Source organism: Manis javanica, unplaced genomic scaffold (genome assembly GCF_040802235.1).
Source record: "Manis javanica isolate MJ-LG unplaced genomic scaffold, MJ_LKY HiC_scaffold_25, whole genome shotgun sequence".
Taxonomy (NCBI): Eukaryota; Metazoa; Chordata; class Mammalia; order Pholidota; family Manidae; genus Manis; species Manis javanica.
Window position 1 is genome coordinate 1,196,321 of NW_027332171.1, and position 72,089 is coordinate 1,268,409.

Sequence of the window (72,089 nt, forward strand, 5' to 3'; positions counted from 1 at the left end):
TGGGCAAAATTCAACATCTATTCGTGATAAAAACTCTCAACAAAATGGGTATAGAACATACACACCTCAATGTAATAAAGGCCATATATGACAAACCCACAGCCAACACCATACTCAACAGTGAAAAGCTGGAAGCTTTTCATCTAAGATCAGAAACAAAACAAGAATGTCCACTCTCCTCACTTTCATTCAACGTAGTATTGGAGATCCTGGCCATGGCAATAAGATAACACAAAGAGATAAAACATATTCAAACTGGTAAGGAACAAGTTAAACTGTCACTTTTTTCAGACAACATGATATCATACATAGAAAACCCCAAAGACTCCACCAAACCACCATTAGAACTAATAACTGGATTCAGCAAAGTTGCACAATACAAAATTAAAACACAGAAATCTGTTGCATTATTGTATACTAAGAGTGAGCTGGCAGAAAGAGAAATCTGGAAAACAATTCCACTTATGATTGCATCATAAAGAATAAAATACCTAGGAATAAACCCAACTAAGGAGGTGAAAGACCTGTGCTCTGAAAACTATAGACACTGATGAAAGAAATTGAAGACACAGATCAATGGAAATACATGCCTTGCTCATGGATAGGAAAAATTCATCCTGTCAAAATAGCCATCCTGCTCAATGCAATTTACAGATTCAATGCAATCCCTATCTAAATGTCAATGGCATTTTTCAATAAACTACAGCAAATAATCCTAAAATTCATGTGAAACCACAAATGACTCCAAATCAGCAAGACAATATTGAGAAAGAAAATCAAAGCTCGGGTATTGCGCTCCTTGACTTCAAGCTATACTACAAAGCTACAGTAATCAAAACAATGTGGTACTGGCACAAGAACAGGTTCATACATCAACGGACCAGAATAGAAAGCCCAGAAATAACCCCATGCTTTTGTGGTCAGTTAATGTATGATATAGGAGCCATGAATATATAATGAGGAAAAGACAGCCTCTTCAAACTGGTGTTGGGAAACCTGGACAGCTATGAGAAAGAGAATGAAACTGGATTACTGTCTGACTCCTTTCACAAAAGTAAACTTGAAATGGATTCAAGATCTAAATATAAGACATGAGACCTAAAACTCTTAGAAGAAATCAGAAGCAAAAGTCTCTTGAGAATAAACATGAGCAATTATTGTCTGGACCCATCTCCCAAGGCAAGGGAAACAAAAGCAGAAGTGGACAAGTGGGACTACATCAAACTAAAAAGCTTCTGTACAGCAAAGGGTGCCAGTAATAAATAAAAAGGCAACCTACATCATGGGAGAATATATTCATAAATGATTTATCTGATGACTTAACATCCAAAATATATAGAGAATTCGTATGATTCAGCTCCAAAATAATAATAATAATAATAATAACTTAATAAATGGGCAGAGGACCTGAACAGACATTTTTCTAAAGAAGAAATACAGATGGCCAATAAACACATGAAAAGATTCTCTATATCCCTAATTATCATGGAAATGCAAATAAAAAACAGTGAAATATCACCTTATCCCAGTTACAGTGGCCGCTATCCAAATACAAGAAATAATAAGTGTCGGCAAGGATGTGGAGAAAAGGGAACAGTCCTACAGTGTTGGTGGGAATGTCAATTGGGGCAGCCACTGTGGAAGGCAATATGTAGGTTCCTCAAAAAACTAAAAACAGAAATACCACATGACCCAGTAACCCCACTTCTAAGAATTTACCCAAAGGAAACAAAATATCTGATTTTCAATAGATGAATATAATTAAAAGAGGAAGTGGTACATGTATACAATGCAATATTATTCAGCCATAAAAAAGAAGAAATCCTGTTGTTTGTGACAACATAGATCGATCTAAAGGGTATTATGCTAGGTGAAATAAGCTAGGTGGAGAGTGAAAAATACCATATGATTTCACTTACATATGGAATCTAAAAAAAACAAAGTGGACAAAATAGCAGTAGACTCTTAGACACTGAGAAATGACTGGTGGTTACCATGGGAGAGTTTTTGGGATGGGGTGGGTGAGGAAGATAAAGAGACACAGAATCTCAGTCATAATATGTTTGTCACAGGGCTGGAAGTGCAGCATAGAGAATATAGTCAGTGGTTCTTTAACATCTTTCTATGTTGACAAGTAGTACCTGCACTAGTTAGGGTGAGTGTTTAGTAATATGTGTAACTGTTGAATCATTGTGATATATATTTGAAACCAATATAATGTTGTATATTAACTATTTTTCAATTAAAAAAGAAAGTGATAAAGATGGCACCCCATTTACCTCAGTAGGAATGATATTTGGGCAGGGGTTTTGACTTCTATAAGGAAGACGGGTCAAAATATATGTGACCTTGTACACGTCTCAAAAATAGCTGGTAGAGAGGAAGGGAAAATGTGGCTTCCTTGATTCCTGGTGCCACTTTTTTTTTTTTTTACCTGGGACCTACATGTGTTCTGCCTTAGTGCCACTACATTTAATTCAGTGTAAAAAGTCATTTCCATGATAGACTCAAGTAGATAAAATCCTAGATTTTGAGAATAGAGGTTCTGACAAATGTCACATTAGAGAAACCACTAGAAGCTAGGAAGCCATACAGAGTCTTTTCTTCACTGATTTTCTTGATTGAGTTTTGCTGTTAAATGTGTTTATACTTTAATACAAATAAAATAATGTATAAAATTAAATGTCCAGATTAAAAATAATTTAAGAGGAAACACCTTATACCTTTAATCCAGAACAGAGATAGAGAGAGAGCATTAGTGAGAGAGGGAGGAGAGATGGAGATTGCTCTGTTTAGCCCTGAGTAGCCTGCTTCTCTCCTCCTTCCTGCTTGAGCCTCCTTGTGGAGTGAATTGTGAAGAAGAGATGGGAGAGAGCAATGGTGGAAGGAAGCGGACATTTTTTAAGGTTGGGGAGATTTTCAGAGCTAGAAAGAAGGTAAAATCGCCACGTTCTGGGCACAGATGGGCCTGGAGCTGCTCCTAGTAGCTTCCCTCAGAAATGATGACTTTGTGGTGAGTCTAAGGAGGGGGGGACCTGAGTCCCAGAAAACTGAACCTCTGTGTTCCTTTTTAGAGCTTCAAGCTTTTCTTTGCTTCTCTCATTTTTATTTTATTTTTTGTTTTTTACTTGTGGTGTGATTGGCATACAACATTATATCCATTTTAGGTGTACGGTATGATTCGGTATTTATATATTACCAAATGAACATCACAGGAAATCTAGTTAACTTTGGTCACCATACACAGTTACAGAATTATTTCTCCCTGGGATGAGAACATTCAAGATGTAATCTCTTAGCAACTTTCAAATATGCAATAGAGTATTACTAAGTGTAGTTATCATGCTGTATATTATATCCCCATGACTTATTTATTTATTTATTTATTTTTATTTTGGTATCATTAATCTACAATTACATGAGCAACATTATGGTTACTAGACTGCCCGCATCATCAAGTCCCCACCACATACTCCATTACAGTCACTGTCCATCAGCCTAGTAAGACGCTATAGAATCACTACTTGCCTTCTCTGTGTTGTACAGCCTTCCCTGTGCCCCACCCCTATGTTATGTCTGCTAATCATAATACCCCCTTTTCCCCCTTGTCCCTCCCTTCCCACCCATCCTCCCCAGTCCCTTTCTCTTTGGTAACTGTTAGTCCTTCTTGGGTTCTGTGAGTGTGTTGCTGTTTTGTTCCTTCAGTTTTTGCTTTGTTCCTATGCTCCACAGATAAGTGAAATCATTTGATACTTGCTTTTTTTTCCACCTGGCTTATGTAACTGAGCATAATACCCTCCATGTTGTTGCAAATGGTAGGATTTTTTTCCTCATGGCTGAATAATATTCCATTGTGTATATGTACTACATCTTCTTTATTCATTCATCCATTGATGGACACTTAGGTTGCTTCCATTTCTTGACTATTGTAAATACTGCTGCGATAAATGTAGGGGTGCATATGTCTTTTTCAAACTGGCTACTGCATTCTTAGGGTAAATTCCTAGGAGTGGAATTCCTGGGTCAAATGGTATTTCTATTTTGAGTTTTTTGAGGAACTCCATACTGTTTTCCACAATGGTCGAACTAATTTACATTCCCACCAGCAGTATTGGAGGCCCCTTTCTACACACATCCTCGCCAACATTTGTTGTTGTTTGTCTTTTGGATGGTGGCCATCCTTACCGGTGTGAGGTCATATCACATTTGTGGTTTTAATTTTGCAGTTCTATGATGATTAGTGATGTGGAACATCTTTTCATGTGCCTGTTGGCCATCTGAATTTCTTCTTTGGAGAAGTGTCTGTTCAGATCCTCTGCTCATTTTTTAATTGGCTTATTTGCTTTTTATTTGTTGAGGTGCATGAGCTCTTTATATATTTTGGATGTCGACCCTTTATTGGATCTGTCATTTATGAATATATTCTTCCATACTGTAGGATGTCTTTTTGTTCTACTAATAGTGTCCTGTTCTGTACAGAAGCTTTTCAACTTGATATAGTACCACTTGTTCAGTTTTTCTTTTGTTTCTCTTGCCCGGGGAGATATGTTCATGAAGTTACTCATGTTTATGTCCAAGAGATTTTTGCCTATGTTTTTTTCTAAGAGTTTTATAGTTTCATGACATACATTGAGGTCTTTGATCCATTTTGAATTTACTTTTGTGTATGGGGTTAGAAAATGATACAGTTTCATTCTCTTGTATATAGCTGTCCAGTTTTGAAAACACCAGCTTTTGAAGAGGCTGTCATTTCCCCATTGTATGACCATGGCTCCTTTATTGTGTATTAACTGACCATATATGCGTGGGTTTATATCTGGGCTCTCTAGTCTGTTCCATTGGTCTATGGGTCTGTTCTTGTGCATGTACCAAATTGTCTTGGTTACTGTGGCTTTGTAATAGAGCATGAAGTCAGGGAGCATAATAACCCCCACTTTATTCTTCCTTCTCAGGATTGCTTTGCCTCTGCAGGGTCTTTTGTGGTTCCATATGAATTTTAGAACTATTTGTTCCAGTTCAGTGAAGAATGCTGTTGGTATTTTGATAGGGATTGCTTTGAATCTGTAGATTGCTTTAGGCAGGATGGTCACTTTGACAATATTAATTCTTCCTGGCCAAGAGCATGGGATGAGTCTCCATTTGTTAGTGTCCTTTTTAATTTCTCTTAGGAATGTCTTGTAGTTTTCAGGGTGTAGGTCTTTCAGTTCCTTGGTTAGGTTTATTCCTAGGTATTTTATTCTTTTTGATGCAATTGTGTATGGAATAATTTTCCTAATTTCTCTTTCTGCTAGCTCATCGTTAGTGTATAGGAAAGCAACAGATTTCTTTGTATTAATTTTGTATCCTACAACGTTCTGAATTCAGACATTAGCTCTTGTAGTTTTGGAGTCGATTCTTTAGGATTTTTTTATGTACAATATCATGTCATCTGCAAATAGTGATAGTTTGACTTCTTCTCTACCAATCTGGATGCCTTGTATTTCTTTGTTTTGTCTTATTGTCATAGCTAGGACCTCCAGTACTATGTTGAATAACAGTGGGGAGAGTGGGCATCCCTGTCTTGTATCTGATCTTAGGTGAAAAGCTTTCAGCTTCTCTCTGTTAAGTATGATGTAGGCTGTGGGTTTGTTATACATGGCCTTTATTATGTTGAGGTACTTGCCCTCTACATCCATTTTGTTGAGAGTTTTTATTATGAATGGGTGTTGAATTTTGTCGAATGCTTTTTCAGCATCTATGGAGATGATCATGTGGTTTTTGTCCTTTTTGTTGATGTGATGGATGATGTTGATGGATTTTTAAATGTTGTACCATCCTTGCATCCCTGAGATGAATCCCACTTGATCATGGTGTATGATCCTCTTGATGTATTTTTGAATTCGGTTTGCTATTATTTTCTTGAGTATTTTTGCATCTATGTTCATTAGGGATATTGGTCTGTTTCTTCCTTGGTCAGTCTTGGAAGGTTGTATTTTTCTAGGAAGTTGTCAGTATCTCATAGGTTTTCCAATTTGTTAGCATGTAGATTTTCATAGTATTCTCTAAGAATTCTTTGTATTTCTGTGGGGGCCGTCATGATTTTTCCTTTCTCAGTTCTGATTCTGTTTATGTGTGTAGATTCTCTTTTTCTCTTAATAAGTCTGGCTAGGGGTTTATCTATTTTGCTAATTTTTTTAAAGAACCAGCTCTTGGTTTATTGATTTTTTCTATTGTTTTATTCTTCTCAGTTTTATTTATTTCTTCTCTTATCTTTATTGTGTCCCTCTTTCTGCTGACCTTCGGCCTCATTTGTTCTTCTTTTTCTAGTTTCAATAATTGTGAGTTTAGACAATTCATTTGAGATTGTTCTTCCTTCTTTAAATAGGGATGAATTGCTACATATTTTCCTCTTAGAACTGACTTCTCTGCATCCCACAGAAGTTGGGGTTTTGTGCTGTTGTTGTCATTTGTCTCCATATATTGCTTGATCTGTGTTTTAATTTGGTCATTGATATATTGATTATTTAGGAGCATGTTGTTGAGCCTCCATATGTTTGTGAGCCTTTCATTTTCCTTGTACAATTTATTTCTAGTTTTATTACCTGTGTGATCTGAGAAGCTGGTTGGTAGAATTTCAATCCTTTTGAATTTACTGCGGCTCTTTTTATGGCCTAGTATGTGATCTATTCTTGAAAATACTCCATGTATTTTGAGAAGAATGTGTGTTCTGCTGCTTTTGGGTGTAGAGTTCTGTATATGTATGTTAGGTCCATCTGTTTTATTGCATTGTTCAGTACCTCTGTGTCCTTACTTATTTTCTGTCTGGTTGATCTGTCCTTTGGGGTGACTGATGTATTGAAGTCTCCAAAAATGAATGCATTGCAATCTATTTCCTCCTTTAGTTCTGTTAGTATTTGTTTCATATATGTTGGTGCTTCTGTGTTGGGTGCATATATATTTATAATGGTTACATCCTCTTGTTGGACTGCCCCTTTTATCATTATATAATGTCTCTCCTTGTCTCTTGTGACTTTCTTTGTTTTGAAGTGTATTTTGTCTGATACAAGTACTGCAACACCTGCTTTTCTCTCCCTATTGGTTGCATGAACCAACTTTTTCCATCCCTTCACTTTTAGTCTGGGTATATCTTTGGGTTTGAGCTGAGTCACTTGTAAGCAGCATATAGATGGATCTTGCTTTTTTTATCCATTCTATTACTCTGTGTATTTTGACTAATGCATTTAGTCCATTTACATTTAGGGTGATTATCAATAGATATGTACTTATTGATATTACAGGCTTTGGATTCATGGTTTCCAAAGGTTCAAGGGTAGCTTCTTTCTATCTAACCATTTAACTTAACTGTCTTATTAAGCTATTATAAACACAGACTGATGATTATTTATTTCTCTCCCTTTTTATTCTTCCTTCTCCATTCTTTATATGCTAGGTGTTTTATTCTGTACTCTTGTGTTTCCTTTACCTGCTTTTTGGATAGTTGATTTTATTTTTTGTGTTTAGTTAGTATCTGGTTGTTCTGTTTACTTTGCTGTGATTTAATTTTCTCTGGTGACATTTATTTAGTCTTAGGAATGCATCCATCTAGAGAAATCCCTTTAAAATACCCTGTAGAAGTGGTTTGTGGGATGCAAATTCCCTCAACTTTTGCTTGTCTGAAAATCGTTTAATACCTCCTTCAAATTTAAACAATAATCATGCTAGATACAGTGTTCTTGGTTCAAGGCTCTTCTGTTTCATTGCATTTAATATATCATGCCATTCTCTTCTGGCCTGTAAGGTTTCTGTTGAGAAGTCTGGGTTTTCCTTTGTAGGTGATCTTTTTTCTCTCTCTGGTTGCCTTCAATACTCTGTCCTTATCTTTGATCTTTACCATTTTAATTATTATATGTCTTAGTGTTGTCCTCCTTGAGTCCCTTGTGTTGGGAGATCTGTGGCCTTCCATCACCTGAGAGACTATTTCCTTTCCCATCTTCAGGAAGTTTTCTGCAATTATTTCTGCAAAGACATTTTGTATCCCTTTTTCTCTCTCTTTTTCTTCTGCTTCCCCTGTAATTCAAATACTGTTCTGTTTGGATTGGTCACACAGTTCTCTTAATATTCTTTAATTCTAGATATCTTTTTATCTCTCTCTGCCTCAGCTTCTCTGTATTCCTGTTCTCTGATTTCTATTCCACTAACAGTCTCTTGCACCTCACCCAGTCTTCTCTTAAGCCCTCCTTTAATTGTTGCATTTCTGTTATCTCACTCTGGACTTCATCCCTTAGCTCTTGCATATTTTTCTGCAGTCCCATCACCATGGTTATGACTTTTATTTTGAATTCTTTTTCAAGAAGATTGGTTATATCTATCTCACCAGGCCCTCTCTCTGGGGTTGTCTGAATGATTTTTGAGTGGACCAGATTCTTCTTCCTTTTCATGGTGATAGAAGTGGTTTCAGGCAGGTAGCACGCATTTCAGCTGGGAGAACAAAGTCCCTTCCTGCTTGCCGGTTGCTTTGCCCTTCTGCACTGCCTGTGCCATCTATCCACACACCAGGAGGCTGTCTCTGGGATAATATCCTGAGCTGCTGTGGACAGGGTGGCCTTAGGCCTAGCCTAGAGCACTGTAGGGTTTCACAGCCATGCCAGGTGTGTTCTCCTGCAAGAATGACATCCATTCATGCCTTCTGGACCTTGTTCTGGGTTCCCCTGCCTGTCTCTGGGATAATATCCTGAGCTGCAGAGGGTGGGGCTGCCCTCAGGGTAGCCTAGCACACTGTGCACTGTCAGAACTGTGCCCACACAATGTGCGGGCACACTGTGAATGGTGCCCCTTCATGCCTTCTGGACCTTGCTCAGGCTTCCATTGCCTGTGCTGGTTACCCTTACCCTGAGAGGCAGTCTCTGGGATAATCTCCTGATCTGCCTTAGGTGAGGCGGCCCTCTGGCTAGCCTAGAGCACTCTGGGGTGTTTCAGCCATGCTTGGTGTGTTCTCTAGCAAGAATGGAACCCCTTTGTAGCCTCCAGACCTTGCTCTGGCTTCCGCTGACTGTGCCGGTTACCCACACACTGGGAGCAGACTCTGGGATAATCTCCTGAGCTTCCATGGGCAGGGCAGCCCTCAGGGTAGTCCAGTGCACTGAGGTTCTTGGCAGACATGCCTGGGTGTGTTCTCCTGCAAGAAAGGCACCTCTTCATGCATTTCATACTTGCTCTGACTTCCTCCGTCTGTTCTGGTTAGCTGTGCAGTGAGAGCAGAGTCTGGGTGGTTGATGTGGGTGGGGGTGTTCTCTGTCTCCTCTTCAGCTGTGACATATCAGCTGGTGTAATTGCAGCACTAGCTTGGGGGAATGAATTACTGGTTGTTACTGCTGTGAGGGGCTTTGGGGCTGCTTTAACCCCCAGGGGGTTAGGGGGCCTGAAGTTCCTCAAGATTCCCAGCCTGTTGGGCTGAGTGTGCTCTGACCATTTTGCCTAGCTATTGAGCCCTTGTACCTTTAAGACGTTTGAAAAGTGCCTGCTTTCCTTTTGTCCCAGGGGAGCTGGCTGTGGGGACCCACTTGCAGTCTCCATCTCGAATTTTACTTTTCCGTTTCTCTAATATCCAATGTGTGTCTGTGCTCCCGGTGCAGATTACTAGAGCTGGTTATTTAGCCATCCTGTGCTTCCACTCCCTCCCCACTCTGACCGTTTTCCTCCCGCCAATGAGCTGGGGTGTGTGGAGTGCTCGGGTCCCACTGGGTTTGCCTTTGTATGTTGCCCTTTTCGTAAGATTCTGAGTTCTCACAGATGTAGATGTAGCCTAGCTGTTGTACTGTATGTTCTGGTTTCTCTTTTAGGAATAGTTGTATTTGTAGCATTTTCAAAAATATATATAGTTTTATGAGATTTCGCCACCCTACCCAATCTGTCATCTTGAGCCTTTGACTTAGTTATTTTATAACTGGAAATTTGTACCTTTTGTCTACATTTAAATGAGTTCTTCTTTCAAAGAAGGGAAGAAACCATAATTGTGAGAGTGATATTAAGTAGGTATTTTAAATGAAGCATCAGTAACGTGGTATGGTATCTTGAAAAGGCCTCCAATTCAGAACACATAAATTACACCTACTATTAATATTAGACATATTATGTCCTATACACTCTGATAAGTGTTTTATAATCATTATTTTTTCACTTATGCATGGGACATAATGCCAAGACTCAAAGAGTTATTGTGGTGATCGATTCACGTCAGGTGTTTTAGAAATGCCCGTACGTATATATCTAAAATGAAAGTGCTTTGTAAATAGGAAAGTATTCCCAGACCTATTTTACTGATATGAGGCTCTTTTACCAGCGAGCTGTTTCATGCTTGGCAAGTCCCTTAGCTCCTCTGACTTCCGATTGCTCTCTTGGAAATTGAAGGCATTGGACTCGATGATCCCTACATCAACTCCAGCTCTAATGACTCCAAGTTTGTTAAAAGAAAAACTATCATCATGAGCTCATGATTGGACTATGGGGAGGTAGGGAATGGACCCCAGAGAGATGTGGCAAAGTGGGGATGAAATGAGCAGGGACAGAAACTCCATGACAACCATATCTCTGGAGAACAAGTACCTGGGGCTTTTCTCCCTTTGCTTTTTATCTTGGCACCACTGTCCTTGACAACACATTTGAGAGAACCCTGTGTGGGCATCTCTCTGGCTGTGAGTTGACAGCCAGTTAATAGTGTAATCCTCTTGCTTGGAGTGTAATAGGGATCACCGGGAAAACTCCTTTGGAAAAGAAATAAGCAATTTAACCTTTGGTGAGAACTCTGTGTTCCTGGGATATCTGGGTCAAGGTGAGAGGGCGAGAATAGAGGAATCAGTGGATTCCGTGCTGTCTCAATAGCCATGTGGTCCTCCTGGTAGGACCTGTATGGACAAGACTTGTGGTCCTCAGTGTCCCCCGTTCATCACTCTCCCTCTCTCCACCTGCACACCCTCCACTTAGGGCCGTTCCTTGGGTTTCTTCTTACCCATGCTATCTGACCTTTAATGAAAAGATTAAAATCTTAACCAAAATTTTAGGTATTGCTTTGGACTGAGGGATAAATTTGAGTCCTTGTTCTATAGTTTTTTAAGGATGTGGTCTTGAACTCTGGTACCTTCTCTTTTTTCACCTGTGAATGAGGATAATATGATCATATAGTATCTACTGGGACAATGTGTATCGAACAGAACGCTGAATAAAAAGTACTAATTTAATGAATTTTGGTAGAATTTCCTATGATCAAAACATGGTTGTCTGTGTTTCCTAACATCATCTATCCCGGAGACCGTTTCATTTAAGTTTTTTGTTTGAGGAATGGGTTTTACAATTATAACAATTAATATGATATATATTTAAGTATATAGCTTTGATTCATAAGTTCTGAGTGTGAACAGACTGCATAACTGATCACTGCATAACGACAGGACAGAGTGCTCATGTATATTTCCAGTGGCCTTTTGAAATACTTCAAATAGTTCTCCATTGTCATCTTTGGAGACTCTGGGCTATGCAGGCACTAGTGCAGGTGACACAATCTCAGAGATGCCCACCCAAGCACAGGCAGATCTGGTCTGTCTCTCTTAGGTTCTTTTACTTACAGTTTTCTTCATTCAGCAGGATCCTGACTTTCTTAACCTAATTTTGTACCCTGCACAACCTTGCCAACTGACCATGACCTTAGTAGGTCAGATTGGAAAAGGTTTGGATTAACTATATCCACTTAGTAATATCTTCAACCATATGAATGTCAATCACCTTTTCATCTGCAAAATGTCTTGGGAAATGCTGAGCACATGGAAAAAGTGAATCAAAGAGAGTATGTTCAGATTTTTTTCTCTTTTTCTCTAGCTTGCCAAATTTGAACAAGATAACATTTTCAGGATCAAATTTTTCATAAATAAATAAAACAATCCAAAATTCACTTTTTTGGGGGAAATGATGATGAATCACATAGAATACATTTAGTTATGGCTACTACTGTTATCAGAATATAATAAAAAATGAATAATTTCAGTGTGACTGCTTCATCAAAGGTTGAATTATTTTTCCAGACTTCATCTATCATGTTAGTATTTTGGAGATGTGTGTGAGAGGATGCAATTTTAAAAGATTTTCATTGACTCTAACACATCTTGGATAAGCAATTGAGAAATTCCATGGCAGGACTCTATGCACAGAGTAGCAGAGAGATTTCAATTTCATAAAACCATAATTGATAAGATATGTGTATTTTTTAAATGTCACACTCAAAACTGTTTAAAAACAGCATGGTGGGAAGTTTTCTCTTGATTTGTTGTTCTTCATGTTATAAATGTATGTGGCTTGTCTTCATGGCTCCAGGTGATTTATTTGCTTTCCCATGAGGTCTGAGTCTACATCTGCCTACAGGCAATGATGCCTGAGTGTCTGTCTGCAAGGCTGATGATCTCTCAGGAAATTCCCCACGTTAACCCGTAAAGCTCTAGCACCCCTGGAATTCCCATCCATGAGAGCAACTGATACTCACGGCTATCTGTAAGCAATGCTGTAAGAGCCAACTTCTATTGAAACAATTATGTGCGCCAGCTCGTGTGCTGAGCATTTTGGTAATTTTCTCATATATATAACCCTCCAGTACCGTTATGGTTCAGGAGCTCTCCTTGGCCAATCTTGGTGTGTTTAAGCCACTGGGACTGGCACATAGACCAAGAGGGTATCAGAACAAAAACTTCAAAGTCTGAACCTCTAACTACAGTCCCATGCTATTCCTCGGGTAGCAATATACCCTAAGTTGATAATACATTGGGGTCAACAGAAAACTGTACTAGCCTCGCTTTGGAATATTTCTATGAAGGCATCCCTAGAACAGTTTTTCTATAACTTTATTGAGCTCACATGCTGTGCTCCCTAGAATATTATGAGAGTTATAAATTGTGATATAATTTTCAGGCCTGTTTGGAGATGCTACAATAAACACATGTATAAACATTTGGGAAATTATTAGTAACAGGGTAAATAATGTTTTCATGGATAATAGAAGAAATTTTAAAAAGCCATTTAGATGACCACGTGGAACAGAAGTCCTATTTCAAAATGATATGCACTGATGCTGCTCATGCTTGTGATTACATACATAATTATCAGAGGTGTTTAAAAAGCCTTTTATTTTCATCAATGATCTCTACTTCATATATAATAATCAGTAGTATAATAATCACATGTAAAATAATCTATTATTTTTTATAGTTCTAAACAAAATTTGTAAATATATCTTCAATTCTCATGGCACCTCCTTCATTAATAGAGAACCTGACACTGAACAGACACTCCTTAACAACGTGAGATGAAAAACCAAGGTTTTTCCTCCAGGACAGTAAGCATTTCCCTTTTTCTGGTGCTCAGTGAAGGAAAAAGTGGTCACATTTCACTTGAGTCAGCAATGCACTACCTTGTCTCTTTTTTGATTTCAGGAGCAGCAAGGCTATGATTAGAAGAGAAAATATTACAGAGATCAACCACTTCATTCTCTTGGGGTTCTCAGATTTTCCCAGAATCAAAGCAGTGCTCTTTGTTGTGTTTCTGGTGATCTACGTTACAACTCTGATTTGGAACTTGAGCCTCATCATCTTAATAAAGATGGATTCCCACCTCCACACACCCATGTACTTCTTCCTCAGTAACCTGTCCTTCCTAGACATCTGCTATGTGACCTCCACAGCCCCCAAGATGCTCTTTGACTTCTTCCAGGAACAGCATACTATCACCCTAGTTGGTTGTGCCATTCAGTACTTGTTCTTTACAACCACAGGACTGACGGAGACTTGTCTCATGACAGCCATGGCCTATGACCGCTATGCTGCCATTTGTAATCCACTTCTTTATTCATCTATCATGTCACCCACCCTCTGTGTTGGGATGGTGCTGGGATCCTACATGGCTGGCATCTCTGGCTCTGTATCCCAAGTGTGTGCCATTCTTCAACTCCACTTCTGTGGGCCTAATGTCATCCACCACTTCTTCTGTGACATGCCCCAACTGTTAGTTCTGTCCTGCTCTGACATTTTCTTTGCCAAACTTTTACTTGCTGTATTAACAATTATCTTTGCAATAATAAATGCCCTTATTGTCATGATATCCTATGTCTATATTGTCATCTCCATCATGAAGATCACTACAGCTAAAGGCAGGTCGAAGGCTTTCAACACCTGTGCTTCTCACCTGACAGTAGTTTCCCTCTTCTATACCTCAAGTAGCTTTGTCTATTTGAGTTCCAGCTCTGGCGGTCCTTCCAATTTCGACAGATTTGCATCGGTCTTCTACACAGTGGTGATTCCCATGTTGAACCCGTTGATTTACAGTCTGAGGAACAAGGAAATCAAAGATGCCTTGAAGAGGTTGCAGAAGAAGGGTGGGTATTGCTGACATCACAGATTCTGAGATTTTTAAATATATTATACCTTCAAAATTTTCTGAATGCACAATACTGAGCATATGAACAGACTGCTACAAACTTCACACTGCCTTTGTACAAAGAAGGTTTAATTTGATGTAGGTAATATACCACATTTTACTAAGAGGTGATACAAGTCTGCACAAACTGTATATATTTATGTCTTGGAGTTTCATAACTTTCAGTCTATATGAGGGGAGGTCTCTTCATTTATTAATCTGTCCACATGTATTTGTGAAACATTAAGGTTTAGAAACTTTGTCCTCTTCTTGATTCTGATCCTGAGCCATGAGAAATACCTGGCTGAGGCCCCAGGAGTATAAAAACCCTGTCTACGAAATATTCTAATGGAATGACTTGATGGAGATAGATATTTTTTGTTTCTGACCCGAGGGGAAGTAAACAGAGGTAGGGTTTGGACATTTGGATGGAAACAAAGCTATGCAGTTGGTCTGATTTTGCCTTCTGGAAACACCAGTCTGAGACAGGTAATGTTTGTTTAAGGTCTCCTTAGTGCTAACCATCTAATAAAGTTTTGGTCACATCTTCATCTGTACCAGCTGTAGTCTTTGGAAGAAATAGGTGGTTTCAATCATAAAATTGAATAGACCGAAGTATGTGGACCCTGCAGGGCCATTTCTTATGAGTCTAATGATGTAGTCTCTGGCCTTTAGTGCCCAGTGGGGATTTTTGTTGGGAGATGCATTCAAATTTCATTTCACAGCCAATAGTTATTTCTGAGAATGTGGGACTTAAACCTCTCTTTCCTGCATTAAATCCAGAAAATCTACCTTGGTTTACATAGTCAGTGGATCACACTATCAAGTTGTTTCTGATATTTCATCATCTATTCATGTTTGGTAAGAGAAGACTTGTGTGAGAATTCATTGTAATAATAACATATTAATATTCAGTATTCCTGAAATGAAGAGTAAATAGGGAAAACTATTTTCCCTCTCTTATTGTCCATTTTCTCCTATTGTCCTCTCCTATTGTCCATTTTCTGCTCCAATGATTTTTGATTATATGAAGTAATATAAAAGATGGGGTAGAATGGTCAGAGTTACTTTAATTCTGATATGTTCCTGGAAGCATTAAAGACCGTGAGAGAAAATGAATAGTAGGATAGGCAGAGTCCTCACCTCTCGCCAGGTGTTATTAATATTTTGGTCTTTGTGATGTGATTAAAAGAATAGCAACATATGTAATAGCACTGACTATTGATTTGCCTGATTGATATCAGACTTGAATAAGCTGATAGAAAACAGATGTCATTACAATTACAGATTATTTCTGGCAGTTCATTGAATGCTTAATGATATTCTGAGTGTCCATTTTGCTGAGTGACAGGAATTGTTTCATTTAGTTAAGAACTGTAAGTGAAGAGGTATTTGAAGGCTTTGCTAAGTCTTTCATAAGCTTCCACAATGGCAGGATTGAGAGGGGGGAAATTATTGTACCTCTGGGAAAGTATGTGATGGCTTTCTAAATGCCAAGGAAGAAATGCAGTATGAAGAGATGTGTGGCCTCTGTGCAGCCATAGGCGTGCTACCTGAAGCATTGCTTCTTAAAAATGTATAATAATGGGTGACAGGTCTGTTTCTATGGGGCCAAGAGATCTTCCTTAAGAGACAGACCTCTGTTAGGTTTATAAGATAGTATTTATTAGCTCTTATGAAAAATACTGCAATAAATGTGGAGGTGCAGATATCTTTGAATGTCCTGTTTTTATTTCCACTGCATATATAGACAGAAGCAGACTTGCTGGGTCCTACAGCAGTCCTATTCGGAGCAATTTGAGGAATTCCATGTGAGGGTTTATTTACGGACTCTATTTATTTCAGTGGCTTATCTATTTTTATGGTAGGCTCTTATTGTTTTGGTTAATATAGTCTGTGGCATAATTAGAAGTCTGGAGTGTGATGCTTCCAGTTTTGTTCTTCTTTTTCAGAAGTCTTTGACTATTGAGTGTCTTTTGTGGTTCCGTGAAATTTTTAGTACTGTGTTTTTTCTATTTCTGTGAAAAATGCCACTAGAATTTTGATAGAGATTGTATCGAATATAGAGATGGGTGTGTTTAATACGGACATTTGAAGAACATTGATTTTGTTCCAAGAACACAGATTATCTTTCCATTTGTTTGTGTCTTCATTTTCTTTCAGCAATTATTGTGCTTTTCATTGTAAAATGTTTTACTTCCTTGATTAAGTTTTTATTAATGAAACTTACCAAATGAAAAAGACCTATTTGCATATTGTAAAAGCTGCAGACCATTTTATTGTTTCTAATGTTATATGTGGTTTTCTTATGGTGATTTTATATCCTACAACTTAATGAATTTGTTTCAACAGATTATTGTTTGAATATCTAGTATTTTTTATATATATAATAATGTATCATCTTCAATAGTGACAATTTTCTTTTTTTTTGTGATGGAGATGCCTTTCATTCCTTTCTTTGTCTGATTGTTCTAGCTAGGACTTCCAGTACTGTGTTGAAAAGGAGGAGAGAGATAAGGCATACTTGTTTTGTTCTTAATCTTAGAGAACAAATTTCAATCCTTCTATTTTTCATATTATGTTAGCTGTGAGTTTGTGGTATATGGCCTTAATTGGGTTGTGGTATGTCCCTTTGAATATCCAATTTGCTGAAGGTTTTATTTTATTAATGTTTCTTTAGCATCTTTTGAGATAATTATACAATATTTCTCTTTTATTGTATTAATGCAGTGTATCCAATTTATGGATTTTTATGTTGTGAACCATCCTTGCAAATCAGGAATGAACTCATCTTGATCACAGTATATGAACTTTTTGATGTGTTGTTGAATTACGTTTATTAATATTTTATCAAGAATTTTTACATCTGTAGGCATCAGAGCCATCGGTATATAGTTTTGATTTCTTGGAGTGTCCTTATCTATTTTTGATATAAGGATGATGTTATCATATATAGTTTAGCATAAGTCTTGGGGTTAATGTTAGGATTAGCTTTATCTCTTTTTTTGTTCTTAGTCTAGGAAAGGTTTGTCAATTTGTTTACCTTTAAAACACTAGCTTTTAGTTTATCATTTCTTTCACTTTTATCACCTTTAATCCATTTATTTCCACTGTGATCTTTGTTATCTCCTTACTTATGCAAACGTTTGCATGGTCTGTATTTTCTTATCTATTTCCATGATTTCGGAAGTTAATTTGTTTATGTGAATCTCTTAACTGTACAGATGTGCTTTTGTTGATGTGTGGGTGCTGAGTTTTAGTAGTCAAAACAGGACAAGAGGTTCTGGTTCAGGTAAGTAGCCCAGGTGGACCCTGAACTCATCTCTTCCCAGAAACACAGAAAATCTACAGTTCCATACAGTGCACTTTTGTCTGAGAGAAATTCATCAGCTAGCTGACTCTTGCATGTTGTGCAAATAAGGAAAAAGCCCGTGTGGAGACAGGGAAGACAGATAGAGAGTCAGTTTCCACGGTAACCCCATCCCTGGGCACAGTCATATGCAACTCCCAGATTCTCCTTGAGTAGTGAAGAGGTTGGACCAACAGCCAGTGTCCTAACAATGAATATTCCTTCTGAGGGATGATGCCCCCAATAACTTCTAGCTCTGAAAGTCAACTGGACTTAAATCCACAAGATCCATAAAATTAGAGCATAGAGACGTTTTTTTCTCCCCGGTCTTAGTGCAGGGGTAGCATTCAGATACATCCAGCTCCCAGCGCCTCAATGAAAAAGACCTATTTGCATATTGTAAAAGCTGCAGACCATGTGTGAGGCTTCTAATTTGACACACACCTCCCAACAGAATGCAATCTTGGCTGGAGACTAGGGCAGTCTGCAGGTGCCAGCTTTGCATAGCCTCCCTGCCCCACTCCAGTTCACCAGTCTCTCCTGGGAAGGAGCTTGTGCGCATACCTGGTACCCCAGGTTTTGTGTTTGCTGCTCAGAAGATAATGCTCTTGTCTGCCTTGCTCTGTTGGTTACTGGGGCTTGCATTCATGGGTCGCAGAGGTCTGCAGCACACAAACAAATAGTTCTTAACAGACTGTCGTCCCCGGAGCTTAGTGCAGAGGGCATAGAAAGAAACACCTAACCTCAGTATTTCTCCAAAATAAATCTACTTACCTACTTTCAAATGCTTCCTGCGTGTCTGGTCCCAATTACCCTGCCTCTAGTTGTTGAATGAGAACCCTCTCTTTCGGGTCACTGACTGCTGTTGTTATGCTATAAACTACTAGGTGCTACTAAGAGAACCAAAGGCTGCTGGGAAATCACAAAGGTTTGAGAGATAACTATGAGATAAGGCCCAGATGGATGATAAGTTTCATCTACACAAGATGTACCATGAATACTAGGAGAGGTGGTGGTTGTTAATTTTTTATGCACAGAAGCCAACACAGAGAATCCAGAAAAATGAACCAAGGAATATGTCCAAACAAAAGAACAAAATAGAACTCTAGAAACAGACCTCACTGAAATAGGGATAAATGATTTACCTGATGAATAGTTCCTTTTATGATGATAAAGATTTTCAGCAAGGTTAGGAGACTTTATATGAACAAAATGAGCATTTCAATAAAGGGTTACAAAACATAAGAAATTATCACATAGAATCACATATATGTAGAATAAAATAAACTAAAAAATTCAAAATAGATTCAGCCATACTGGATAAACTAGAAAAAGAATCAATGAAATTGAAGATAGGTCAATGCAATTCATCCTTTTAGAGGAGCAAAAAGAATAAAGGACGAAAAGAATGAAGATAGCTTAACGGACTTACAGGACACCATCAAATGCATCAGTATTTTCCTTATAGAAGACTCAGAAGGTGAAGGGAGAGTGCAATGGATGAAAGCTTATTTCAATAAGTAATGGTTGAAAATATCTCCTACCTGGGGAAAGTAATGGACATCCAGATATAGGCATCCCAGAGTAGTCTAAATAATATAAATCCAAATAGAACCATACTACAATGTCTTATAAATAAAATATAAAAATATAAAAACAAAGAATCTTAAACAGAAAGAGAAAAACAACTTGTTATGTACAAGAAAACCTGTTGAAGACTATCAGTAACTTATTTTCCAGCAGAAATTTTGCAGGCCTAAGAGTGAGTGGCATAGTACTTTCAATGTGCTGAGAAATATATGCGATCCAAGAACAGTCTACCAGGATAAGCTGTCTTTCATAATTGAAGGAGCAATAAAGAGTTTATCAGACAAGGAAACCTAAAGAGTTCATCACCACTAGATTAGTTTTACAAGAGATTCTAAATGGATCTGTTTACATAGGAAGGAAAAGTTTCTAATTAGTAAAAGGAGACATATGAAAATGTAAACTTCACTGGAAAGGTAAAAATACATAAGTTCAGATATGCTGATATTGTCATTGTGGTGGTATATTACTTATAAATCTAGTATGAATAGCGAAAGATAAAAATAGGAAAATAACCATAACCACCATAAAGTGTTAGTAGATACAGGAGATAAAAAGCATGTAGGTTTTTACATCAAAAACATAAAATGTGGAGGCAGGTGGGTTACAATGTAGTTTCAGTATGCGTTAGAGCTCAAGTTGTTTTCAGCCTCTAATTGACTTTTAGAACTCTAATAGATGGTTTATATAAGCCTCATGATAACAAAAAGCCAAAACCTCTAGTAAATACACAAGGGGAAAAGAATCTAAGCATAACAGTAGTGAAAACTATTAAATCACTGAGGAGGAGAGCAAGACAAGAAAGAAGCCAAAGGATTACCAAACAGCCAGAAAAGAATGGAAAAAGTGACCATAGTAAGTCCACACCTCTCAAGAAGACTTTCACTGAATAAGGATGAAGTTCTTCAGTGAAACACATTGAATGTCTGAATATATAAAGAAACAAAGCCCAAGTCTGTGCTGCTTACCAAGTAATATTTTAAAAAACATATTATCCCTACAGAATCATCTTAACCTACAATACTGAGCATATAAATAGACTGTTACAAATTTCACACTGCCTTTTGACAAAGAAGGTTTAATTTGACAGAAATAACACACCAAAATGGACGAATATGTGATACAAATGCACACAAACAGAATATTTTTAAGTCTTGGAGCTTCATTACATTCATTCTACATGAGGAGTGATCTCTTTATTTATTAATGTGTCCACATGTATTTGTAAACATCAAGGTTTAAAAACTTTTAGCCATTTCTTGATTTCATGACTGAACCCTGAGAGATACCTGACACAGGCTCCAGGAGTGTAAAAACTCTGTCTTCTAAATATTCTAATGCAGCTACATAACTGTGATTGATGTTTTTTCTGTGTCTGAACAGATTTGGAGTAAACAGAAATATGGTTTGGGCATTTGGACAGAAATAAGCTATAAAATTGCTCTGATTCCGCCTCCTAGAAACAGCAGCCTGTGGCAGCTAATGTTTCTGTAAGGCCTCTTTCAGTGCTAACCATCTAATACATTTTTGGTCACATCCTCATGTCTACCAGCTCTAGTCTATGGAAGTAGGATATTTCAGCCATATGGGATCCCAGCACAATCATAAAGTTGCATAAACCAAAGGATGTGGGCCCTACAGTGCCATTTACTTATGAGTCTAGTGATTTAGTTTCTGGCATTTACTGTCCAATGGGGGTTTTTGTTTGAGATATATTGGAATTCCATGTCACAGCCAATAGTAATTTCTGAGAGTTGGCCTTCAAACATCTCTTTCTTTCCTGCATTAAATCCAGAAAATTTACCTTGCTTTACACAGCCAGTCGTTCATCTTATCAAATGTTTTCTGATATTTCAGCATCTCTTCATATTTGGTAAGAGGAGCCTTATGTGAGAGTTCATTGTTATAATAGAGCTACTGAATATTCAATATTGCCAAAATGAAGAATAAATAGGGTAAACTGGTATACATCCTCTCCTATTGTCCATGTTCTTCATTTTATGTTATAATATTTTATGGTTAAAGGGAGTGATATAATAGATAGTATAGAATGGTTAGAGTTACTTAATTCTGGTATGTTCCTGAAGGCCTTAGATACCAAGGAAGAAAATAAATAGACACTCTGGCCAGGTTATTTAAAGCTTTTGGTCTTTGTGGTCGGGTTAAAAGAATAACATATGTAATAGCACCGACTATTGATGTGCCTGATTAATATCAGACTTGAATAAGCTTATACAAAACAGATGTGTTACAATTACATGTAGTCCTTGGCAATTCATTTGGTCTTAATGTTGTTTTGTGTCTCAGTTTTGATGAGTGATATAAGTTATTTCATGTAATTAAGGAATATAAGTGAAGAGGTATTTGAAGGTTTACGAAATCTTTCATGAGCTTCCACATGGGCAGAATTGAGAGAAGGGGAATTATTGCACCTCTGGGAAAGTAAGTGAGGGCTTTCCCCCTGCCATGGAAAGAATGTACTGTGAATAAATGTGTGGCCCCACGCTCTCTGAAGTACTGCTTCTTAAAAATGTATAAAAATGTGTGACAAGTTGTTTGTAAGGGGACTTGAGGTCTTTCTCAGGAGACAGACCTCCGTGAGGTTTATAATAGAGTATTAAGTATAATCACTGTGCAGCACATTAGATCTCCAGATTTATTTGTCTTTGAGTGCAAGGGTGTATACTTCAATAACATCTCAATTCTCTTGCTCTCATGCTACTTGTAACCACCATTTTATTCTCTTTCTATCAATTTTACTTTTAAGACTCCACATATTGATATTGTCCATTAGTGACATTATTCTCTGACTTAACTCACTTGGCATAATGATCCCAAATTCCATCCATGTTGTCACAAATTATAGGATTTCCTTACTCTCATAGCTCAATAATATTCCACTGTTGAGTATGCTACGTCTCCTTCACACAGTCATTCATTGATCGGCACTTTAGTTTTTCTGTATCTTGGCTCTTGTGAATAATGCTCAGTAAACATGTTTGTGTGGATATCTTTTAGTATCCTGTTTTTATTTCCACTGTATATATAAACAGAAGCAGAATTGCTGGATCATATGGCATCCCCCTTTGCTGGCTTTTGAGTAACCTCCATACTATTTTTAATAATGGCTAAAATAATTTACATTACCAAAAGGAGTATATAAGGGCTCATTTTCTACACGTCCTCACCAACACATGGTACCTCTTGTCTTCTTCATGGTGGCCATTCTAAAGTTGTGAAGTGAGTGTCATTTTGGTTTTCTTTTTGCATTTTCCAGTTTGTGTTGTTCAGCACATTTGTTATATATGGCCCTTAATATGTTGAGGTATGTTCCTTTTACATCCAATTTATTAATGGATTTAAGAATGAAAGTGTTGTGTTCTGTTAATGCTTTTTCAACATCTTTTCAGATGATCAAAAGATATTTATCTTTCATTCTATTAATGCAGTGTATCAAAGTTAATCATTTTTATATGTTGAACCATCCTTGCATCTCAGGTATAAATTCTTCTTGATCATGATGTATGATCTTTTTGATGTGTTGTTGAATTACATTTATTAAAATTTTGTTGAGAAGTTTTGCATCTATATCATCAGAGTCATTGGTGTGTAGTTTTGAGTTCTCCCAGCTTCTCTTTGAATAGTGAAGGGGTTGGACCTAATAGCCAGTGTCCCAACTTTCAAGAGTCTGAGGAGTGAAGCCGCAAAACATTTAGTTCTGAAATCCAACTGGACTTAAATCCAGAAGACCCACAGATTAGAGTATAGAGATATTTCTCACATATTTTCTCCCAGTGGTAGCACTCAGAAACATCCAACTCCCTGCATCTCAATGGAAAAGATCTATTTGCATTTTGTAAAAGCTGCAGCCCATGTGTGAAGCTTCTAATTTGACACACACCTACAAACTGAATGCTATTCTCACTGGAGACCAGGGAGGTCTGCAAGTGCCATCTTTTCATTCCCACACTTTCCCACTCTGGATCACCAGTCTCTCCTGGGAAGGAGCTTGTGCCCACACCTGATGCCCCAGGTTTTGTGATTGCTGCTCAGAAGTACATCCCATGTTAGCCTGGCCCTGTTGGTCATTGGCTCTTGCACATGAGTCCAAGAGGACTAAAGCCCACAAAGAAACAGTTCTTAACTAATTATCATCCCCAGAGACTATTGCAGTTGGCATAGAAAGAAACACCCAAGTCTAGTATTCCTCCAAAAGAAATAAATTTATGTACTTTCAAAATGCTTCCTAAGTGTCTTGTTCCAGTCACCCTGCATCTAGTTGTTGAAAGAGATCCTCCATTTCAGGTCACTGACAGTTCTTGTTATGCCACAAACTACAAGGAGCTACTGGGGAGACCAAAGGCTGCTGGAAAACCACAAAGGACTGAGAGATGACTGTGAGGTAGGGCCTGGATGGTTGATAAGTTTCATCTACAGAAGATAGCCTTTGTGGACTACAAGAGGTGGCTGTTTTATTAATGTACAGAAACCAATACAGAGAATCAAGACAAATGAAGGAAGAGGGCAAACAAACAAACAAACAAATGAACAAAGATAAAACTCTACAAATAAACCTTACTTAAATAGGGATAAGTCACTTACCTGATAAACAGTTCACATATGGATATAAAGGTGTTCACCAAGCTTAGGAAAATAATGCATGAACAAAATGAGAATTTCAACAAAGTTACAAAATATAAGAAATAGAATCACATAGATGCATAATAAAATAAACTGAAAAATTCAAAATAGATTCAATAGCATACTGGATGAAGTAGAAAAATAATCAGTGAAATTGAGGACAGGTCAATGCAATTCATCCTTTCAAAAGAGCAAAAAGACTCAAGGATGAAAAAAGTGAGGATAGCTTAAGGGACTTATGGGACACAAACAAACATATCAATATTTGTATTTTAGAAGTCTCAGAAGGTGCAGAGAAAGTGAAATGGGTGAAAGCTTATTTCAATAAGTAATGGTTGAAAATATCCCTGACCTGGGTAAAAAACAGGCATCCGGATCTAGGAATGTTAGAGTACTCCAAATAGTATAAATCCAAAAAGAGCCATAACACAATGTATTATAAATAAAATAAAGAAATATAAAAACAAGGAATTTTAGAACAGAAAGAGGGAAACAACTTGTTACGTACAAGAGTGCCTGTGGAAGACTATAAGTAAATTTTCCAGCAGAAATTTTGCAGGCCTAAGAGACAGTGGCACAATATATTCAGTGTGCTGAGAACTATGCCATCTGAGAACGGTCTACCGGGATAAGCTGTCCTTCATAGTTGAAGGAGAGAGAGAGAGTTTTCCAGACAAGGAACCGAAAGATTTCATTACAACTCTATTGGTTTTCCAATCGATTCTAAATGGACTTCTTCACATAGAAATGAAAACTTGCAATTAGTAATAGCAACCATATGAAAATGTAACTGTCACTGGAAAGATAAAACTAGTTAACTTCAGATACACTAATGTCATTGTAGTGGTATGTCACTTATAAATCTACTTTGAAGAATGAAAGACAGAAATAGAAACATAACTTTAACCATAAAAATTTGTTAGTGGATAGACAAGATGAAAAAAGATATAGGTTTTTGCATCAAAAACATAAAGTATGGTGTCAGAGGGGTAACAGTGTAGTTTTAGTATGTGTTAGAGCTTAAGTTGTTTTCAGCTTATAGTTGACTGTTATAACTCTAATAGATGTTTTATATAAGCCTCATGATAACATAAAGCCAAAACCTCTAGTAAATACACAAAGAGAAAAGAATTTAAGCATAGCAATACAGAAAATCATTAAATCACTAAGGAAGAGAGCAACGAGAGAAGAAAGGAGTGAAAGGATTACAGAACAGCCAGAAAACAATGAATAAAGTGAGAATAGTAAGTCCACACCTCTCAATAATACTTGAAATGTAACAGGACTTTCTCCAGTGAAACACATCGAATGTATGAATATATGAGAAAACAAAGCCCAACTGTGTGCTGCTTATGAAAGATTCATTACAGCTTTGGAATCACACACAGTTTGGGGTGAAGGAATGAGAAATATACTGCATGTAAATGGAGACCAAATAAAGCAGAGATAGCTATACTTACATCAGAAAAAATAGACTTTTAGGCAAAGATTGAGAAGAGACAAAGAAGGTCACTATATAATAATGAAATGGTCCATCCAACAGGAGGATATAGCATTTGTCAGTATTTATGTCCCCTATAGAGGAGCACTTAGATAAAGAAGACAGATATTAACAGAGATGAAGGGAGAGCTAGACAGCAATACAATAAGAGCAGAGAGCTTCATCACCCCACTTTCAACAATGGATCGATCATCCAGATGGACTGCCAGCAATGGAACATTGAGTTAAACCACATGTTAGGACAGATGGACTTAACAGATATTTACAACCATTTCATCTAAAGGAAGCAGCATAGACATTGTTCTGGAGTTATTTGGAAGCTTCTCCAGGATAGACCATATGATAGGCCACAAAACAGATCTTAATATATTTAAGAAGATTGAAATCATATCAAGTGTCCTTTCCAACCACAATGGTAAGAAGATAGAACTCAAGTAGAAGAGGAAAGCTGGACCACTCATACTATGTGGGGATTAAGCAGTATGATATTGGACACCAGGGTGTCAGAGAAGTAATCATAAGAGACACAAAGAAATATCCAAGTTGAATGAAATGGAAATACTACATACCAAAATTTATGGGATGCAGCAAAGCAGTTCTAGTGGGAAGTTTGTAACGATGAATACCTGCATTAAGAAGAAAGGTCATTAAAACAACGTAAGATTATAATGCATGGAACTAGAACTAAGTAATAGAAGGAAGGAAATAACAAAGATCAGTGTGCAAGGATATATAATCAAACTAAAGGCTAGTAGGAAACATTAATGAAACTTAGCCCTGCCTTTTTAAACTGATAAAGAAAACAGACAAATATTTTGCTATATTCATCAACAAAAAGAGGACTGAAATACATAAAATTATAAATGAAAGAAAAGACATTGAAACTGATACCACAGAAATACAAAGCACAATAAGAGACTACCATGAACAATGATAAAATGACAAATGGGGCCATCTAGTGGAAATGGACAAATGGTAAAAACATACAGTTCACCCAGACTAAATCATGAGGAAATAAAAAATCTCAACAGACCAATTAACAGGAAGACTGAAACAGTAATCAGACACTTCCTACCAAAAGTTCAGAACCAAATGGCTTCACTGGTGAGTTCTACCAAGCATTTAAAGAAGAATTATTGAGAATCCTTCTCAAATTCTTCCAAAAAGTGGAAGAGGAAGTAACACTTCTAAACCCATTTTATGAGGGCAGCATTTAAATGACACCAAAAATAGACATGGACACCAATAGAAAAGAAAGAAAAGTTCAATATCTGAATGTACATACATGCAAAAGTACTCATAAAAATATTGGGAAACTGAATTCAACAATACATTAAAAGGTTATACACATAATCAGGTGCATACAATACATTGCACTCCATGACTTATTTATAACTGAAAGTTTGTACTTTTTGACTCCATTCAAATGAGCTACTTTAAAAAAACGAACCAAGCAGTAATTGTAAAAATGATGTTATGTTTATATTTTAATTGAAGGGTTAGCAATGCAGCTAGTATACTGGAAAGAGTTACAATTCAGAACACCAAAGTTATATCTACTATTAACAGGAGGCAGGCTGTGTGTGACACACTCCAGTAAGTGCTGTGTAATCATTATCTAACTTGATTATCTCTATGAAGAGCTACTTAATGAAGTAGACACTACTATCAGCTCTACTTTACAGGTGCAGGAGTGAGGCTAGGAGAGGTTAATTTGCTCAAGGTCACAAACCAGCAAGTGGAAAACCAGAAATCAACCCACCTTGGCTGATAGCAGTGTACATATTGGAACCATTTAAAGTCATGATTCTGTCATGAATTAATTTTATTGTACTCCTTATTGTGTTGATTTCCTCACTTACGCATAGAAAATAATGCCATGTCTGCCCTACAGGTCTGCTGTGATGATTGATTAAGATCAGGTATTTGAAAAAATGTGCATGTGTGTGTGTGTAGTGGGGGAGCTTTATAAATGGGCATCCGGAGATCTGCTTCACTGTTCTGAAGCTGTTTTACCAGCTCGCTGGCTGTGTCACGATCGTGGAATATTTCATCTCCTCTTGCTTCAGGTTCCCCATCTGGAAATTGAAGTCATCAGACTAGATGCTCCCTACACAGCAGGCCGGTCTACTGACCCCACATTCGTTAAAACAAAAGCTACCATCGTGAGATCATGACAGGACCACGGGGAACTGGGTGATGGTGGCATAAGGGACCTGGCAAAGTGGGGCATGAGATTCGCTGGGACAAAACCTCTGTGACAGCCATGTCTCCAGAGAGCAAGTACCTGGGGACTTTCCTTCCTCTGACTGTCTTTTCTCCTGGCACCTCTGCCCTTAACAACACATTTAAGAGGACCCCCAGGTGTGGGCATCTCTCTTGCTGTGAGTGGACAGCCAGTTTATAGACTAAAGCTCCTGTCTTGGAGTGTAATAGGGCTCACTGAGAAAACCCTTTTGGAAAAGAAATAAGCAGTTTCAACCTTTGGTGAGAACTGTGTGTTCCTGAGGGGTCTGGGTCAAGGTGAGAGGGCGAGATTACAAGGCTCAGTGGATTCCGTACTTATTGTATTCTTTTATCAGTTCTAGTAGCTTTGGACTGGAGTCCTTAGGGTCTTTTATGTACACTATCATGTCATCTGCAAATAGTGACAGTTTAACTTCTTCTTTTCCCATCTGGATTCCTTGTGTTTCTTTGTTTTGTCTAACTGCCATGGCTAGATCCTCCAGTACTATGTTGAATAACAGTGGGGAGAGTGGGCATCCCTGTCTTGTTCCCGATCTCAGAGGAAAAGCTTTCAGCTTTTCACTGTTCAGTATGATATTGGCTGTGGGTTTATCATATATGGCCTTTATTATGTTGAGGTACTTGCCCTCTATACCCATTTTGTTGAGAGTTTTTGTCATGAATGGATGTTGAATTTTCTCGAATGCTTTTTCAGCATCTATGAAGATGATCATTTGGGTTTTGTCTATGTTTTTGTTTATGTAGTGTATGATGTTGATGGATTTTCGAATGTTGTACCATCCTTTCATCCCTGGGATGAATCCCACTTGGTCATGGTGTATAATCCTTTTGATATATTTTTGAATTCAGTTTGCTAATATTTTTTTGAGTATTTTTGCATCTATGTTCATCAGGGATACTGGTCTGTAATTTTCTTTTTTGGTGGGGTCTTTCCCTGGTTTTGGTATTAGGGTGATGTTGGCTTCATAAAATGAGTTTAGGAGTATTCCTTCCTCTTCTATTTTTTGGAAAACTTTAAGGAGAATAGGTATTATATCTTTTCTGTATGTCTGATAAAATTCCAAGGTTATTCCATTTAGCCTGGGGGTTTTGTTCTTGGGGTTTTTTTTTTGAAAGGGTGTCTTTCATATTTATTGATCAAATGATTGTTAACAACAATAAAATTCTGCATAGGGGGGTCAATGCTCAATGCACAGTCATTAATCCATCTCAAGTCTAATTCTCATCAGTCTCCAATCTTCTGAAGCATAACGAACAAGTTCTTACATGGTGAACGAATTCTTACATAGTGAATAAGTTCTTACATGGTGAACAGTACAAGGGCAGTCATCACAGAAACTTTTGGTTTTGATCACGCATTATGAACTATAAACAATCAGGTCAAATATGAATATTCGTTTGATTTTTATACTTGATTTAAATGTGGATCCCACATTTCTCCCTTTATTATTATTATTATTTTTATTTTTAATAAAATGCTGAAGTGGTAGGTAGATGCAAGATAAAGGTAGAAAACATAGTTTAGTGTTGTAAGAGAGCAATTGTATATGATCATGTGTGTGCCTGTAGACTATGTGCTAATCCGAGCTAGACAAGCGCAATAAAACATCCATGGATGCAGAAGCTTTCTCTCAGAACAGGGTGGTGGTGGTGAGGTTCTAAGCTTCACCACTGTTGTTCTCCGATTTCTCACCTGATGGCCCCCCTGCGACTGTGCCTGTCTTAGGTTGTTCCTCCCTTGAGGAATCTTACCCGTCTCTGGCTAACCAGTCATCTTCCGGGGCCATACAGGGAAATGTAAATTTGGTAAGTGAGAGAAGCCATATTGTTTGAAAAGGTTAGATTTTTACTTCTTTGCAGATTTATGCCCTGTGGCTTCTATGCCCAGCACTTGTCTCGAGGTATCTACCAAGTGGAGGAATTATGATGCTCGGTAAATTCGATATGAGGCACGAATTCTATTTAAGGGTTGTAATTAGGAAAGAAGAAGAAAAGCTATAGAGGTAACATGGAAGAAAGCATGGGAGGATTGATTATTTCTTTGACATATCTTCTTGTAGAGTACCTTATGCATGTATAGGTTTTAAACTACTATCTAACATGTGCACACATTTAAACATAATAGGAATACGGTGACATAAACTAAGCAAATCTATAATTACCAGCCATCTCCAGTGAAGCCAAGAAAACCAGTTAGGCACCCTAGGCATTTGTGAAAATTTGTCTATGATAATGATGGATATTGTCCAACTGTACTTGAACAGTCTGAGAGAAATCAGACAAATTAAAGCAACCCATTTCTGGGATCTGTTCACATCCCATATGTTCTTTTAACCATAGATAGTCTATAGTCGTAAGATTTTGGAGCGCTACAACTTGCACCCCTCCCAACTCCTGGTTGAGTTCCAACAGTACAGATTCAGTCAAATTCGTTGTCTCACTGTATGCACATGCCAGCCTAGACATCTCCCTCCTCATTCCAATGGCAAGTCCAGGAAACGGTGGGATGGACGCAGCCACAACCGCAGCATCGCCTGGATCCCTGTGGAGGCTTTTTGATGATCATTCCCCGGCACGAGTCCTCCAGAGAGTGCTGATGCCGGAAGCTCCTCCTCATATTGTATCTTAGTTCATTTTCTGGGCAGCCAAGCTAGGCTGTGATCTTCTGCATAAAAACAAACAGACCCTTTGCCCACACTTTGACATGCCTTCTATACCACTGTGTAGAACTCATCGGAGGTCAGCACACAGTAACTGCTTTTTTTAATTTTTTAATTTTTTTTATTTTTATTAAGAGAAAGGAATATTATCAGAAAAGAGTACCTCCATAGCCGATCATCTGACACCCTTTAAGTGATCAAAATTAAGGATATTTAAAGCATGCATTAATCTTTGATTTACCAATAGTTTTATCCTATCAAGGAGTAATCCCCCTTTTCTTTCTTTCTTTTTTTAAAATCTTTAATCTACACTTACATGAAGAATACTATGTTTACTATGCTCTCCCCTATACCAGGTCCCCCTAAAATCCACATTATAGTCACTGTCCATCAGCATAGCAAAATGTTGTAGAATCACTACTTGTCCTCTCTGTGTTGTACAGCCCTCCCTCCACTTTCTCCCTCCCCCCATGCATGCTAATCTTAATACCCACTTTCTTCTTCCCCCCCACCCTTGTCCCTCCCTGCCCACCCATCCTCCCCAGTTCCTTTCCCTTTGGTACCTGTTAGTCCATTTTTGGATTCTGTAATTCCGCTGCTGTTTTGTTCCTTCAGTTTTTCCTTTGTTCTTATATTGCTCAGATGAGTGAAATCATTTGGTATTTCTCTTTCTCCACTTGGCTTATTTCACTGAGCATAATACTCTCCAGCTCCATCCATGTTGCTGCAAATGGTAGGATTTTCCCTCTTCTTATGGCTGAGTACTATTCCACAGTGTATATGTACCACATCTTCTTTATCCATTCATCTACCGATGGACATTTAGGTTGCTTCCAATTCTTGGCTATTGTAAATAGTGCTGCGATAAACATAAGGGTGCATCTGTCTTTGTCAAACTTGATTGCTGCATTCTTTGCGTAAATTCTAAGAGTGGAATTCCTGGGTCAAATGGTAGGTGTGTTTTGAGCACTTTGATGAACCTCCATACTGCTTTCCACAATGGTTGAACTAATTTACATTCCCACCAGCAGTGTAGGAGGGTTCCCCTTTCTCCACAGCCTCGCCAACATTTGTTGTTGTTTGTCTTTTGGATGGCAGCTATCCTTACTGGTGTGAGGTGATACCTCATTGTAGTTTTAATTTGCATTTCTCTGATAATTAGTGATGTGGAGCATCTTTTCATGTGTCTGTTGGCCATCTGTATTTCTTTTTTAGAGAACTGTCTGTTCAGTTCCTCTGCCCATTTTTTAATTGGGTTATTTGTTTTTTGTTTGTTGAGGCGTGTGAGCTCTTTACATATTCTGGACGTCAAGCCTTTATCAGATCTGTCAGTTTCAAATATATTCTCCCATACTGTAGGGTTCCTTTTTGTTCTATTGATGGTGTCTTTCGCTGTACAGAAGCTTTTCATCTTAATGTAGTCCCACTTGCTCATTTTTGCTGTTGTTTTCCTTGCCCAGGGAGATATGTTCAAGAAGAGGTCACTCATGTTTATGTGTAAGAGGTTTTTGCCTATGTTTTTTTCCAAGAGTTTAATGGTTTCATGACTTACATTCAGGTCTTTGATCCATTTTGAGTTTACCTTTGTATGTGGGGTTAGACAATGGTCCAGGTTCATTCTCCTACATGAGTTTCTCCTAACAGGTTCGTTAGTGACCTCTTTAATTTCTCTTAAGAGTTTCTTGTAGCTTTCAGGGTATAGGTCTTTCACTTCTTTGGTTAGGTTTATTCCTAGGTATTTTATTCTTTTTGATGCAATGGTGAATGGAATTGTTTTCCTGATTTCTCTTTCTATTGATTCATTGTTAGTGTATAGGAAAGCTACAGATTTCTGTGTGTTAATTTTGTATCCTGCAACTTTGCTGTATTCCGATATCAGTTCTAGTAGTTTTGGAGTGGAGTCTTTAGGGTTTTTTGTGTACAGTATCATATCATCTGCAAATAATGACAGTTTAACTTCTTCTTTACCAATCTGGATTCCTTGTATTTGTTTGTTTTGTCTGATTGCCGTGGCTAGGACCTCCAGTACTATGTTAAATAACAGTGGGGAGAGTGGGCATCCCTGTCTGGTTCCTGATCTCAGAGGAAATGCTTTCAGCTTCTCGCTGTTCTGTATAATGTTGGCTGTGGATTTATCATATATGGCCATCATTATCTTGAGATACTAGCCCTCTATTCCCATTTTGCTGAGAGTTTTTATCATGAATGGATGTTGAATTTTGTCAAATGCTTTTTCAGCATCTATGGAGATGATCATGTGGTTTTTGTCTTTCTTTTTGTTGATGTGGTGTCTTTCTTTTTGTTGATTGAGTTTCGAATGTTGTACCATCCTTGCATCCCTGGGATGAATCGCACTTGGTCATGGCGTATGATCCTTTTGATATACTGTTGAATTCTGTTTGCTAATATTTTATTGAGTATTTTTGCATCTACATTCATCAGGGACATTGGTCTGTAATTTTCTTTTTTGGTGGGGTCTTTGCCTGGTTTTGGTATTAGGGTGATGTTGGCTTCATAGAATGAGTTTGGGAGTTTTCCCTCCTCTTCTATTTTTAGGAACACTTTGAGGCGAATGGGTATTATTTCTTCTCTGTGTGTCTGATAAAATTCCGAGATAAATCCGTCCAGCCCCGGGGTTTTGTTCTTGGGTAGTTTTTTGATTACCGTTTCAATTTCTTTGCTCTTAATTGGTTTGTTTAACTTTTGTTTTTCTTCCTTGGTCAGTCTTGGGAGGTTGTATTTTTCTAGGAAGTTGTCCATTTCTTCTAGGTTTTCCAGCTTGTTGGCATATAGGTTTTCATAGTAGTCTTTAATAATTCTTTGTATTTCTGTGGAGTCTGTCGTGATTTTTCCATTCTCATTTCTGATTCAGTTGATTTGTGTTGATTCTCTTTTTCTCTTAAGAAGTTTGGCTAGAGGCTTATCTATTTTGTTTATTTTCTCAAAGAACCAGCTCTTCGTTTTGTTGATTTTTGCTACTGTTTTATTCTTCTCAATTTGATTTATTTCTTCTCTGGTCTTTATTATGTCCCTCCTTCTGCTGACTTTAGTCCTCATTTGTTCTTCTTTTTCAGTTTCGATAATTGTGATGTTAGACTATTCATTTGGGATTGTTCTTCCTTCTTCAAGTGTGCCTGGATCAGTATATACTTTCCTCTTAAGACTGCTTTTGCTGTGTTCCACAGATGTTGGGGCTTTGTGTTGTTGCTGTCATTTGTTTCTATATATTCCTTGATCTCTATTTTGATTTGTTCATTGATCCATTGATTATTTAGAAGCATGTTGTTAAGCCTCCATGTGTTTGTGAGCTTTTTTGTTTTCTTTGTAGAATTTATTTCTAGTTTTATACCTTTGAGGTCTGAGAAATTGGTTGGTAGAATTTCAATATTTTGGAATTTACTGAGGCTCTTTTTGTGAGCTAGTATGTGGTCTATTCTGGGGAATGTTCCATGTGCACTTGAGAAGAATGTATATCCTGTTGCTTTTGGATGTAGAGTTCTGTAGATGTCTATTAGGTCCATCTGTTCTAGTGTGTTGTTCAGTGCCTGTGTGTCCTTACTTATTTTCTGCCCAGTGGATCTATCCTTTGGGGTGAGTGGTGTGTTGAAGTCTCCTAAATGAATGCATTGCAGTCTATTTCCCTCTTTAGTTCTGTTAGTATTTGTTTCACATATGCTGGTGCTCCTGCGTTGGGTGCATATATAGTTATAATGGTTATATCCTCTTGTTGGACTGAGCCCTTTACCATTATGTAGTGTCCTTCTTTATCTCTTGTTACTTTCTTTGTTTTGAAGTCTATTTTGTCTAATATTAGTACTGCAACCCCTGCTTTCTTCTCGCTGTTGTTTGCCTGAAATATGCTTTTTCGTCTCTTGACTTTTAGTCTGTGCATGTCTTTTGGTTTGAGGTGAGTTTCTTGTAAGCAGCATGTAGGTGGGTCTTGCTTTTTTATCCATTCTATTACTCTATGTCTTTTGATTCGTGCATCAAGTCCATTTACATTTAGGGTGACTATTGAGAGATATGTACTTATTGCCATTGCAGGCTTTAAATTCGTGGTTACCAAAGGTTCAAGGTTAGCCTCTTTAGTATCTTACTGCCTAACTTAGCTCGCTTATTGAGCTGTTATATACACTGTCTGGAGATTCTTTTTTTCTCTCCTGTCTTATTCCTCCTCCTCCATTCTTCATATGTTGTGTGTTTTGTTCTGTGCTCTTTTTAGGAGTGCTCCCATCCAGAGCAGTCTCTGTAAGATGCCCTGTAGAGGTGGTTTGTAGGAAGCAAATTCCCTCAGCTTTTGCTTGTCCGGGAATTGTTTAATCCCACCATCATATTTAAATGATAGTCGTGCTGGATACAGTATCCTTGGTTCAAGGCCCTTCTGTTTCATTGCATTCAATATATCATGCCATTCTCGTCTGGCCTGTAGGGTTTCTGTTGAGAATTCTGATGTTAGCCTGATGGGTTTTCCTTTATACGTGACCTTTTTCTCTCTAGCTGCCTTTAAAGCTCTTTCCTTGTCCTTGATCCTTGCCATTTTAATTATTATGTGTCTTGGTGTTGTCCTCCTTGGATCTTTTCTGTTGGGGGTTCTGTGTATTTCCGTGGTCTGTTCGATTATTTCCTCCCCCAGTTTGTGGAAGTTTTCAGCAGTTATTTCTTCAAAGAGACTTTCTATCCTTTTCCTCTCTCTTCTTCTTCTGGTACCCCTATAATAAGGATAGTGTTCCTTTTGGCTTGGTCACATAGTTCTCTTAGTGTTGTTTCATTCCTGGAGATCCTTTTATCTCTCTCTATTTCAGCTTCTATACGTTCCTGTTCTCTGGTTTCTATTCCTTCAATGGCCCCTTGCATCTTGTCCATTCTGCTTATAAATCCTTCCAGTGTTTGTTTCACTTCTGTGATCTCCTTCCTGACATCTGTGATCTCCCTCTGGACTTCATCCCACTGCTCTTGCATTTTTCTGTGCATCTCATCCCATTGCTCTTGCATTTTTCTCTGCATCTCTGTCAGCATGTTCATGATATTTATTTTGAAATCTTTTTCAGGAAAACTGGTTAGGTCTGTCTCCTTCTCAGGTGTTGTCTCTGTGATCTTTGTCTGCCTGTGGTTTTGCCTTTTCATGGTGATAGAGATAGTTTGCAGAGGTGGTACGAGTGACTGCTGGAAGAGCTTTCCTTCTTGTTGGTTTGTGGCCTTCCTCTCCTGGGAGAATAGCGACCTCTAGTGGCTTATTCTTGGCAGCTGTGCACAGACAGGGCTTCTCCTACCTGCCCGGTTGTTATGGTGTTTATCTCCGCTTTTGCTGTAGGCATGGCCTGGCTGGGGCTGCTCCTCCAAAATGGTGGAGCCCCATTGGAGGGGCAGCAGCCAGGAAGCTATTTATCTCCGTAAGGGGCCTCTGTGCTCCCTTTTGCTGAGGGAGTTAGAGTGCCCAGAGATCCCCAGATTCCCTGCCTCTGGGCTAAGTGTCCTGTCCTGGCCCTTTAAGACTTCCAGAAAGCACGCTCCAAACCAAAACAACAACAACAACAATGAAAGAGAAAAAAAAAATCAAATAAATAATAAAAAAAAAAAGGAAAAACGCGCGATTTTCTTTGTCCTCAGGCGCCCATCTCAGGCACCCACTCTCCAGTCTTGCTGCCCTGTTTCCCTAGTGTTAGGGTCCCCATCCCTTTAAGGCTTCCAAAAAGCACTCACCAAAAAAAGAGAGAAAAAAAACCCACTCCCGTTTCTTTGTTCTCCGTCGTCGGCCTCAGGCACCCACTCACCAGTCCTTCTGCCAGGAGCCAGGGGAAGGGGCACTCGGGTCCCCCCGGGCCGGGGCTTGTATCTTACCGCTTTCACGAGGCGCTGGGTTCTCACAGGTGTGGATGTGGTCTGGATGTTGTTCTGTGTAATCTGGTCTCTATTTTAGGAAGAGTTGTCTTTGTTATATTTTCATAGATATATGTAGTTTTGGGAGGAGATTTCCACTGCTCTACTCACGCCGCCATCCTGGCTCTGCCCCCCTTGGGTAGTTTTTTGATTACCGCTTCAATTTCTTTCCTGGTAATTGGCTTGTTTACAATTTGTGTTTCTTCCTTGGTCATTCTTGGAAGGTTGTATTTTTCTAAGAAGTTGTCAATTTCTTCTAGGTTTTCCAGCTTCTTAGCATTTAGGTTTTCATAGTAGTCTCTAATAATTCTTTGTATTTCTGTTGGGTCCATCATGATGTTTCCTTTCTCGGTTCTGATTCTGTTTATGTGTGTTGATTCTCTTTTTCTCTTAATAAGTCTGGCTAGAGGCTTATCTATTCTGTTTATTTTCTAAAAGAACCAGCTCTTGGTTTCATTGATTTTTTTCTATTGTTCTATTTTTCTCAATTGTGTTTATTTCTTCACTGATCTTTATTATGTCCCTCCTTCTGCTGACTTTAGGCCTCATTTGTTCTTCTTTTTCCAATTTTGATAATTGTGACATTAGACTATTCATTTGGGTTTGTTCTTCCTTCTTTAAATATGCCTGGATTGCTATATGGTTTCCTCTTAAGACTGCTTTCACTGCGTCCCACAGAAGTTGGGTCTTTTTGTTGTTGTTTTCATTTATTTCCATATATTGCTGGGTCTCCATTTTAATTTTGTCTTGATCCATTGACTATTTAGAAGCGTGTTGTTAAGCCTCCATGTGTTTGTGAGCCTTTTTGCTTTCTTTGTAGAATTTATTTCTAGTTTTATATCTTTGTGGTCTCAAAAGTTGGTTGGTAGAATGTCAATCTTTTGGAATTTACTGATGCTCTTTTGTGGCCTAGTATGTGGTCTATTCTGGAGAATGTTCCATGTGCACTTGAGGAGAATGTATATCCGGTTGCTTTTGGGTGTAGAGTTCTATAGATGTCTATTAGGTCCATCTGTTCTAGTGTGTTGTTCAGTGCCTCTGTGTCCTTACATATTTTCTGTCTGGTGGATCTGTCCTTTGGAATGAATGGTGTGTTGAATTCTCCTAAAATGAATGCATTGCAATCTATTTCCTCCTTTAGTTCTGTTAGTATTTGTTTCAAATATGCTGGTGCTCCAGTGTTGGGTGTATATATATTTATAATGGTTATATCCTCTTGTTGGACTGAGCCCTTTATCATTATGTAATGTCCTTCTTTATCTCTTATTACTTTCTTTGTTTTGAAGTCTATTTTGTCTGTTACTAGTACTGCAACACCTGCTTTTCTCTCCCTATTGTTTGCATGAAATATCTTTTTTCATCCCTTGGCTTTTAGTCTGTGCATGACTTTGGGTTTGAGGTGAGTCTCTTGTAAGCTGCATATATTTGGGTCTTGTTTTTTAATCCATTCAGTGACTCTAAATCTTTTGATTGGTGCACTCAGTCCATTTATATTTAGGGTGATAGGTATATACTTACTGCCATTTCAGGCTTTAGATTCATGGTTACCAATGGTTCCAGGTTACTTTCCTTACTATCTAAGAGTCTAACTTAACTCACTTAGTATGCTGTTACAAACACAATCTAAAGGGTCTTTTATATTTATCCTCCTTTTTCTTCCTCCTTCATTCTTTGCGTGTTAGGTATCAAATTCTGTACTTTCTCTCTATCCCTTGATTGACTTTGGGGATAGTCAATTGAATTTTGCATTTGCCTTGCAATCAGCTGCTCCCCCTTCCCTACTATGGTTTTACTACCTCTGGTGACAGCAATCCAACCTTAGGAGCACTTCCATCTATAGCAGTCCCTCCAAAATAGACTGCAGAGATGGTTTGTGGGAGGTAAACTCAGCTTTTGCTTATCTGGAAATTGTTTAATCCCTCCTTCAAATTTAAATGATAATCTTGTCAGATAAAGTAATCTTGGTTCCAGGCCCTTCTGCTTCATGGCATTAAATACATCATGCCACTCCCTTCTGGCCTGTAAGGCTTCTGCTGAAAAGTCTGACGTTAGCCTGATGGGCTTTCCTTTGTATGTGATCTTATTTCTGCCTCCAGCTGCTTTTAACAGTCCATCCTTATCCTTGATCTTTCCCATTTTAATTACTATGTGTCTTGGTGTTGTCTTCCTTGGGTCCCTTGTGTTGGGAGAACTGTGGATCTCCATGGCCTGAGAGACTATGTCCTTCCCCAGATTTGGGAAGTTTTCAGCAACTACCTCCTCAAAGACACTTTCTATCCCTTTCTCTCTCTCTTCTTCTTCTTCTGGTATCCATATAATGTGAATATTGTTCCGCTTGGATTGGTCACACAGTTCTCTCAATATTCTTTCATTTTTAGAGATCCATTTTTCTCTCTGTGCCTCAGCTTCTTTGTATTCCTCTTCTCTAGTTTCTGTTTCATTTATTGTCTCCTCCACCGTATCCAACCTGCTTTTAATACCCTCCATCATGCTCTTCAACGATTGGATCTCTGACATGAATTCCTTCCTGAGTTCTTGGATGTCTTTCCATACCTCCATTAGAATGTTGTTGATTTTTATTTTTACCTCCCTTTCAGGAAGAGTCACAAGGTCCATATCATTTAAATCTTTCTCTGGAGTTGTATTAATAATTTTACTCTGGACAATGTTCCTTTGGCCTGTCATGTTTGTATATGGCGCCCTCTAGTGTCCAGAAACTCTATTCTGGAGCTGCTCAGCCCCTGTAGCAATGTCGGGAGGCACAGGGGAGTGGTACTGGTCTTGCGGGGAGGAAAGAGCTGTTCCCCTCCTCCTGGCTGCTGTGCCTGTCTCCATTGCCTGAGCAAGTGGGCCAGGCACACAGGTATAAGTTTTTGTCCCAGAGCAGCCAGATATGGATCCCTGCTTTCCGCAAGCAGCTGGAATCCCAGTCTCCTCAGTAACTCCACCTGTATTAACTTTCCAACCCAGTAGTCATGCGAGTCTCATGGAAGCACCATAAAATGTAGGTTTGTGCTCCCAGAGCAGATCTCCAGAGGTAGGTATTCAGCAGTCCCAAGCCTTCCACTCCTTCCCTGCTCTGTTTCTCTTCCTCCCTCTGGTGAACTGGGGTGGGGAAGGGGTTTGGGTCCCACAGAGGCACAGCTCTGGTACGTTACTCCATTAGGTGAGGTCTGCTCTTTTCTCCAGGTGTGTGCAGTCTGATGCCTGTTGCTATCTCAGGATTAGTTGTGCCAATTAAATTTTCTAATTGTATCCAGTTTTAGGAGGAAGCCTCTGTCTCCCTCTCATGCTGCCATATTAATCCCATCTCCTTCTAGAAGGATTTTCTCTAGTTCATTGAACAATGCTGTTTGTATTTTGAGTGGAACTGCATTGAATTTATAGATTGGTTTAGGCAGGATGGCCACTTTGACAATATTAATTCTTCCTATCCATGTGCATGGGATGTGTTTCCGTTTATTGGAATCTTCTTTAATTTCTCTTAAGAGTGTGTTGTAGTTTTCAGGGTATAGGTCTTTCACTTCATTGGTTAGGTTTATTCCTAGGTATTTTATTATTTTTGATGTAATTGTGAATGGAATTGTCTTCCTGATTTCTCTCTCTACTAGTTCATTCTTAGTGTATAGGATTTCCACTGATTTCTGTTAATTAATTTTGTATCCTGCAACTTTGGTGAATTCAGATTTTAGATCTAGTAGTTTTGGAGTGGATTCTTTAGGGTTTTGTTCTGTACAATATCATGTCATCTGCAAACAGGGACAGTTTAACTTCTTCTTTACCAATCTGGATTCCTTGTATTTCTTTGTGTAGTCTTATTGCTGTGGCTAGGACCTCCAGAACTATGTTGAATAGAAGTGGGTAGAGTGGGCCTCCCTGCCTTGTTCCCAATCTTTAGTGTAATGCTTTCAACTTCCCTCTGTTAAGTATGATGTTGGCTGTTGGTTTGTCATATATGGCCTTTATTATGTTGAGGTACTTGCCCTCTCTACACATTTTGTTGATAGTTTTTATAATGAAAGCTTTTTCTGCATCTATGGAGATGATCTTGTGGTTTTTGCCCTTTTTGTTGATGTGGTGGGTGATGCTGATGGATTTTCGAATGTTGTATCATCCCTGCATCCCTGAGATGAATCCCACTTGACCATGGTGTATGACCCTCTTGATGTATTTTTGAATTCAGTTTGCTATTATTTTGTTGAGTATTTTTGAATCTATATTCTTCAGGGATATTGGTCTGTTTCTTCCTTGGTCAGTCTTGGAAGGTTATGTTTTTCTAGGAAGTTGTCAGTTTCTCATAGGATTTCCAGTTTGATAGCATATCGATTTTCATAGTATTCGCTAATAATTCTTTGTATTTCTGTGTGGTCCATCATGATTTTTCCTTTCTCATTTCTGTTTCTGTTTATGTGTGTAGATTCTCTTTTTCCTTTAATAAGTCTGGCTAGGGGTTTATCTATTTTGTTTATTTTCTCAAAGAACCAGCTCTTGGTTTCATTGATTTTTTCTACTGTTTTATTCTTTTTAATTTTATTTATTTCTTCTCTGATCTTTATTATGTCCCTCCTTCCACTGACATTTGGTGACATTTGTTCTTATTTTTCAAGTTTCAATAATTGTGAGTTTAGACAATTCATTTGAGATTGTTCTTCCTTCTTTACATAGGGCTGGATTCCTATAAACTTCACTTTTTGAACTGCCTTCACTGCATCCCACAGAAGTTGGGGCTTTGTGATGTTTTTGTCATTTGTCTCCATATGTTGCTTGATCTCTGTTTTAATTTTGTTGTTGATCTATTGATTATTTAGGAGCATGTTGTTAAGCTCCTAATAAATAAAACCTCCATGTGTTTGTGAGCCTTTTGTTTTCATTGTACCATTTATTTCTAGTTTTCTACCTTTGTAATCTGAGGAGCTTGTTGGTAGAATTTCAATCTTTTTGAATTTACTGAGGTTCTTTTTGTGTCCTAGTATGTGGTCTATTCTGGAAAGTGCTCCATGTGCATTTGAGAAGAATGGTTATTCTGCTGCTTTTGGGTGTAGACTTCTGTTAATGTTTGTTATGTCCATCTGTTCTATTGCATTGTTCAATGCCTCTGTGTCCTTACTTATTTTCTGTCTGATTGATCTGTCCTTTGGATGAGTGGTGTGCTGACGTCTCCTGGAATAAATGCATTGCATTCTATTTCCTCCTTTAATTCTGTTAGTATTTGTTTCACATATGTTGGTGCAGCTGTGTTAGGTGCATATATATTTATAATGGTTACATCCCCTTGTTGGACTGCCCCTTTTATCATTATGTAATGTCCTTCTTTGTCTCTTGTGACTTTCTTTGTTTTGAAGTCTATTTTTCTTATACAAGTCCTGGAATGCCTGCTTTTCTCTCCCTATTGTTTGCATGAAATATCTTTTTCCATCCCTTCACTTTTAGTCTGTGTATATCTTTGTGTTTGAGGTGAGTCTTTTGTAAGCAGCACATAGATGAATCTTGCTTTTTTATCCATTCTATTACTCTGTTTATTTTGATGGGTGCATTTAGTCCATTTACATTTAGGGTGATTATCGATAGATATGTACTTATTGAAATTGCAGTCTTTGGATTCGTGGTTACCAAAGGATCAAGCATAGCTTCTTTCTATCTAACCATCTTACTTAACTGTCTTATTAAGCTATTATAAACACAGTCTGATGCTTCTTTATTTCTCTCCCTTATTATTCTTCCTCCTCCATTCTTTATATGTTAGGTGTTTTATTCTATATTCTTTTGTGTTTCCTTTGACTCCTTTTTGGATAGTTGATTTTATTTTTTGCTTTTAGTTAGTCTTTGGTTGTTCTTTTTTCTTTGCTGTGATTTAATTTTCTTCGGTGACATTTATTTAGCTATAGGAATGTTTCCATCTAGAGCAGTCCCTTTAAGATACACTGTAGAGGTGACTTGTGGGACGCAAATTATGTCAACTTTTGCTTGTCTGGAAGTTGTTTAATCCCTCTTTCAAATTTAAATAATTATCATGCTTGATACAGTATTCTTGGTTCAAGGGCCTTCTGTTTCATTGCATTAAATATATCATGCCATTCTCTTTTGGCCTGTAAGGTTTCTATTGAGAAGTCTGATGATAGCCTGATGGGTTTTCCTTTGTAGGTGACCTTTTTTCTCTCTCTGGCTGCCTGTAATACTCTGTCATCGTCTTTGATCTTTGATTTTTTAATTATTGTATGTCTTGGTGTTGTCCTCCTTGGGTCGCTTGTGTTGGCTGAGTGTGCTATGGTCTGAGAGACTATTTCCTTCCCCATCTTCAGGAAGTTTTAAGCAGTTATTTCTTCAAAGATGCTTTCTATCCCCTTTTCACTCTCTTCTTCTTTGTAATATAAATATTGTTCCATTTGAATTGGTCACACAGTTCTCTTAATATTCTTTCATTCCTAGAGATCCTTTTATCTCTCTCTGCCTCAGCTTCTCTGTATTCCTGTTCTCTGAATTCTATTCCATTAACAGTCTCTTGCACCTCATCAAGTCTGCCTTAAGCCCTTCTTTTGATTGTTTCATTTCTGTTATCTCCCTCTGGACTTCATCCCTTAGCTCTTGCATATTTTTCTGCAGGCCCATCACCATGGTTATGACTTTTATTTTGAATTCTTTTTCAAGAAGATTGGTTATATCTATCTCACCAGGCCCTCTCTCTGGGGTTGTCTGAGTGCTTTTGGAGTGGACCAGATTCTTCTGCCTTTTCATGGTGATAGAAGTGGATGCAGGCAGGTGGCGTGTGTGTCAGCTGGGAGAACAAAGTCCCTTCCTGCTTGTTGGTTGCTTTGCCCTTCTCTGCTGCCTGTGCCATCTACCCGCACACTGGGAGGCTGTCTCTGGGAAAATACCTGAGCTGCAGTGGGTGGGGTGGCCCTCAGGATAGCCTAGCACACTGTGGGTGGTCAGAGCTGTACCCACACATTGTGTGGGCACACTGTGAATGGTGTCCCTTCCTGCCTTCCAGACCTTGCTCAGGCTTCTGTTGCCAGTGCTGGTTACCCACACACTGGGAGGCAGTCTCTGGAATAATCTCCTGATCTGCCTTAAGCGAGTCGGCCCTCTGGCTAGCCTCCAGCACTGTGAGGGGTTACAGCCATGCCGGGTGTGTTCTCCTGCGAGAACAGCACCACTTCGTGCCTCCCAGACCTTGCTCCAGCTTCCGCTGCCTGTACTAGTTACCCACACACTCGGAGCAGACTCTGGGCTAACCTACTGAGCTGCCATGAGGAGGGCAGCCCACAGGATAGCCCAGTGCTTGAGGGTTTTGGCAGACATGACTGGGTGTGTTCTCCTGCAAGAACAGCACCGCTTCGTGAATTCTGGACCTTGCTCTGGATTCCTCTGTCTGTCCCGGTTAGCTGTGCGCTGGTAGGAGACTCTTTGTTGTTGCTGTGGCCGGGGCTGGTCTCCTACTGCTGTGCAGTGGTGGCAGGTCAGCTGTTTTTCTTGCAACACTAGCCGGGGGGGAATGAATGGCTGGGTGCTTATTGCCGTGCTTTGGGGCTGCTTTACCCCCCAGAGGGTTAGGGGACCTGAACTTCCTCAAGATTCCCAGCCTGCTGGGCTGAGTGTGCTGTGATGATTTTGTCCAGCTGTTGAGCCCTTGTCCCTTTAAGACTTCTCAAAAGTGCCTGCTTTTCTTTTGTCCCAGTGGAGCCGGCTGTCATGACTCATTTGCTGTCTCTATCTCAAATTTTAATTTTCAGTTTCTGTAATATCCAGCACACCATGCAATGTGTTTGTGCTCCTTGGGCAAATTACTAGGGCTGGTTATTTAGGAGATCTGTGCTTCCACTCAATCCCCACTCTGATTCTTTTCTTCCCACCAGTGAGCTGGGGTGTGGGGAGTGCTCGAGTCCCACCGGGTCACGGCTTTATATCTTACCCTTTTCATGAGATGCTGAGTTATCACAGATGTAGCTGTAGTCTGGCTATTGTACTGTATCTTCTGGTCTCCCTCTTAGGAATAGTTGTATTTCAAAAATATGTATGGTTTTGGGAGGAGATTTCTGCCGCCCTAATCAGACCACCATCTTGAGCCTTTGACTTAGTTATTTTATAACTGGAAATTTGTATCTTTTCACTACATTTAGATGTGTTTGTCTTTCAAAAAGAGGAAGAAACCATAATTGTGGGAATGATCTTACGTAGGTATTTGAAATGAAGCATCAGTAAGGCACTATGGTATGTTGACAAGTCCTCCAATTCAGAACACATAAATTACACCTACTATTTATAGAAGACATATTGTGGACTACGCACTCTGAAAGTGTTTTATAATCATTATTTTTTCACTTATGCATGAGATATAATGCCAAGACTCACAGGATTATTGTGATGATCGATTCAGGTCAGGTATTTTAGAAATGCCCATATGTACATATTTAAAATGAAAGTGCTTTGTAAATAGGGAAGTATTCCCAGACCTATTTTATTGATATGAGGCTCTTTAAACAGCAAGCTGTTTCATGCTTGGCAAGCCCCTTACCTCCTCTGACTTCAGATTCCCCTCTTGGAATTTGAAGGCATTAGACTCGATGATCCCTAGATCATCTGCAGCTCTAATGACTCCAAGTTTGTTAAAAGAAAAACTACCATCATGGGCTCATCATTGGACTATGGGGAGTAGGGAAAGGACACAAGAGAGACATGGCAAAGTGGGGATGAAGTGAGCAGGAAGAAAAACTCCATGACAACCATATCTCTGGAGAGCAAGTACTTTGGGCTTTTCTCTCTCTGACTTTTCTCCTGGCAGCACCGCCCTTGACAACACATTTGAGAGAACCCTGTGTGGGCATCTCTCTGGCTGTGAATGGACAGCCAGTTAATAGTCTTATGCTCTTGCTTGGAGTGTAATAGGGACCACCGGGAAAACTCCTTTGGAAAAGTAATAAGCAACTTCAACCTTTGGTGAGAACTCTGTGTTCCTGGGAGATCTGGGTCAAGGTGAGAGGGCAAGATTAGAGGGATCAGTGGAGTCTGTGCTGTCTCAATAGCCGTGTGGTTCCTCCCTATAGGACCTGTGTGGACAAGTCTTGTGGTCCTCAGTGTCCCCTGTTCATCACTCTCCCTCCCCCCCCACCTCCACACCCTCCACTTATGGCCCTTCCTTGGGTTATTTCATTACTCATGGTGTCTGACCTTTAACGAAAAGACTACTCTCTTAACTAAAAGTTTAGGTATTGCTTTGGACTGAGGGATAGAAATTGAGTCCTAGTTCTACAGTTTTTTAAGGATGTGGTCGTGAACTCTGTTACCTTCTCTTTTTTCACCTGTAAATGAGGATAATGGGATCATATAGTATCTACTGAGACACTGTCTATTGAGCCTAACACATTTCAGAAGTTCATAACTGAACTCTGAATAAAAAGTACTAATCTAATCAATTTTGGGAGAGTTTTCTAAGATCAAAACATGCTTGTCTGTCATCTATCCCAACAACCCTTTCATTTAAATTTTTTGTTTGAGGAATGTGTTTTACAATAATAATTAATATGGTATATATTTAAGTATATTGCTTTGATTCATAAGTTCTGAGTATTAACAGACAAGCTGATCACTGCATAACGACAGGACAGAGTGCTCATGTATATTTCCAGTGGCCTTTTGAAATACTTCAAATAGTTTTCCATTGTCATCTTTGGAGACTCTGGGCTATGGAGGCACTAGTGCTGGTGACACAATCTCAGAGATGCCCCAACCAGGCACAGGCAGATCTGGTCTGTCTCTCTTAGATTCTTTTACTTACAGTTTTCATCATTCAGCAGGATCCCGACTTTCTTAACCATATTTTCTAGCCTGCACAACTTGCCAATTGACCATGTCCTTAGTAGGTCAGATTGGAAAAGGTTTGGATTAACTATATCCACATAGTAAGATCTTCAACCATATTAATGTCAAGCACTGTTTCTTCTGCAAAATGTCTTGGGAAATGCTGAGCACATGGAAAATGTGAATCAAACAGAGTATGTTCAGATAATTTTCTCTTTTTCTCTAGGTTGCCAAATTTGAACAAGATAACATTTTCAGGATCAAGTTTTTCATAAGTAAAACAATCCACAATTCACTTTTTTGAGGGGAATGATGAATTACACAGAATATATTTAGTTATGGCTACTGCTATTATCAGAATATGATAAAAAATGAAGAATTTTAGTGTGACTGCTTCATCAAAGTTTGGATTTTTTTTCGGAATTTAATCTATCATGTTAGTATTTTGGACATGTATGTGAGAGGTTATAATTTTAAAAGATTTTCATTGACTGTAACTCATTTGGGATAAACAATTGAGAAATTGCATGGCAGGACTCTATGCAAAGAGTAGCAGAGAGATTTCAATTTCATCAACCGTAATTGATAAGATATGTGTATTTTTTAAATGTCACACTCAAAAGTGTTTAAAAACAGCATGGTGGGAAGTTTTCTCTTGATTTGTTGTTCTTCATGTTATAAATGCATGTGGTTTGTCTTCATGGCACCAGGTGATTTATTTGCTTTTCCATGAGGTCTGAGTCTACATCTGCCCAGAGGCAATGATGCCTGAGTGTCTGTAAGGCTGATGATGTTTCAGGAAATTCCCCATGTTAACCCATAAAGCTCTAGGATCCCTGGAATTCCCCTCCATGAGTACAACTGATACTCACGGCTATCTGTAAGCAATGATATGAGAGCCAACTTCTATTGAAACAATTATCTGTGCCAGATCATGTACGGAGCATTTTGGTGAATTTCCTCATATATATATAACCCTCCAGTACCATTATGTTTCAGGAGCTCTCCTTGTTCTCACTTAGTATAAGTGGCCAATCTTAGTGTGTTTAAGCCACTGGGACTGGTACATAGAGCAAGAGGGTATCAAAAGAAAAACTTCTAAGTCTGAACCTCTAACTACAGTCCCACGCTATTTCTCGGGTAGCAATATACCCTACGTTGATAATACACTGGGGTCAATAGTGAACTGTACTAGCCTTCCTTTGGTATATTTATATGAAGGTATCCCTAGAACAATTTTTCTATAACTTTATTGAGCTCACATGCTGTGTCTCCCAGAATATTATGAAAGTTATAAATTGTGTTACAATTTTCAGGTCTATTTGCAGATGATACATTAAACACATTTATATAAACATTTGGAAATTATTAGTAACATGGTAAATAATTTTTTCATGGATAATAGAAGAAATTTAAAAAGTCTGTTCAGAAGACCATGTGTAACAGAAGTCCTATTTCAAAATGATGTACACTGATGCTGCTCATGCTTTTGATTACATAAATAATTATCAGAGGTGTTTAAAAAACTTTTACTTTCATCAGTGATCTCTACTTCATATATAATAATCAGTTTAATAAACACACGTATAATAATCTATTGTTTTTTATAGTCTAAGTCAAATTTCTACATATATCTTCAATTCTCACGGCACCTCCTGCATTAATAGAGAACCTGACACTGAACAGATACTCCTGAACAATTCGAGATGAAAAGCCTAGGTTTTTGCACCAGGGCAGTAAGCATTTCCGTTTTTCTGGTGCTCAGTGAAGAAAAAAGATGGTACAAAGGAAATTGTCATGCGGTCACATTTCACTTGAGTCAGCAATGTACTACCTTGTCTCTTTTCTGATCTTAGGAGCACCAAGGCTATGATTAGAAGAGAAAATATTACAGAGATCACCCACTTCATCCTCTTGGGGTTCTCCGATTTTTCCAGGTTCAAAGCACTGCTCTTTGTTGTGTTCCTGGTGATCTACGTTACAACTCTGATTTGGAACCTGAGTCTCATCATCTTAATAAGGATGGATTCCCACCTCCACACACCCATGTACTTCTTCCTCAGTAACCTGTCTTTCCTAGATATCTGCTATGTGACCTCCACAGCCCCCAAGATGCTCTCTGACTTCTTCCAAGAACAGCATACTATAACCCTAGTGGGTTGTGCTGTTCAGTACTTCTTCTTTGCAGCCCTGGGACTGACTGAGACTTGTCTCATGACAGGCATGGCCTATGACCGCTATGCTGCCATTTGTAATCCACTTCTCTACTCATCAATCATGTCACCCACCCTCTGTTTTGGGATGGTGCTGGGGTCCTACATGGCTGGCATCTCTGGCTCTGTATCCCAAGTGTGTGCCATTCTTCAACTCCACTTCTGTGGGCCTAATGTCATTCGCCACTTCTTCTGTGACATGCCCCAGCTGTTAGTCCTGTCCTGCTCTGACATTTTCTTTGCCAAACTCTTACTTGCTATATTAGTAATGATCTTTGGGATAATAAATGCCCTTGTTGTCATGATATCCTATGTCTATATTGTCATCGCCATCATGAAGATCACTACAGCTAAAGGCAGGTCGAAGGCTTTCAACACCTGTGCTTCTCACCTGACAGTAGTTTCCCTCTTCTATACCTCAAGTAGCTTTGTCTATTTGAGTTCCAGCTCCGGTGGTTCTTCCAACTTTGACAGATTCGCATCAGTCTTCTACACAGTGATGATTCCCATGTTGAATCCCTTGATTTACAGTCTGAGGAACAAGGAAATCAAAGATGCCTTGAAGAGGTTGCAGAAGAAGGGAGGGTATTGCTGACATCACAAATTCTGAGATTTTTAAATATATTATACCTTGAAAATTGTCTGAATGCACAATACTGAGCATATGAACAGATTGCTACAAATTTCACACTACCTTTGGACAAAGAAGGTTTAATTTGATGTGGGTAGTATACCACATTTGACTAAGAGGTGATTCAAGTCCACACAAACTGTATATATTTAAGTCTTGGAGCTTCATAACTTTCAGTCTACATGAAGGGAGGTCTCATCATTTATTAATCTGTCCACATGTATTTGTGAAACATTAAGGTTTAGAAACTTTTGTCCTCTTCTTGATTCTGATACTGAGCCATGAGAAACACCTGGCAGAGGCCCCAGGAGTATAAAACCCTTGTCTACTAAATATTTTAAGGCAATGAGATGACAGAGATTGATATTTTTTGTTTCTGACCTGAGTAGAAGTAAACAGAGGTAGGGTTTGGACATTTGGATGGAAACAAAGCTATGCAGTTTGTCTGATTTTGCCTTCTGGAAACACCATCTGAGACAGGTAATGTTTGTTTAAGGTCTCTTTAGTGCTAACCATCTAATAAAGTTTTGTTCACATCCTTATGTCCACCAGCTGTAGTCTTCGAAAGAAAGAGTTTGTTTCGATCATAAAGTTGAATAGACCGAAGGATGTGGGCCCAGCAGTGCAATTTACTTACCAGTCTAATGATGTTGTTTCTGGCCTTTAGTGTCCAATGGGGATTTTTCTTGGGAGATGCATTCAAATTCCATGTCACAACCAATAGTAGTTTCTGAGACTGTGAGACTCAAACCCCTCTTTCTTTCCCGCATTAAATTCAGAAAATTTACCTTGGTTTACATAGCCAGTGGTTCACATGATCAAACCGTTTCTGATATTTCAGCATCTGTTCATGTTTGGTAAGAGGGGACATGTGAGAATTCATTGTAATAATAGAATACTGATATTCAATATTCCTAAACTGAAGAATAAAGAGGGAAAACTGGTATACATCCTCTCCTATTGTCCATTTTCTGCTCCATTGATTTTTGGTTATATGAGGTGATATAATAGATGGAGTAGGATGGTTAGAGTTACTTTAATTCTGATATGTTTCTGGAAGCCTTAAAGACCATGAGAGAAAATGAATAGTAGGATAGGCAGAGTTCTCACCTCTCGACAGGTTTTACAAATGTTTTGGTCTTTGTGATGTGATTAAAAGAGTAGCAACATGCGTAATAGCGCTGACTATTGATGTGCCTGATTGATGTCAGACTTGAATAAGCTGATCCAAAATAGATGTCATTGCAATTACAGATTATCTTTGGCAATCACTGGATTCTTAATGATATTTTGAGTGTGAATTGTGCTCAGTGACATGAATTATTTCATTTAGTGAAGAACTGTAAGTGAAGAGGTATTTGAAGGCTTTGCCTAAGCTTTCAATGGCTTCCACATGGGCAGGACTGAGCTGAGGGAAATTACTGCACCTCTGGAAAGTATGTGAGGGCTTTCCTCCTGCCCAGGAAAGAAGTGCAGTACGAACAGATGTGCGGCCTCTGTGCCACCATAGGCGTGCTATCTGAGGCATTGCTTCTGAAAAATGTATAATAATGGGTGACAGGTCTGTTTCGATGGGGCCATGAGATCTTCCTTAGGTGAGAGACCTCTGTTAGGTTTATAAGATAGAATTTATTAGCTCTTGTGAAAAATACTGCTATAAATGTGGAGGTGCAGGTATCTTTAAGTGTCCTGTTTTTATTTCCACTGCGTATTTACACATAAGTAGTATTGCTGGGTCATATGGCAGTCCTATTAATAGCAATTTGAGGAATTCCATACTATTTTTAATTGTGGCTAAAAGAATTTACATTCCCCAATGAGTGTATAACGGTCCATTTTCTACATGTCCTCACCAACATGTTATCTTTTATCTTCTTGATGGTGGCCATTCTAAAGGTGTAAGGTGAATCTCATTTTGGTTTTCCTTTTTCATTTCCTGGGTTGTTAATGTTGTTAAGTACCTTTTCACATACCTGTTGGCCATTTGGTTGTCTTCTTGGAAAAATTTCTGTTCAGTTCTTTCGCCCATTTTTCATGAGCTTGTTTGTTGTTTTGTTCTTGAGTTGTATGAGTTCTTTGTATCTATGGGTATTAACCCCTTATCTAATACACAGTTTACATATATTTTATGATATATGGTTCACAGATATTTTGTATCATTCTCTGTGTTTCCTTTTCACTGATGCTTGATTGCTTCTTTTGTTGTGCAGAGGCTTTTTAGTGTTATGTAATCCAATTTGTTGATTTTTCCTTTTGTTCCTTGTGCTTTTGGAGACATATCCAAAAATTGTTTCTGTGACCAATGTCAAGGAGTTCATTTCCTATCTTTTATTTTTGGAATCTTATGGTTTAATGTCAAATCTTTAATTTATTCATGGTTAATGCTTGTGAATGGTGGACAATAGAAGTCCAATTTCATTCTTACGCATGTAGTTATTCCATTTTTCCAACACCATTTTTTATAGAGATGAGCCGTCCCCATTGCACATTTTTTACTTTCTTTCACATATTAGAATATGTTCCAAACAAAACAAGATAAAACTCTAGAAACAGACCTATACATGCAAGGGTTTATTTACAGACTCTATTTGTTTTGTTGGCTTATCTATTTTTAAGGTAGGCCCATATTGTTTTGGGTAGCAAAGCCTGTGGCCTAATTTGAAGTCATGTATGTGATGCTTCCAGTTTTGTTCTTTTTCAGAAGTGCTTTGGCTATTGAGTGTCTTTTATGGTTTCATGCAAATTTTAGTATTGTGTTTTCTATTCCTGTGAAAAATGCCATCAGAATTTTGATAGAGATTGTGTTGAATATAGAGATGGGTGTGAGTAATATGGACATTTGAAGAATATTGATTTTCTTCCAGGAACACAAGTTATCTTTCCATTTGTTTGTGTCTTCAGTTTCTTTCAGCAATTATTGTGCTTTTCATACTACAATCTTTCACTTCCTTGATCAAGTTTACTACTAAGTATTTTATTGTTTCTAATGTTATGGTGGATGGGATTATATTATTTACTTCTTTTCCACATGTTTTATTGTTAGTGTATAGGTATGCAACTGATTTCCGTATGATGATTTTATATCCTGCTACATAATGAATTTGCTCCAAGAGATTATTGTTTGAATATCTAGAATGTTTTTTATATAAGAATATATCATCTTCAATAATGACAATTTTCATTTTTTTGTGGAGATGCCTTTCATTCCTTTCCTTGCCTGATTGTTCTAGCTAGGACCTCTAGTACTGTGTTGAAAAGGAGGAGTGAGATAAGGCATACTTGCTTTGTTCTTAATCTTAGAGAACAAATTTCAATCCTTCTATTTTTCCTATTGTTAGCTGTGAGTTTGTGATATATGGTCTTAATTGCGTTGTGGTATGTTCCTTCAAATATTCAATTTGCTGAAGTTTTTATTTTGTCAATTTTTTTGCATCTTTTGAGATCATATTATCTTTATCTTTTATTGTATTAATGCAGTGTGTCTATTTTATGGATTTTTATGGTGTGAACGATCCTTGCAAATCAGGGATGAATTCATCTTGATCACGGTGTATGATCTTTTTGATGTGTTGTGGAATTAAATTTATCAATATTTTGTCAAGAATTTTTGCATCTGTATTCATCACAGCCATTGGTATATAGTTTTGATTTCTTAAAGTGTCCTTATGCATTTTTGATATAAGGATAATGTTAACACCATATATAGTTTAGCATAAGGCTTGGGGTTAATGTTAGGATTAGCTTTATCTCTTTTTTTTGTTAGTCTTGGGAAGGTCTGTCAATTTGTTTACCTTTAAAATACTAGCTTTTAGTTTCTTTATCATTTCTTTCACTTTTATCCTCTTTAATCCATTTATTTCCACTGTGATCTTTGTTATCTCCTTACTCATGCTCACTTTTTCATGGTCTATATTTTCATATCTATTTTCGTGTTTTCAGAAGTTAATTTGTTTATGTGAATCTCTTAACTGTACAGATGTACTTTTGTTGATGTGTGGATGCTGAGTTTTACTTGTCAAAGGGGACAGGAGGTTCTGGTTCAGGTAAGTAGCCCAGGTGGACCCTGAACTCATCTCTTCCCAGAAACACAGAAAATCTACAGTTCCATACAGTGCACTTTTCTCTGAGAGAAATTCATCAGCTAGCTGACTCTTTCATGTGCAACTAAGAAAAAAGCCCGTGTTGAGACAGGGAAGACAGATAGAGAGGCAGTCTCAATGGTAACCCCATCCCTGGGCACAGTCATATGCAACTCCCAGATTCTCCTTGAAGAGTGAAGAGGTTGCTCCAACTGTCAGTGTCCCAACAATGAAGATTCCTCCTGAGGCATGATGCCCCCAATAACTTCTAGGTCTGAAAGTCAACTGGACTTAAATCTACAAGGCCCACAAAATTAGAGCATAGAGACATTTCTCACGGATTTTCTCCCAGGTCTTAGTGTAGGGGTATCATTCCGAAATATCCAGCTCCCAGCGCCTCAGTGAAAAAGACCTATTTGCATATTGTAAAAGCTGCAGACAAGTGTGAAGCTTCTAATTCAACACACACCTACCAACAGAATGCGATCTTGGTTGGAGACTAGGGCGGTCTGTAGATGCCGGCTTTGCATAGCCTCCCTGCCCCACTCCACGTCACCAGTCTCTCCTGTGAAGGAGCTTGTGCACATACTTGGTGCCCCAGGTTTTGTGATTGCTGCTCAGAATATACATCCCTTGTCTGCCTTGCTCTGTTGGTTACTGGGGCTTGCACTCATGGGTCACAGAGGTCTGTAGCACACAAACAAGTAGTTCTTAACAGACTTTCATCCCCAGAACTTAGTGCAGAGGGCATAGAAAGAAACACCTAACCTCAGTATTTCATCAAAATAAATCTACTTACCTACTTTCAATATGCTTACTGCATGTCTGGTACCAATTACCCTGCCTCTAGTTGTTGAATGGGAACCCTCTTTTTCGGGTCACTGACTGCTATTGTTATGCCATAAACTGCTAGGAGCTACTAAGAAGACCAAAGGCTGCTGGGAAATCACAAAGGTTTGGGAGATAAATATGAGATAAGCCCCAGATGGATGATAGGTTTCATCTACACAAGATACACTATGAATACTAGGAGAGGTAGTGGTTGTTTTCTTTTTTATTCACAGAAACCAATACACAGAATACAGAAAAATGAACAGAGCAATATGTCCAAAGAAAAGAACAAGATAAAACTCTAGAAAAGACTTACTGAAATAGGGATAAATGATTTACCTGATGAGTAGTTCCATTTATGATGGTAAGCGTTTTCACCAAGGTTAGGAGACTTTAAATGAACAAAACGAGCATTTCAATAAGGGCTACAAAATATTAGAAATTATCAAATAGAATCACATAGAGGCAGAATAAAATAAACTGAAAAATTCAAAAGAGATTCAGCCATACTGGTTAAACTAGAAAAAGTATCAGTAAAATTGAAGATTGGTCAATGCAATTCATTATTTCAGAAGAGCAAAAAGAATAAAGGATGAAAAGAGTGAATGTAGCTTAATGGACTTAGAGGAAACTATCAAATACATCAGTATTTTCATTATAGAAGTCTCAGAAGGTGAAAGGAGAGTGAAATGGATGAAAGCTTATTTCAATAAGTAATGGTTGAAAATATCCCCTACCTGTGGGGAAGGAATGGACATCCAGACCTAGGAATCACAGAGTACTCTAAATAATATAAATCCAAAAAGAAACACACCACAGTGTCTTATAAATAAAATATAAAAATATGGAAACAAAAATCTTCAACTGAAAGAGAAAAACAACTTGCTATGTACAAGAGAACCTAAGGAAGACTATTAGTAAGTTTTCCAGCAGAAATATTGCAGGCCTAAAAGTGAGTGGCCCAATATATTCAATGTGTTGAAAAATATATGCCATCCAAGGACAGTCTACTGTATAAGCTGTCTTTCATAATTGAAAGAGCAATAAAGAGTTTATCACACAAGGAAACCTAAAGAGTTTACAGGATTAGTTTTTTTTGTAGATAATTATTTTTTATGGAAAGGTAGTTGACACACAGTATTACATTAGTTTCAGGTGTACAACACAGTGATTCAACATTTATATACATGATAATTCTAGCTACCAGCTATCACCATACAAAGTTGTTACAATATTTTGACTATATTCCTTATGCTATAAATTACATCCCGGTTACTTATTTATTTTACATTTGGAAGTGTGTACTTTTTTTTTTGAGAGGGCATCTCTCATATTTATTGAGAGATTTTATTGTTAACAACAATAAAATTATGTATAGGTGAGTCAATGCTCAATGCACAATGATTAATCCACCCCAAGCCTAATTTTCGTCAGTCTCCAATCTTCTGAAGCATAACGAACAGGTTCTTAGATGGAGAACAAATTCTTACATAGTGAATAAGTTACATGGTGAACAGTACAAGGGCAATCATCACAGAAACTTTTGGTTTTGCTCATGCATTTTGAACTATAAACAATCACTTCAAATATGAATAATCATTTGATTTTTATATTTGATTTATTTGTGGATACCACATTTCTCTCTTTATTATTATTATTTTTAATAAAATGCTGAAGTGGTAGGTAGATACAAGATAAAGGTAGAAAACATAGTTTAGTGTTGTAAGAGAGCAAATGTAGATGATCACGTGTGTGCCTGTAGACTATGTGTTAATCCAAGCTAGACAAGGGCAATAAAAATCCACAGATGCAGAAGGTTTCTCTCAGAACAGGGGGGATGAGGTTCTAAGCCTCACCTCTGTTGATCCCCAATTTCTCACCTGATGGCCCCCCTGTGACTGTGCCTGTCTTAGGTTGTTCCTTCCTTGAGGAATCTTACCCATCTCTGGCTAACCAGTCATCTTCCGGGGCCATACAGGGAAATGTAAAGTTGGTAAGTGAGAGAGAAGCCTTATTGTTTGAAAAGGTTAGCTTTCTACTTGTTTGCATATTTATGCCCTGTGGCTTCTATGCCCAGAATTTTTCTTGAGGTATCTTTACCACTTGGAAGAATTATGATACTCGGTAAATTCGGTATGAGGCACAAATTCTATTTAAGTGTTGTAATTAGGAAGGAAGAAGAAAAGCTATAGAAGTAGCAGGCGGAAGAATACATGGGAAGATTGATTATTTCTTTGACATATCTTCTTGTAGAGTAACTTCAGCATGTATAGGTTTAAAACTACTAATTTAATTGCGCACACACATTAACAAAATAGGAGTACAGTTACATAGCCAAAGCAGACCTATAGTTACCAGCCATCTCCAGTGAAACCAAGAAAACCAGTTAGGCACCTTAGGCATTTGTGAAAACTTATCTATGATATGGTGGATATCGTCCAACTGAACTTGAACAGTCTGAGAGAAATCAGACAAATTAAAACAACCCATCCCTGGGGACTGTTCACATCCCATATGTTCTTTTAACAGTAGATAGTCTGTAGTTGTAAGATTTTGGGGTGCTACAACTTGCACTTCTCCTAATTCTTGGTTGAGTTCCAACAGTATAGATCCATTCAAATTTGTTGTTTTACTCTATGCACAGGCCAGCTTAGATATCTTCTTCTTCATTCCCATGGCAAGTCCAGGAACAGGTGGGATGAGTGCATCTACAGCTGTAGCAGCACGTGGATCTTTGTTGGGGTTTTTTGATGATCATCTTCTGGTATGAGTCTTCCAGAGAGTGCTGATGTTGTTGGTTTTTTTCATATCATATCTTAGTTCATTTTCTGGGTAGCCAAATTAGGCTTTGATCCTCTGTATAAACACAAACAGACCCTTTGCCTACACTTTTGTATGCCCTTTATACCATTGTGTAGATCTCACTGGAGGTCACCACACAGGAGCTGCTTTTTTTTTTTGTTATCATTACTCTACACTTACATGATGGATATTATGTTTACTAGGCTCTCCCATATACCAGGTCCCCCCTATAAACCCCTTTACAGTCACTGTCCATCAGCATAGCAAAATGTTGTAGAATCACTACTTGTCTTCTCTGTGTTGTACAGCCCTCCCCTTTCTCTCAATCCCCCCATGCTTGCTAATCTTAATACCCCCTTCTTCTTCCCATCCCCTTATCCCTCCCTACCCACCCATCCTCCCCAGTCCCTTTCCCTTTGGTACCTGTTAGTCCATTCTTGAGTTCTGTGATTCTGCTGCTGTTTTGTTCCTTCAGTTTTTCCTTTGTTCTTATACTCCACAGATGAGTGAAATCATTTGGTATTTCTATTTCTCTGCTTGGCTTATTTCACTGAGCATAATACCCTCCAGCTCCATCCATGTTGCTGCAAATGGAAGGCTTTGCCCTTTTCTTATGGCTGAGTAGTATTACATTGTGTATATGTACCACATCTTCTTTATCCATTCATCTATTGATGGACATTTAGGTAGCTTCCAATTCTTGGCTATTGTAAATAGTGCTGCGATAAACATAGGGGTGCATCTGTCTTTCTCAAACTTGACTGCTGCGTTCTTAGGGTAAATTCCTAGGAGTGGAATTCCTGGGTCAAATGGTAAGTCTGTTTTGAGCATTTTGATGTACCTCCATACTGATTTCCACAATGCTTGAACTAATTTGCATTCCCACCAGCAGTGAAGGAGGGATCCCCTTTCTCCACAGCCTTGCCAACATTTGTTGTTGTTTGTCTTTTGGATGGCAGGCATCATTACTGGTGTGAGGTGATACCTCATTGTAGTTTTAATTTGCATTTCTCTGATAATTAGCGATGTGGAGCATCTTTTCATGTGTCTGTTGGCCATCTGTATTTCTTTTTTGGAGAACTGTCTGTTCCATTCCTCTGCCCATTTTTTAATTGGGTTATTTGTCTTTTGTTTGTTGAGGCATGTGAGCTCTTTATATATTCTGGATGTCACGCCTTTATCGGATCTGTCATTTTCAAATATATTCTCACATACTGTAGGGTTCCTTTTTTTTTTCTATTGATGGTATCTTTTGCTGTACAGAAGCTTTTCAGCATAATATAGTCCCACTTGTTCATTTTTGCTGTTGTTTTCCTTGCCCGGGGAGATATGTTCAAGAAGAGGTCACCCATGTTTATATCTAAGAGGTTTTTGCCTATGTTTTTTCCCAGGAGTTTAATGGTTTCATGACTTACATTCAGGTCTTTGATCCATTTTGAGTTTACTTTTGTATATGGGGTTAGACAATGGTCTGGTTTCATTCTCCTACATGTAGCTGTCCAGTTTTGCCAGCACCATCTGTTGAAGAGACTGTCATTTTGCCATTGTATGTCCATGGCTCCTTTATCAAATATTAATTGACCATATATGTCTGGGTTAATGTCTGGAGTCTTTAATCTGTTCCACTGGTCTGTGGCTCTGTTCTTGTGCCAGTACCAAATTGTCTTGATTACTATGGCTTTATAGTAGAGCATGAAGTTGGGGAGTGAGATCCCCCCTACTTTATTCTTCTTTCTCAGGATTGCTTTGGCTATTTGGGGTCTTTGGTGTTTCCATATGAATTTTTGAATTATTTGTTCCAGTTCATTGAAGAATGTCGCTGGTAGTTTCATAGGGATTGCATCAAACCTGTATATTGCTTTGGGCAGGATGGCCATTTTGACGATATTAATTCTTCCTAGCCACGAGCATGGGATGAGTTTCTATCTCTTAGTGTCCCCTTTAATATCTCTTAAGAGTGACTTGTAGTTTTCAGAGTACAAGTCTTTCACTTCTTTGGTTAGGTTTATTCCTAGGTATTTTATTTTTTTTTTGATGCAATTGTGAATGGAGTTGTTTTCCTGATTTCTCTTTCTGTCAGTTCATTGTTAGTGTATGGGAAAGCCACAGATTTATGTGTGTTGATTTTGTATCGTGCAACTTTGCTCTATTCCGATATCACTTCTAGTAGTTTTGTGGTAGAGTCTCTAGGGTTTTTTATGTACAGTATCATGTCATCTACAAATAGTGACAGTTTACCTTCTTCTTTACCAATCTGGATTCCTTGTATTTTTTTGTTCTGTCTGATTGCCATGGCTAGGACCTCCAGTACTATGTTAAAGAACAGTGGGGAGAGTGGGCATCCCTGTGTAGTTCCCGATCTCAGAGGAAAAGCTTTCAGCTTCTAGCTGTTCAATATAATGTTGGCTGTGGGTTTATCGTAAATGGCCTTTATTATGTTGAGGTACTTGCCCTCTATTCCCATTTTGCTGAGAGTTTCTATCATAAATGGATGTTGAACTTTGTCAAGTGCATTTTCAGCATCTATGGAGATGATCATGTGGTTTTTGTCTTTCTTTTTGTTGATGTGGTGGATGATGTTAATGGACGTTCGAATGTTGTACCATCCTTGCATCCCTGGGATGAATCCCACTTGGTCATGTTGCACAATCCTTTTGATGTATTTTTGAATTCGGTTTGCTAATATTTTGTTGAGTATTTTTGCATCTATATTCATCAGGGATATTGGTGTGTAGTTTTTTTTTGGGTGGGGTCTTTGCCTGGTTTTGGTATTAGGGTGATGTTGGCTTCATAGAATGAGTTTGGGAGTATTCCCGCCTCTTCTATTTTTTGGAAAGCTTTATGGAGAATGGGTATTATGTCTTCCCTGTATGTCTGATAAAATTCCAAGGTGAATCCATCTGGCACGGGGGTTTTGTTCTTTGGGAGTTTTTTGATTACCGCTTCAATTTCGTTGCTGGTAATTGGTCTGTTTAGATTTTCTGTTTCTTTCTGGGTCAGTCTTGGAAGGTTGTATTTTTCTAGGAAGTTGTCCATTTCTCCTAGGTTTCCCCACTTGTTAGCATATAGGTTTTCATAGTACTCTCTAATAATTCTTTGTATTTCTATGGGGTCCGTAGTGATTTTTCCTTTCTCGTTTCTGATTCTGTTGATTTGTGTTGACTCTCTTTTCCTCTTAATAAGTCTAGCTAGAGGCTTATCTGTTTTGTTTATTTTCTTGAAGAACCAGCTCTTGGTTTCATTGATTTTTGCTATTGTTTTATTCTTCTCAATTTTATTTATTTCTTCTCTGATCTTTATTATGTCCTTCCTTCTGCTGACCTTAGGCCTCATTTGTTCTTCTTTTTCCAATTTCGATAATTGTGACATTAGACCATTCATTTGGGATTGTTCTTCCTTTTTTAAATATGCCTGTATTGCTATATACTTTCCTCTTAAGACTGCTTTTTCTGTGTCCCGCAGTAGTTGTGGCTTTGTTTTGTTGTTTTCGTTTGTTTCCACATATTGCTGGATCTCCATTTTGATATTGTCATTGATCCATTGATTATTTAGGAGCATGTTGTTAAGCCTCCATGTGTTTGTGAGCCTTTTTGCCTTCTTTGTACAGTTTATTTCTAGTTTTATGCCTTTGTGGTCTGAAAAGTTGGCTAGTAGGATTTCAGTCTTTTGGAATTTACTGAGGCTCTTTTTGTGGCCTGCTATGTCGGCTATTCTGGAGAATGTTCCATGTGCACTTGAGAAGATTGTGTATCCTGTTGCTTTTGGATGTAGAGTTCTGTAGATGTGTATTAGGTCCATCTGTTCTAGTGTGTTGTTCAGTGCCACTGTGTCCTTATTTTCTGTCTGGTGGATCTGTCCTTTGGAGTGAGTGGTGTGTTGAAGTCTCCTAGAATGAATGCATTGCAATCTATTTCCTCCTTTAGTTCTGTTAGTATTTGTTTCAGGTATGTTGGTGCTCCTGTATTGGGTGCATATATATTTATAATGGTTATATCCTCTTGTTGGACTGAGCCCTTTATCATTATGTAGTGTCCTTCTTTATCTCTTGTTACTTTCTTTGTTTTGAAGTCTATTTTATCTGATATTAGTACTGCAACCCCTGCTTTCTTCTCACTGTTGTTTCCCTGAAATATGTTTTTCCATCCCTTGACTTCGTTCTAGTTACATACATTATACTTTGTCCTTTTCTTTGATCTTTGCCATTTTAATTATTATGTTTCTTGTTGTTGCCCTCCTTGCATCCCTTGTCATGGGAGTTCTGTGTACCTCTGTGGTCTGAGAGGCCATTTCTTCCCCTAGTTTGGGGAAGTTTTTGGCAATTTTTTCTTCAAAGACCCTTTCTATCCCTTTTTCTCTCTCTTCTTCTTCTGGTACCCCTATAATGCGGATATTGTTCCATTTCAATAGGTCACTCAGCTCTCTTAGAATTCTTTCATTCCTGGAGATCCTTTTATCTCTCTCTGCATCAGCTTCTCTGTGTTCCTGTTCTCTGTTTTCTAGTCCATTAATGGTCCCTTGCATCTCATCCATTCTGTTTGAAGTCCTTCCAGAGCTTGTTTTATTTCTGTATTCTCCTTCCTTAGTTCTTGCATATTTCTCTTCAAGTCCATCAGCATGGTTATGACTTTTGTTTTGAATTCCTTTTCAAGACGACTGGTTAAATATATCTTCCCAAGTTCCTTCTCAGGGGAAAATGTAGGAGATGCCGAAGCTGTCTTGCTTAGTCTTGTCTGGATCATATTTTTCTGCCTTTTCATGTTGACAGGTGCTATTGACTGTCAGCTGGGAGGGCCAAACTTTTCACTTGCTACTGGCCTTTCTTTACTGGGACAACTGCGACCCCTAGTGGCTTGTGTTGGGTAATTGCATATAGACTGGGTCTTTGTGTCTTGCCCGGCCGGTATGGAGGAATTTCCCTTTCTTTGGGCGTGGTCTACCTTAGTCTTCTTGTCTGCTTTCGCAGTGCCCGGAGGGGTTATGGACAGGGTGGCTGTTTTTCTGCTTACCTCCATGAGGGGACTCAGAGCTGTTGCCCAGGGGGTTAGTGTGCCCGGTTTTCCCTGTAATTTCCAGCCACTGTGCTGTGACCTGTGTTGTATCTGTCCAGTTGTTACATCCCTGTCCCTTTAAGACTTTCAAAAAGCACTCTATTTTCTTTGTCACAGGGGCATCAGCTTCGGAACCCACTCAGAGGTCTTGCTGCCCTGTTTCCCTAGTTTCTAGCCCTCCATGCATGCACTGTGTCTGCGCTCTTGTGCGGGTGGCTGGGGCTGGGTGTTTAGCAGTCCCGGGCTCCCTCTCCCTCCTGCTGGGAGCTCGGGGGAAGAAGCATGCTCGGGTACCGCTGGGCCAGGGGTTGTATCTTACCCCTTTCACCAGGTGCTGGGCTCTCGCATGTGTGGATGCAGTCTAGCTGTTGTCCTGTGTCTTCTGGTCTCTCTTTTAGGATTAGTTGTATTTGTTGTGTTTTCAAAAATATATATGTTTTTGGGAGGAGATTTCCACTGTCCTACTCATGCCGCCATGTTGGCTCTTCCCCCTCAAAATCACAAGATTAGTTTTACAAGGGATTCTAAATGACTCTCTTTATGTAGAAATGAAAACTTTCTAATTAGTAAGAGGAGGCATATGGAAATGTAAAACTCACTGGAAAGGTAAAAATAGTTAAGTTCAGATATGCTAATGTTGTCATTGTTGTGGTATATTACTTATAAATCTGGTATGAATAGTGAAAGACAAATGTATTAAAATAACCATAAACACAATAAAGTGTTAGTAGATACACAAGATAAAAAACATGTACGTTTTTACATCAAAAACATAAAATGTGGAGGCAGGTGGGTAACAAAGTAGTTTCAGTATGTATTAGAGCTCAAGTTATTTTCAGCCTCTAATTGACTGTTAGAACTATAATAGATGGTCTATATAAGCCTCATGATAACAAAAAGCCAAAACCTCTAGCAAATACACAAAGGGAAAAGAATCTAAGCATAACAGTAGAGAAAACCATTATGTCACTAAGGAGGAGAGCAAGACAAGAAAGAAGCCAAAGGATTACTAAACAGCCAGAAAAGAATGAAAAAAGTGACAATAGTAAGTCCACACCTCTCAATAAGACTTTCACTGAAAAAGGACTAAGTTCTTCAGTGAAACACATTGAATGTCTGAATATATAAACAAACAAAGCCGAGCTCTGTGCTGATTCCCAAAGCCTCATTACTGCTTTGGAGGCACAGATAGACTGAAGGTGAAGGGATGAGAAAGAACTGAATGTAAATGGAAACCAAAAAAAAGCAGAGGTAGCTATAGTTACAACAGAAAAAGTAGACGTTAAGGCAGAGACTGAGAAGGGACAAAGAAGGTCATTATATAATAATAAAATGGTCAATCCAACAGGAGGATATAGGATTTGCAAATATTTATGCACCCAATAGAGGAGAATGTCAACATAGTAGACAGATATTAACAGAGATGTAGGGAGAGCTAGACGGCAGTACAATAAGAGGAGAGAGCTTCATTACCCCACTTTCAACAGTGGATAGATCATCCAGATGGAATGCCAACAATGAAACATTGGACTTAAATTACATGTTAGGACAGATGGACTTAACAGATATTTTCAAGCATTTCATCTAAAGGAGGCAGCATAGACATTACTCTAGAGTGATTCAGAACTTCTCCAGGATAGATCATTTGTTAGGTCACAAACTATGTCTCCATATATTTAAGAAGATTGAAATCATATCAAGCATCCTTTCCAACCATAATGGTAAGAAAGTAGAATTCAAGTAGAAGAAGAAAACTGGCAGATTTATAATGTGAGAAGATCAAACAATATGGTAGCGAACACCAGGATATCAGGGAAGTAATCAAAAGAGATACAATGTAATATCCTAGTTGAATGAAATGGAAATACAACATACCAAAGTTTATGGGATGCAACAGAGCAGTTCTAGAGGGAAGTTCGTAATGATGAATATCTGTATTAAGAAGAAAGTTCATTAAAGCAATGTAAGATTATAATGCGTGGAGCTAGAACTAAGTAGAAGGAAGGAAATAAAAAAGATCAGCATGGAAGTACACAGAATCAAACTAAAGGAAAGTAGAAAAGATTAATGAAACTAAGCACTTGACTTTTAAACTGATAAATGAGAGAACCATTTAGCTAAACTCATTAAGAAGAAAAGACAGGACTGTAATACATAAAATTATAAATGAATCGTGTACATTACAACTGATACCACAGAAATACAAAGCATAAAAATAGACAACCATGAACAATTATAAACGGACAAACAGGTCAATCTAGAAGAAATGGAAAAATGGAAAAGCATACATTTCACCAACACTGAATCATAAGGAAATAAATCTCAACAGATCAGTTATTAAGGAGACTGAGTCAGTAATCAAAACCTTCTGAGAGAATCAAGATGGCAGCATGAGTAGAGCAGTGGAAATCTCCTCCGAAAACAATATATATTTTTTCAAAATACAACAAATACAACTAATCTTAACAGAGAGACCAGAAGACACAGGACAGCAGCCGGACCACAGCCACACCTGCGAGAACCCAGTACCTCCTGAAAGGGGTAAGGTACAAGCCGCAGCCCTGCGGGACCTGAGGCCCCTCACCCCAGCTCTGGGCGGGAGGAGAGGAGTCAGAGCGGGGATAGAGAGGGAGCCTAGTACTGCTAAACACCCAGTGCTAGCCATCCGCACTAGAGCGCAGACACAGTGCATGCGTGGGGTGCTGGATACTAGGGAAGCAGGACAGTAAGACCTGTGAGTGGGTCCCAAAGCTGGCGCACCCAGGAAAAAGAAAAGCAATTGCTTTTTGAAAGTCTTGAAGGGACAAGGACCCCACAGCTGGATGGAAGTGCCCTAGGACACCTAGCCGAGCAGCTGGGAACCACGGGGAACTCTGGGCACCCGAACCCCCACAGCAGAGTGTGGAGGCCTCTCACCATGATAAATAGCCTCCCACCTGTTCCCCCTCTGACGCGGCTCCACCATATTGGAGAAACAGCCTGAGGCAGGGCACTCCCATAGCAACCGCCGAGATAAATACACTCCATAGCGCCAGGCAAGATAAGAAGTCCCGTCTGCACGCAGCTGTGCAGCACAAGCTGCTAGAGGCTGCTGTTCTCCCAGGAGAGGAAGGCCACAAACTGGCAAGAAGGGACTTTCTCTCACCCAACAAATGCGCCAGCTCCCCACAAATATATCTATCACCGTGAAAAGGCAGAAGAAATTGATACAGACCAAGATCACAGAGGCAAACCCTGAGAAGGAGATAGACCTAACCAGTCTTCCTGAAAAAGAATTAAAAATAAAGCTCATAACCATGCTGATGGAGCTGCAGAGAAATATGCAAGAGCTAAGGGATGAAGTCCGGAGGGAGATTACAGATGTCCGGAGGGTGATGACAGAAATGAAACAATCTCTGGAAGGATTTATAAACAGAATGGATAAGATGCAAGAGGCCATTGATGGAATAGAAACCAGAGAACAGGAACGCATTGAAGCTGATACAGAGAGAGATAAAAGGATCTCCAGGAATGAAACAACATTTAGAGAACTGTGTGACCAATCCAAAAGGAACAATATGTGCATTATAGGGGTACCAGAAGAAGAACAGAGAGGGAAAGTGACAGAAAGTCTATTTGAAGAAATAATTGCTGAGAACTTCCCCAAAGTGGGGGAGGAAATAATCGATCAGACCATGGAATTGTACAGAACTCCCAACAGAAAGGATGCAAGGAGGACAACACCAAGACACATAATAATTAAAATGGCAAAGATCAAAGACAAGGACAGAGTTTTAAAGGCAGCTAGAGAGAGGAAAAAGGTCACCTACAAAGGAAAACCCCTCAGGCTATCATCAGACTTCTCAACAGAAACAATACGGGCCAGAAGAGAATGGCATGATATATTTAATGCAATGAAACAGAAGGGCCTTGAACCAAGGATACTGTATCCAGCACGATTATAATTTTAATACAAAGGGGGGATTAAACAATTCCCAGACAAGCAAAAGTTGAGGGAATTTGCCTCCCACAAACCACCTCTATAGGGTATTTTAGAGGGACTGCTCTAGATGGGACCACTCGTAAGACTAAATAGATGTCACCAGAAAAAACAAAATCACAGCAAAGAAAGAAGACCACCCAAATACTAACTAAAGGCAACAAATAAAATCAACTACCCACAAAAGCAGTTAAAGGAAGCACAAAAGAGCACAGAATTAAACAACCAACATATAAAGAACAGAGGAGGAGGAATAAGAAGGCAGAAAAATAAAGAATGATCAGACAGTGTTTAAAATAGCTCAATAAGCGAGTTAAGTTAGACAGTTAAGATACTAAAGAAGCTAATCTTGAACCTTTGGCATCCACGAATCTAAAGTCTGCAATGGCAATAAGTACATATCTTTCAATAATCGCCCTAAATGTAAAGGACTAAATGAACCAATCAAAAGACACAGATTAATAGAATGGATAAAAAAGCAAGACCCATGTCTATGCTGCTTACAATAGACTCACCTCAAACCCAAAGACTATAGGAACAAAGAAAGACTGAAGGAACAAAACAGCAGCAGAATCACAGAACCTAAGAATGGACTAACAGTTACCAAAGGGAAAGGGACTGGGGAGAAAGGGAGGGAAGGGAGGGATAAAGGTGGGGAAAAAGAAAGGGGGCATTATGATTAGCATGTATAATGTGGGGGGGGGTACATGGGGAGGGCTGTGCAACACAGAGAAGGCAAGTAGTGATTCTACAGCATCTTACTATGCCAATGGACAGTGACTGTAATGGGGTTTGTGGGGGGTGGGATTTGGTGAAGGGGGAACCCTAGTAAACATCATATTCTTCATGTAATTGTCGATTAATGACAACAAAATAAATAAATTTATTAAAAGAAAAAACTTCCTAGAAGCCAAAAAGTATCTAGAACTAACTGGCTTCACTGGTTAAGTTCTACCAAAGATTTAAAGAAGAATTAATGAGAATGCTTCTCAAACTCTTTCAAAAAGTAGAAGAGGAAGTAACACTTCTAAACCCATTTTATGAGGGCAGCATTTAAATGATACCAAAAATGGACATGGACACTAATAGAAAAGAAAGAAAAGCTCAACATCCCCGTGGACATATGTGCAAAAACCCTCATGTAAATATTGGCAAACTGAATCTAGTAATACAGTAACAGGTCATATGCCATGATCAGATACAGTACATTGCACCCCATGACTTGTTTATAACCAAAAGTTTGTACCTTTTGACTTCATTTCAATAAGCTCCACTTAAAAATTATAAACAATATTTGTGGGAATGATTTTAAGTAGATACTTTAACTGAAGGCTTAGCCATGCAGCATAATATGTTGGAAAGGATTCCAATTCAGAACACCAAAATTATATTTAGCATTAATGGAAGACATGCTGTGTATGACACACTCCAATAAATGATGAGTAATCATTATCTAACTTGATTATCTCTATGAAGAGCTACTTAATGAAGTAGCTACTACAATCAGCTCTACTTTATAGGTGCCAGTACAGAGGCCTGGAGAGGTTAATTTGCTCAAGGTCACAAACCAGCAAGTGGAAAGCCAGAATTCAACCCATCTTGGTTGATACCAATGCTCATGTTGGAACCATCAAAAGTCGTGATTCTGTCATGAATTAATTTTATTGTATTCCTTATTGCATCGATTTTCTCACTTATGCCTAGGAAATAATGCCATGTCTGCCCTACAGGTTTGCTGTGATGATTGATTAAGATCAGGCGTTTGAAGAAATGTGCATGTGTGTGTGTGTGTGTGTGTGTGTGTGTGTGTGTGTGTGTGTGTGCGTGTGTGTGTGTGTGTAATGGGGGTGCTTTATAAACAGTGAGGTATCCACAGATCTACTTTACTGTTCTGAAGCTGTTTACCAGCTGGCTGTGTCATGTTCATGGAATGATTATTCTCCTCTTGCTTAAGGTTCCTCATCTGAAAATTGAAAGTATCAGACTAGATGATCCCTAGGTACATAGCAGGTCTACTGACCCCCACATTCGTTAAAAAAATGCCATCATGAGATAGGACCACGGGGTACTGGGTGATGGTATCAGAAGGGACGTGGCAAAGTGGGGCCGGCGATTAGCAGGGACCAAACCTCCATGACAAGCATGTCTCCAGAGAGCAAGTACCTGGGGAATTTCCTCCCTCTGACTGTCTTTTCTCCTGGCACCTCTGCCCTTAACAACACACTTAGAGGAACCCCAGGTGTGGGCATCTCTCTTGCTATGAGAAGACAGCCAGTTTATAGACTAAAGCTCCTGTCTTGAAGGGTAATAGGACTCACTGAGAAAAGACTTTTGGAAAAGAAATAAGTAATTTCAACCTTTGGTGAGAACTGTGTCTTCCTGAGGGATCTGTGTCAAGGTGAGAGGGTGACATTAGAGGGCTCAGTGGATTACGTGCTGTCTCAATAGCTGTGGTATCCTTTGGGTAGGACCTGTGCGGATGAGGTTTGTGGTCTTCAGTGTACCCCGTTTGTCAGTCTCCCCTCTTCTCACTTCCACACCCTCCACTTAGGCCTCTTCACTGGGTTTTATCCCTAGGCATGTTGTCTGTCCTTCAGGGAAAAGATTAACCTCTTACTTAATAGTTCATGTATTACTCTGGGGTGAGAGGCAGGTGTTGAGTTCTAGTTCTTCAATTTCTAAGGATGTGATCTTGAACTCTGTTGCCTTCTATTTTTTTTCCCTTTAACTGGGGATAATAAGATCATCTAGAAACTGATAGACCATGTTGCTAAAGGATAAAAAATTTTAGAAGTCAGTAAATGAGGACTAAATCAATAATAATAATTTACTGAATTATTGGGCAATATCCTAAACTCAAACATTCTTGTCTGTTTCCCAACTTTAACCATCCCCAAACTCATCTTAAAAAATTTTTTTTTGTTAACTTATGATTGATCCACACTCTTACGAAGGTTTACTTGCAAAAACAATGTGGTTCCTACATTTACTCGTATTATCAAATCCCCACCCATACCCCAATGCAGTCACTGTCCATCAGTGCAGCACGATGTCACAGATCCACTATGTGCCTTCTCTGTGCCGCACTGTTTCCTCGTGACCCCAACACCATGTGTACTGAATATAATACCCCTCAATTCAATTCTCCCTGACTCCTCACCTACCCTCCCACACCCTTCTCCTTTGGTAAGCACTAGTTCATTCTTGGAGTCTCTAAGTCTGCTGTTTTTTTGTTCCTTCAATTTTGCTTCATTGATGTACTCCACAAATAAGGGAAATCATTTGGTATTTGTCTTTCTCCACGTTGCTTATTCCCCTGAGCATAATGTCCTCTAGCTCCATCCATGTTCTTGCAAATTGAAGGATTTGTTTCTTTCTTACAGCTGAATAGTATTCCATTGTGTATATGTACCACATCTTCTTTATCCATTCATCTACTGATGGACACCTAGGATGCTTCCATATCTTGGCTGTTGTAAAAAGTGCTGTGATAAACATAGGGTGCATATGTCTTTTTGAATCTAAGAAGTTGTATTCTTTGGGTAAATTCGAAAGTGTGGAAATTCCCGGGTCAATGGTATTTGTATTTTTAGTTTTTTGAGGAACCTCCATATTGCTTTCCACAATGGTTGAACTAGCTTCCGGTCCCACCAGCGGTGTCATAGGGTTCCCCTTTCTCTGAATCCTCACCAGAATTTGTTGTTCTTAGTATTTTTGATGCTGGCCATCCTAACTGGTGTGAGGTGATATCTCATTGTCATTTTAATTTGCATTTCCCTGATGATTAGTGATGAGGAGCATCTTTTCATGTGACTGTTGGGCATCTGAATTTCTTCTTTGAAGAACTATCTCTTCATATAGCCTGCCAACATTTAATTGGTTTACTTGCATTTTGGGTGTTGAGGTGTGTAAGTTCTTTATATATTTCGGATGTTAACCCCTTGTCACATATGTCATTTACAAATATGTTTTTCAATACTGTTGGATGCCTTTTTGATCTGTTGATGGTGTCCTTTGCTGTACAGAAACTTTTTAGTTTGATGTAGTCCCATGTGTTTATTTTTGCTTTTGTTTCCCTTTCTCGAGGAGATGTGTCCATGAAGAAGTAACTCATGCTTATATTCAGGAGATGTCTGCCTATGTTGTCTTCAAAGAGTTTCATGGTTTCACGACTTACATTGAAGTCTTCGCTCCATTTTGAGTTTACTTTTGTGTATGGGGTTAACCAATAATCCAGTTTCATTATTTTGCATGTAGCTGTCCAGTTTTGAAAACACCAGCTTTTGAAGAGGCTGTCGTTTCCCCATTGTATATCTATGGCTCCTTTATCTTATATTAATTGACCATATATGGTTGGGTTTATATCAGGGATCTCTAGTCTGTTCCATTGGTCTGTGGGTCTGTTCTTGTGCCAGTACCAAATTGTCTTGATTACTGTGGCTTTGTAGTAGAGCTTGAAGTTGTGGAGCGTAATGCCCCCAGCTTTATTCCTCTTTCTCAGGATTGCTTTGGGTATTCAGGGTCTTTGGTGTTTCCATATGAATTTTTGAATTATTTGTTCCAGTTCATTGAAGAATGTTGCTGGTAATTTGATAGGGATTGCATGAAATCTGTATATTGCTTTGGGCAGGATGGCCATTTTGATGATATTAATTCTTCCTTGCCATGAGCATGGGATGAATTTCCATTTGTTAGTGTCCCCTTCAATTTCTCTTAAGAGTGATTTGTAGTTTTCAGGGTATAGGCCTTTCACTTCTTTGGTTATGTTTATTCCTAGGTATTTTATTCTTTTTGATGCAATTGTGAATGGAATTGTTTTCCTGATTTCTCTTTCTATTGGTTCATTGTTAGTGTATAGGAAAGCTACAGATTTCTGTGTGTTAATTTTGTATCCTGCAACTTTGCTGTATTCCGATATCAGTTCTAGTAGTTTTGAAGTGGAGTCTTTAGGGTTTTTTATGTACAATATCATGTCATCTGCAAATAGTGTCAGTTTAACTTCTTCTTTACCAATCTGGATTCCTTGTATTTCTCTGTTTTGTCTAATTACCGTGGCTAAGACCTCCAGTAATATGTTAAATAACAGTGGGGAGAGTGGGCATCCCTGTGTTGTTCCCTATGTCAGAGGAAAAGCTTTCAGCTTCTCGCTATGTTTGAGTGATTTTTGAGTGGAACAGATTCTTCTGCCTTTTCATGGAATTAGAAGTTGTCACAGGCATATGGCGTGTGTGTCAGCTGGGAGAACAAGTCCCTTCCTTCTAGTTGGTTGCTTTGCCCTTCTCCGCTGCCTGTGCCATCTACCTGCACACTGGGAGGCTGTCTCTTGGATAATAGCCTTAGCTGCAGTGGGTGGGGTGACCCTCAGGATAGCCTAGCACACTGTGGGCGTCAGGGATGTGCCCACACAGTTTGCGGGCACACTGTGAATGGTGCCCCTTCATGCCTTCTGGACCTTGCTAAGGCTTCCGTTGCCTGTGGTGGTTACCCTACCATGGGAGGCAGTCTCTGGTATAATCTCCTGATCTGCCATGGGCAAGGTGCCCCTCTGGCTAGCCTAGAGGTCTGCTGTAGGTCACAGCCATGCCGGGAGTGTTCTCCTCTGAGAAAGGCACACCTTCCTGCCTTCCAGACCTTGCTCTGGCTTCTGCTGCCTGTGCCAGTTACCCGCCCAATGGGTTCAGACTCTGTGATAATCACCTGAACTGCCATGGGCAGTGTAGCAGTGTAGCCCTCAGGATAGCCCAGTGCACTGAGGGTGTTGGCAGACACGCCAGGATGTGATCTCCTGCAAGAACGGCACCCCTTCGTGAATTCTGGATCTTGCTCTGGCTTCTGCTGTCTGTCCTGGTTAGCTGTGCGCTGGCAGGAAACTCTGTGTGGTTGCTGTGGGTGATGCCATTCTCTCACTGCTCTGCAGTGGTGGCAGGTCAGCCGTTTTGCTTGTAGCACTAGCCTGGAGGAATGAATGGCTGGGTCCTTATTGCCGTGAGGGACTTTGGGGCTGCTTTACCCCCGAGACGGTTGGGGTCCTGAAGTTCCTCAAGATTCCCAGCCTGCTGGGCTGAGTGTGCTCTGACGATTTTGTCCGGCTGTTGAGCCCTTGTCCCTTTAAGACTTTTTAAATGTGCCTGCTTTACTTTTGTCCCAGTGGAGCTGGCTTTTGGGACCCATTCGCAGTCTCCATCTCGAATTTTATTTTTCCATTTCTCTAATATCCAGCACACCATGCAATGTGTGTCTGTGCTCCCAGGGAAGATTACTAGGGCTGGTTATTTAGGAGATATGTGCTTCCACTCCCTCCCCACTCTGATTCTTTTCTTCTCACCAGTGAGCTGGGTGTGTGGAGTGCTCTGGTCCCACTGGGTCACAGTTTGTATCTTATCCTTTTAATGAGATGCTGACTTCTCACAGATGTAGTTGCA

At 38.8% G+C, this 72,089-nt stretch overlaps 2 protein-coding genes across 2 annotated transcripts; both read left to right on the forward strand.

Moving 5' to 3' along the window:
- The first annotated feature begins 13,461 nt into the window (after window positions 1-13,461).
- LOC118971216 (olfactory receptor 5AN1-like) lies at window positions 13,462-14,400 on the forward strand. Its single transcript, XM_037011882.2, has one exon. It carries the CDS (start codon window positions 13,462-13,464, stop codon window positions 14,398-14,400), a length of 939 nt encoding a protein of 312 aa, XP_036867777.2.
- A 33,553-nt stretch (window positions 14,401-47,953) lies between these two features.
- Window positions 47,954-48,892, forward strand: LOC140847618 (olfactory receptor 5AN1-like). The gene has a single exon (XM_073228331.1). It carries the CDS (start codon window positions 47,954-47,956, stop codon window positions 48,890-48,892), a length of 939 nt encoding a protein of 312 aa, XP_073084432.1.
- The last annotated feature ends 23,197 nt before the right edge of the window (window positions 48,893-72,089 follow it).

What these genes read in the sequence shown, in the direction of transcription:
- LOC118971216 (XM_037011882.2), top strand. Translation starts at nt 13,462, where the DNA reads ATGATTAGAAGAGAAAATATTACAGAGATCAACCACTTCATTCTCTTG.
- LOC140847618 (XM_073228331.1), top strand. Translation starts at nt 47,954, where the DNA reads ATGATTAGAAGAGAAAATATTACAGAGATCACCCACTTCATCCTCTTG.